The 72,089-nt window shown below is 42.5% G+C and overlaps 2 protein-coding genes across 5 annotated transcripts; both read right to left on the bottom strand.

Moving 5' to 3' along the window:
- Window positions 1-9,217: 9,217 nt before the first annotated feature.
- Tspyl2 (TSPY like 2) lies at window positions 9,218-15,663 on the bottom strand. Of its 2 annotated transcripts, XM_027950184.2 has the most exons (7): window positions 14,721-15,663; window positions 13,328-13,405; window positions 13,112-13,223; window positions 12,891-13,036; window positions 12,676-12,770; window positions 11,641-12,362; window positions 9,218-9,963 (listed from the first exon to the last, which is right to left on the bottom strand). In XM_027950184.2, exons 1-7 carry the CDS (start codon window positions 15,528-15,530, stop codon window positions 9,815-9,817), a joined length of 2,112 nt encoding a protein of 703 aa, XP_027805985.2. In that variant the 5' UTR covers window positions 15,531-15,663; the 3' UTR covers window positions 9,218-9,814. The 2 variants fall into 2 exon arrangements, with proteins under 2 accessions (XP_027805985.2, XP_027805984.2); XM_027950183.2 differs by having other exon boundaries at window positions 12,891-13,223.
- Window positions 15,664-18,026: 2,363 nt separating this feature from the next.
- On the bottom strand, window positions 18,027-51,771 carry Gpr173 (G protein-coupled receptor 173). Of its 3 annotated transcripts, none has more exons than XM_071606475.1 (2): window positions 51,738-51,771; window positions 18,027-23,837 (listed from the first exon to the last, which is right to left on the bottom strand). In XM_071606475.1, exon 2 carries the CDS (start codon window positions 20,742-20,744, stop codon window positions 19,623-19,625), a length of 1,122 nt encoding a protein of 373 aa, XP_071462576.1. In that variant the 5' UTR covers window positions 20,745-23,837; window positions 51,738-51,771; the 3' UTR covers window positions 18,027-19,622. The 3 variants fall into 3 exon arrangements, with proteins under 3 accessions (XP_071462576.1, XP_071462575.1, XP_027805966.1); XM_071606474.1 differs by lacking the exon at window positions 51,738-51,771 and adding an exon at window positions 38,123-38,432 and having other exon boundaries at window positions 18,027-24,085; XM_027950165.3 differs by lacking the exon at window positions 51,738-51,771 and adding an exon at window positions 38,123-38,432 and having other exon boundaries at window positions 18,027-20,841.
- Between the last annotated feature and the right edge of the window lie 20,318 nt (window positions 51,772-72,089).

Here is a 72,089-nt window from a genome sequence, read left to right as displayed (position 1 = left end):
AAGTACACTCTCTTATGTTTGCACAATGACAAAATTGCCTAACGACACACTTCTTGGAGAGTATCACCACTGTTAAGTGACACATGACTATTATCTAAGAAAATAAAGAATACTATGGAAAAAATAGAGTAGGGTTAGTGGTAGGAGGGAGCTGAAATTTTAGATCGGATGGTCAAGGTAAACCCTAACTGAGAAAGTGACAACTGAGTAGAGGCCTGTAAGAAGTAAGGGCATGAGCTTTGTGGATACTTGGGGTACATGGAAATGTGACTAGGTACATGGAAAGGCCTAGTACAAAATCCCAAAGGTAGAAACATACCTAATGTGTTCAATTATCTTCCTTTAAGGAGACCAGAATGAGTGAAACAGAGCAAGGAGTTGGGGGAGTGGTAGCAGATAAGGCCAGGGAGGTTAGGGGGAACTGATCAGGGATTTTAATATATATTAACATTTCCAGAAATTCAATGACTTTATAAATTGAGGGAAGATTGTTTTGTTTAGAAGTTTATAAAGAATTGTTCACCATTTAGGAAAACTGCACCCTCCTACCTGTGGTTTCACCAATCAATACACATGTAGCTGTCACATTTACAGGTGCAAGTATCATTATGTGCAAGACCATTTCATTATGTCTTCTAGTAGAGTCCTATCCTAGCCTGTATGTACTGAAATGCATATTGTTTCCTTTTCAACTATTCTTTCTTTATTTCTGCCTTATATTACAATTAGGACATTATATTGGTTGGGAGGGAATTATGTGTGCAGACAGATTCTACTTTGTATGCACTTCACTTAAGAATAGTGAAGGGGGCATTTCAAATATTTCAAATTATACATTTTAGAGTGTAGGTCCAATAGGTTTCAGAAAGACCAAGATATGGCAAGAAAATGAAGGGAGTATTCTAAAGCCAGGATGAGAATGGAGGAATGGATTGCTGATGACTGAAAGTGAGTTTCAGAAGGCTTGGTAGAAGGACTTCCCGATAAGGACAGAAAAGAGGTTGCTCAGGGATGCATGAAGATGTAACCAGGAAATCGATAGGCTTCTTGTGGTGACTAATGTTATGTAGGATGAAGGGGTTTTTTTTATGTGTGGAGGGGTACTGGGGTTTGAACCCAGGGGTACTTTACCACTGAGCTACATCCCCAGCCCTTTTTAATTATTATTTTTTATTCTGAGACAGGGTCTTGCTAAGTTGCTTAGAGCCTCCTTAAATTTCTGAGGCTGGCTTTGAACTTGTGATCCTTCTGCCCCAGCCTCCCAAGTCTCTGGGATTACAGGTGTGTGCCTGTAATCGTGATCTTTCTACCTGTTTAACAGAATAGGCCAGGAAACAAAGAGGGTTCTCTCCTTCACAGACCAGAGCATCTCAAGGCCAGGCTCCATTTTTTACCCTGCCCTCAGGCCAAGCACACTGCTATAAACAGGGCACTTCTAACCTCTTTGAGGCTGGGAAGAGACAGGCTGAAAAAGGAAAAATAACAGAAAGACAGAAGCATTCAGAAAAAAGATCCAATGGGCAAGGGTCAGAGACAGATAAGGAGAAAACAGAGACCAAGAGAGACAATATTCTTTTCAATTACTACAGTCATTATTTATTGAATTTTTTCTAGGGGCCTGGTGCTGGGCAAAGTGATGCACATGCATTACTATCTCAAATAGAGATTATTAGGGCCCCATTAGACAGATGATGAAACTGAGGCCCAGATAAGTAAAGTAGCCCAAGGTTTCAAAGCTAGTTTTAACTGACTGGGTCAGGATTCTGCCTCTTATATCTGGGCTGTCTAGTATGTCTCAGAGGGCGAGACAGACAGAAACAGTGGGGTGGGGGTAGACAGGGAGACAGAGAGGTACGCAGACGATCACGTGAGCGGCAGACCCACACAGAATCATTTCCCAAGGGACTGGGATCAGCGGAGGGTGGGCTCAGCGGTGGGCTCCGCAGGGTACTCACCTGGGCGCCGTCTGGGGATCTCAGGAGCACTCGCCCTCCCTCGGCTACCCGTAGGATCCTCCACTACCCGCTGACCTAGGGTTGAGAGGCCGCCCAGGTAAAAGCTCGCCCAGGCCCCACCCCTCACGCGCTCTGGGCGGGCCTCTTCTCCCCTCCACTTCCCCCACCACCCCCATCCTTATGGCTTCTCACCAGACACCTCTAGCCGTCGGCGCCGCTGCTGCCAGGCGCGAAGAGATGTCAGGGGCCCTCAGCACGATCTCGCAAATATACTGGACGCTTCCCTCCCGCCGGCTCCGGAGCTAGCGGGGTCACAGGCCTCCACCGCTACCGACGGCTCCTCGGCTCCCATTGGAAGAGTGCCTTCTGCCTTCCCTGGGATTGGCTGAAAATGGAAACACTTTATTTTTACCCCCCAGGCAGGGATCCAAGCCGAGGAAAACTCCGCCCCTTCGGGGGTCTTTGATTGGTTTACGAGCCTAACCCATCCGTTAAGAGGATTGGCCGGGAAGAGAGTGCTTGTCATTGCCCTTTGCCGTTCTATTCAGCAGGACTTAGTGGAGCCCGGGGGCAGACGGGGGTGTAGCTGCGAACACGCAGGCGCGAAGCCCCAAGCCGGGCTAGGCATGAGTCACCGCACTCTCGAACTCTCCAGTTAGTCACCTAGCCCTTGCATTGCTTTACCAAGCGACGCGACTTTAACCCCAGTTTCTCAAAGCTCCACACCTACGTGCAAGGATTTCTGAACCAGATGTCTCTCTAGGAGAGCAGAATTCCTACTTCCATTCATGGAGGTTGAAGTGGTTATGGGAATATGGACATCTCACACCGGTCCCTACAACTTCCAGAGATATTGGTCAAGTGACAACCTCGCTAGTAGCCTCAGTTTAACCATCTGTGAAATGGGAATATATTTACTTTTCCCCACAATGTTGTGATGATTAAATGAGAACACAAATTAATTGACTGTGGCATAAATAATTAAAGACTCTCCAAATTCTTGCCTTTCCCACGTTCAGGCAAAGAAGACTATGGTCCAGAGAGGCAAACCAATTGCCTTGAAGTCACACAACAATTACCCAGAATAAAACGCAGGCTTATATCTTCCAAAGGAAAGCTGTTTAAGAAGGAAGGAAAGACAGGAAAAAACCTTCTATTAATGTAGGTTTTTGAGTTTCACAGACCTCCGGGTGAGTCTGCGGATAGAGTTTGGAAAAGCCCATAAACTTAAATTTATTTTAAAATTAAATTAAATTAACTTGCAACAAATTTATGTCTTTATTCTTTCCCTAATAACTAAAATTTAGTGTTTTCTCAATTAAGAATATAACTAATGGGCTGGTGGTGTGCCTCAGTGGTAGAGCCCTTGCCTAGCATGTGCAAAGCCCAGCATCACAAAAAGGAAAAAATAAAAAGTAACTAACCATACTACTACTATTATTGGTGACTGTCCCCAATAGAAATCACAGAGATTTTTACATCACGTTATAGATGTTGTGGATCTCTTGAAATATATAATCTTATCACTGTTTTAAAATCATGATACTAGCCAAGCATGGTGGTGCACACCTGTAATCCCAGTAACTCAGGAGACTGAGGCAGGAGGATCACAAGTTTGAAGCTAGCCTCAATAACTTTAGCAAGGCCCTAAATAACTTAGTGATACCCTGTCTGAAAATAAAATATAAAAAGGGCTGGGGATGTGTCTCACTGGTTAAGCACCTCTAGGTTCAATCCCTGGTACTACAAAGTGAAAAAATAAAAATCACAGTACTTATTAGATCCTCCATAAGATCTTATGATTTAATGAATTAATGAGGAGCACATATATTACTCTAGCACATATTTGCTTTATATATGTGTATGCACACACACACACACACACACACATACCAGGGTACTCTACCACAGAGCTACATCCCCAACCCTTTTTATTTTTATTTTGAACAGGACCTCACTAAGTTGCTGAGGCTGGCTTTGAAGTTGCAATCCTCCAGCTTCAGCCTCCCAAGCTGCTGGAATTAAAGGCGTGTACCACCACAACTGGCTCTTTTTCCATATTTTGATAACTATATTTCAATATAATAGTTTTCCTTTGTAATTCTACATATTTTGTTTTAGGCACTAAAGAGGTATTTTTTTTTTCTGAGAAAAGATTGATGGGCTTAATTAGATCACCAAAGAGGTACAAAACATTGAACTTGAACCCAGACTCCAGAAAGACAAATATTTGGTCTCTCTTGTTCTCTTATTATATCCCTGTCACCCATTCTAGTATGGGGCACACAGTAGGTGTCAATGAGTACTTACTAAATGAATAACAGGATTCCTCCCTAATCGTCCTTCACACCCTTGCTTGAGGGAACCAGTTCTGGCCCTTTTGGTCACCTAAGAATAAGGGACATTTCTGAATCTACTTTTGTCCCTGCCAAAACTGATTCTCTTCACAGAAGTGAATAGCACTTTAAAGGTCTGGCCCTAGGAAACAGTGGGAACCTCATACTCAGGAACAGGGCCCTCTGCTTCAGAGGTAGATAATCTGTGAAGGATACTAGGACAAGTTCAGCATGGGATCAGGCCCTGGGGCACATTGGATGTGTGACTATTCATTGCCGCAGTCTGGCTGGGCACAATTCAGGAGCCACTTGTCAAAAGAAACAAACTTTATTTTTAGAACCACATACGCCAAACCACACAGCTCCTCAGGAAAAACCCTCAGAGCCCAACTGCCACCACTGGCTTCCCACAAGCCTCTCTCAACCTCCCCCACTCCTCCTGCTCTTGAGGCCGATTGGCTGGGTCGGGAGCCCGGAGCCAAAAAAGTCCCCCAATGAGCAGCTCAGTGGTCTGAAAGGGCGGGGAAACAGCCCAATGAGCATCACTGCAGAGGAGCCAATCAGTTGGCAGCTAGAAGTTTGCTGGGGCCGCTGTGAGCCAATCATTAGCTGGCAGCTGGAAGTTTGCTGGGGTCCCTTTGGCTGTGGCTCTCAACAATTCATCCTCCTGGCTTCTGTTTAAGGTCCCAGCTAATGGGACCTTAAAGAAGAAGACTACATTTTGGAGCTAGATGTGTCCCTAAAGACCTTTTTGAACAGTCTTCTTTTTTTTCCTTTGGAGGTCCAGTTTAAGGACTGAGGGCACAGGGAACAAGATGTCATTCTAAGCAAAAAAATGTCCTCTCCTCCTCTTAGGGCTTGGTGGTTTCTTCTGCCCTCCATCAGAAGAAGCAGATAAAGGCACAACTGCAATGGAAACAAGACTCCATTGGGAATTCTTGCTGGAGCAGAAAGGAGTCACATCACTGACCAAGAGAATGTCAAGCGCCTCTCAAAACAAAGAGAAAGAGCTTATTTTATTCATGTGAAAGGGTAGTAGGGGTGAACTAGAATTGAGGAATGTCAATTGGTTTTAGGTGTATTTTAAAAGCTGTTTTTCTTCTCCTGGGAAGCACTTTAACCATGAGGTAGGGGTAGTCAGCCCATCATCCTGGTGTCAAATGTTACATTTTTCATGTTGATGCCACATCCTGCATAAACCTCTTTGCCCTGTGATAGGATGAGTTGTTGCAGCTGTTAAGAGAGCACATGGGTGGAGAGTGGAAGAAAACATAAATCATGCAAGTAACAAGTTCAAGGGCCTAGGAATTTGTTGTTTCAGTGAGTCCTCAACAGCTTTATCTTTTATGTTGTTTGTCCTTAGAGAGTCATGAAGAGGGTGTTCTGGCTTTAATGATGCACCTGGTTTCTAAGGCCCACAAGACTATTTGAAAGTGACTGAAGTGAGGGAGTGGGGGAAAGCACAAATGCTTTTAATACCCCATGAGCCTTGAGTTAAGATGGGAGAGCAGGGAGAGAGCACATGCTATGCTTTTAATAGCTTATAAGCTAAGAGTTAAAGTCCCTGAAGTGCATTTGCCCTTTTCAGGGATGGGAGCTGTCTCATCTGCCCCTTCAGTTTTTACTTGCTTAATCTTAAGGGGTGCTGTTTTTCATGAGGGTCTCTTACTTCTTCATTCTTATGCCTTAGCCCTGGACATGAGCACCTTGGACAACTATACTAGAATCTCATTATTGGCTCCAAAGAGTGTCCCTGCAGACCAAAGGCCCTCTCTGACAGGGTGGATGAAGAGAAGCCTCATATATCAACTTGAGGGGCTGGGAATTTGATTGGGGTGCAGAGAGAAATCAGGGAAGAGCACGAAGAAGGCTAAACTTCAGAGACTGTCTTCAAAACTAGATTCTATCTTGGGAATTTAAGTTGTTTCTCCTGGACTGATGTCCCAGCATGATTTGCCTTAGATTATAAATGGGAAAACTGAGGCCCTCTAGAGAGGATGAGGGAGTCACATTGTGAGGTAGACCAGACTGAGGCAAGAATAATCAGGCTGGCTACCTCTCAGACTGGCTGGGATCCTCTTGCCGGGCTCACACCTTCCTGGCCCACTCCAGAGCCTTTGCCCTGCTGCCTCCCATTCTCTCTTGGCTCTTCACATGTGCTCAGGGGACTGGCTCCAGATAATGTAGGGAGATGTCTCTTTTGATTCTGCACAAGATGCCTTGATTCAAGGTTCTGCACTCTTTTCTTTGTTCTAGCCCTGAGGTACTACATTATCTTGGGCAAGTTGTTTCCCTTTCTTCTTTTAAAAGCAGTTTCTTTTTGTTTTGAAATGGAATCTTACTATGTTTCTCAGGCTGGTCTTAAACCCCTAGGCTGAAGCTATCCTCCTGTCTTAGCCTTGTGAGTAGCTGGGAATACAGGTGTGCACCACCATACCTGATTAAATGTTTCTCCCTTTCTAAGCCTCAGTCCTTTTTACCCAGCTCTGACAAAATGAGTCAAGATCAGAACCAGAGATATTAAAACCTCCATTCTCTTCCCAAAACATTTATCAGAAGCACTGAGAATTATGTTCATTATCTGGCATTCCAGCCATTTCAAGAGACATGCCCAGAGAGGGAAGGGGCCTTGCCAAATTTTCCACCACAACGTGACACTCAGCCTGACTCCTCTCAATCCTTCTCCTTCTATATCTAAAGCCTGGCAATTTCAGTAACTTAAAAGCTCTCGTGTAATAGACAGATTTCTCATACAGAAGAATTCTAATTACTTTAGATACTTTCCTCTTGAGGAAATGCAGCATAACTCCTCACTCCTTAAACATTAGCTGCATATAGTGGCTTCTTTCCAAAGATTACAGCAGCACAAAAAAGGACTAGCTTTAGAGTGAAGAAACCTACAGACACTACTTCAGCCATATGATCAAAGTTAACATCAACAGCAATAAATCATGTTGATAATACAAGCCCTTGATATGATATGATTAGAATAGCATTTTACTTCTGTGGTCTTCCTCCCATGTTGTGGTTTGAATCTAGAAATATCCCCCAAAGAGCTCATATGTTAGGCAATGTAGCAAGTTCAGAGATGAAAATATTGGATTATGAGAGCTATAACTTCATCAGTGGATTAATACATTTGATGGATTAATAAATTGGAATGGACTACTGGGTGGTAATGGTAGGCAAGTAGGGCATGGCTGGAGTAAGTAGGTCACTGGGGATGGGCCTTGGGACTCTTGTCCCTGCTCCTCCTTCCCCTCTGCTTCCTGGGTGCCATGAACTAACAGTTTTCTTCCATCATGCCCTTTCATCATGATGTTCTGCCTCATCTCAGGCCCAGAGCAATGGGAGTAGGCCAATCATGTACTTGGACCTCTGAAACTGTGAGCCCTAAATAAATTTTTCATCCCCTAGTTGTTCTTGTCAGGTACTTTTGGTCACAGAGACAAAAGGTAACTAACACTCTCTCTTGTTTAATCATGAGAAAAACATCAGACAAATTCCAGTGAAGGGATATTCTACAGAATACCTGACCAGTACTTCTTAAATATTGATGACTCCAGATTATCAAAAACAAGGAAATCCTGAGAAAGTGTCACAGTCAATAGGAACTTAAGGAAACATGACAACTAAATGTAGTATGGTACTCTGGATGAGATCCCGGAGGAGACAAAGGACAATGAGTTAAAACTAAGGAAACTTGAACAAAGAGTGGACTTCGGCTAATCATAATGTGCTGATACTGGTTCATTAACAGCAATAAATGCACCACAGTAAAGTAAGATGTTGATAATCAGGGAAACTGGCTGTGGGGTATACAGGATATTTCTGTATTGTCTTCGTAGTAATTCTTTAAATATAAAACTACTCTGAAATTAAAATAAATATATATATTTAAAACCCTACCATATCCATCCCCATGGTACCTTCTCATCTGAGGTATAGCTTCAACTTCCTCACAGCTTTTTCCTCCCTCCCATCCATTCTCCTGACAGCCAGCAGAGGGCTGTCTCTAAAACGCAAATCTGACCTTATCTGAATCCTTCCTGCAAAATAAAGGCGTTAGATGGAAAGTTCGGGAGATATATTGTAAAATACCGACCCGAATATTTGTCTAAAAGTTATTATAGTCCAGACGAATGTGGGAAATATTTCTGGTGTCCGTGGAAATAAAGTTACTAGGTCCAAAATTAAATACAGCTCAGTCTTTCCAAGGTTTTCCAGACAAAGCCTGCTTTTCAGATGCCCAACTCCCGACTCCTCACCCCATCGATTCCCCACCCCACCGCACAACTATAGAGTGAATTCCCTTTGTTCTGCCTTTATCTGTATAGAAACTCCTCAGCCTCAGCCCTCTTTATTCCTGACTTCTCCCTTAGGTCCAGCTACAGGGATTCTGCACCCCCACCCCCCAAAGACGAGAGCGCGCTCCTGTATGATTGTGTTGTGATATCCGGACCGATATCGTAGCTTTTATTTTTTTTTACTACGTAAGAACGAGAAAAAAAAATGGATTCTTCTGGCTTCCCCACGCCTAGCTAACACTAGGCCCCAAGAAAGACTTGACGCACTAGAAATGAACAGATGAATCACCGAATAAATTAAAGTTCAGGCTCAGAACATCTCTTTGCGCATGCGTCAAAGGAAAGGCGTGGGAAGCTCTTTGCTACCTGGCTGGGTCTAAAGCGACCGCCGCGACAGGGAGGGGCTTCCTCAACCTCACCCTGCGATTGGTCAGGATGGTCCGCAATGGTCTGACGCAACGCCTTTGCGGCCTGGAGGAGCTTGCCCCAGGTCTGCAGAACCCCCAGCAACTACCATCTTGGAGGCGATTGCGTAGGCTAGGAGGCTTCGTGCTGGCCTGTTGGAAGACTGGCCGCTAGAGACTGCACACTAGGGCGGACAAAAGACTCGAAGCGGCACTTTGAATTTGCTCAGTTTTATTAGGATCATCAGGGTTCACAGGGAAAAGAGGCGGGACTTCTGGGGGAGCGGGGACAGGAATACCGCAATGGCAAAGCGGCCTTGCATAGACACCTAGGCGGGCTAGCGGCACGGTGAGGGGGGAGGGAAGAAGAAAAGGATGGAAAGAGAGAGACTTGGTAGAACAGGGTGGCAACAGAGCCTTCAAGGCTACTGCACAGCTGCGATGAAGGCCACAAGGACCCTCTCCGCTTTGGGATCAGGGTGTCCACTCCACAGGAAGAGGGGCTGGGGCCAACACTAACAAGGAGAAGGGGGCTAGAGGGGCCCTGACCAAGGCATCACAATAAATACGTTTAGCAGCACACAGAAGCCTGCGGGAGGAGGAGGGCCAAAAAGGGGGAGAATCTCCCTTCCCCCCTCCCAAAATAAGAACTCTGCAATTACTAAACCATAAAAATAAACTTTAAACCCGTGTACGAAGTCGGTCACCCCCCAGAAGTGCAATGTGGAGCCGCGTGGCCCTAGCTGAGGGGGTGGGAAACGGGACAGGGGGAGGGGGATACAGAGAAGAGACCCCCCAAAAGGGTAAGATGTTTATCCGGTTTTCCCCCTCTTCCCCGGGTTGGCCCAAGCGTTTGGGACTTGAAGCACCTCCTCAATGTCAGAATCTTCTGAATCGATTTCACTTCCTTCCTCCACGTAGCTTCTTTCCTCCTCATAGCTGTCTTCGCTTTGCTCACTGCCTGCACAGGGGAGAGAGGCAAGGAAGGGGAAATCGAGGAGGGCAGTTAGATGTCACTCTGAAAAGGAACAGAAGACACAGCCAGGGCCTTTGAGGGGCCTGGAACCACTTTCCAAGCGCCTCTGCTTGGAAAAAGCAGCTCTGTTTGTGTCAGCACATGCCCACAGACTCAATCCCACAGGGTGGGGAGGGGGTAGGAAGGAGGCATGAAGGCAGGGTGGGCTCCCTGCCTCTGTCCTGTCAAAATTGATACATTTCTGAAAGTAGCTTTTTTTCTGTCCCCTCACCCCCCATTCCTCAATCTGGCTCTTCCTGAGTTCAGACCTCAGCTGAATAAACCTATTCATCCCCAGGCAGCTCCCTCACTTCTTTTCCCCAGTCTGGTGCAAACAGGCCCCAGTCTGTCTTTTTCAGCCCAATTCCCCACACCCACTACCACCCCAGGGTTGGGCAGACAGCTCTGCCTCCCATTCTTGGACTTGCCATCAGGTGGGAGAAGAGGACTGACAACTCCCTCAGTTCCCCTACCCTACCTGAAAAATAAATCTAAATTGAGGCCACTCACTCATCCAACGCCATTACCCTTGATGACCCACCCCTGTCTGAAATGATGTTTGTCAGGGAGCCCATGGCCAAAATCTGTAGGAGTGGTTGGTTTTCTCACCCAGTCTATCTCCCTCTCCACCAGGTGGGGGCGGGAATGACACTTCTCTTCTGTCTGCTTAGAATCAAACTCAAATACCTCCTTTACACAGGTTTAAAGTTTATTTTTATGGTCTTCTGGGTCAGAACCAAACTTAGGAGTTACCTCAAATACTTATCTCTCCCTTAAACCCCCTTGTGCAATCCTTCCTCATTTCCCAAAAATGTGTTCTTTGATAATTTCTGTGGTCAAGAAGTTTAAACATGTTGAGATCTGCAAAGTGAAATAGGTTTTTTTTCACAGTAGGTTTTCTTAGTCTTTAAGGTGCTAATATGTGTGATTCTATAAGAGGAAATTATTGTATGTAACATGTATGACCACTGAACCCTTCTGTGAGGACCAACTTTCAAAACTGATAAAACGGTTCTCAGGAGACAATTTTGGAACCCTTGCCCAACAAACCATGCATTTTCACTCTTCTAGGTCCTTGTTCACACTATCCATTCCATGAAAATGCTCCACAGTGCTCTTTATTGGGAATGCAGCTTCCAATTCAAGTATCACCTCCTTTTTCTAGCTCTCCCACCCTCTTCCCCACTCTTGAGTTAGAATTAGCTGCTCCATCCTCTAAGCTTACAAAGGAAACTGTCACTTCACCTTCAGCTGCCCAAACAAGCCTGGGAGTTCTCACAAGACCAGGGAGCTGGGTACAGAGTGCTGAACTGTAATGTATTTGCCACTTTTTTCCACGTATGTGTGTGTGTGTGTGTTTACTTTTAGTTTTCCACCACTATCCCCTATATTTTTGTCTACTTTTTTGTCTTTTGCTCTGTTACAACCTAGAACAGTTCTATCACCTAGAATTGAACTTATTTTTGTTTGGTTTTGTTACATTTATAAATTAAATGCTCTCTGACCTTCCTTTATTTAAAAAGCTGCATAGAAGGTTTTTTCTTTCCTTCAGAAGAAAAGACAGTGTTAGTAGCTGGATACCCTGGTTCCAGGTTTTCTCTGAGAGAAAAGAGTCTAGCTCACCTTCCTCACTGCCCTCCTCCTCTTCTTCTTCCACTGAGTCTTCAGAGATGATCTCTACCTCATCCTCGTAGTCATCCTGGTTGGAGCTGTTATCCTGATCCTTGTCAAAGATGTTAATATCATTCTTGTAGTAGTCAATGTCTCTGTCGTCATCATCACTTCCCTCATTGTCACCCTCGTTGCCATCATCATCACTACCCTCATTGTCACCTTCATTGCCATCATTGTCTTCATCATCACTGCCCTCATCTCCGTTGTCACTATCACTGCTGTCCTGGTTGTTGGCACTGATGGCAAAGTTGCCACTGATGCCTCGGTTGTCACTGTCCAGGTTCTTGTTGTCACTATCAACACTCTTGTTGGGATTCTCATTGTTTTCAGGATTCTCATTTTTGTCGTCAGTGCTCTCATTGTCATCAGTACTCTCGTTGTAAGTGGTCTCATCATCAGCACTCTCGCTACTGTCAGCGATCTCATTGTTGGGGTTCTCAATGTGGTTAGGGCTCTCACTGTCACACAGGCTCTCATTGATGTCAGTTATCTCATTGTCAGTGGTCTCGAAGTAGTCGGTGGTTTCCATGAAGTCAGAAATCTTGATGTCATGAATAGTGTCATTGTCAGTGGTCTCATCAATGTCTGAGATCTCGCTGAGAACGTCTCCCATGGCATAATAGTCATTAGCGTCTTCCATGATCACCATCTCAAATTCATCCTTGGCTTTACTGTGGGGAAGTTTCAGGCTAAGTATGGGGTTAGTGGGAGATAAACCCAGGGAAAACACTGAAAAATGGTAAGTAAATGGGAAGGCAGTAGGCTACAAGGGCTCCTAGGAATGATGTTAGGCTAGGAAGAGTCCCATTTCTGCCCTTGACTATATAACCCTCAGGCCATTTCTGGGAGTCATTCTTCACTTATAAAACATTGCACTAGATTATCCCAAAGGTCCCTTGCAGCTCCATAAATCTTGTATAACACTAACCTAGTCTTTGCTCCATGTCCAACAAACCATTTCTCAACCACCAATTCCCCCATCACCTTTCCTTCTCTTCTTGCTTCTTTCTGTTTGCCCTGTAGCCCCCTTCTCTCATGTAGTAGCGTAGAGGGTTAACCCACAGGTCATTCTTGATAATCTGTTGAAAGAGAAGGGGAATAGAGCCATGTGTATAAGTGCCAGACCTTACATCCAATTCCCCAGACACCCAGGGAAAGTCTAGCAAAGCCTTCTCTGCAAATGCCAAGAGGGTCCTCACCTCAGCAATTCTGTCAGCTTCTGGGAGGCTGTGGTTTGAGAACCAGCTGAAGAAGCTGTGGCTGGTGTCCTGGTTCCTGCGATTGTGGGCCTGGGGTTCCTGGCCCCGGTGCCAGCGAATAGGGGTGGAGTGAGACACCAGCCGGCCTATGGGAAGAGGAGGCCATAGAAACAGGACTGGATAAGGACAGACAGGGGATTTACCTTGGGACCACGACTTACCCGAGCGGTTGCGCTGGAACTCCTTGACGATCACCATGTTTGTAAAGTAAGGGTTTGTCTGGAAGTATAGCTTCATTTTGTAGCCCATGGAGATATGTCTGAGATCCTGTACCTGCTCAGGGTGGTGGCAATGGTGGAATCTTTTCCCCCAACGGTACCTCCCACCCCCCCTCACCTTTAAGGACCAGATTCCTTGGTGTTCCTCTTTGGCCTGACCTGAAGATTGGTCAAGTAGCGGAAAATGTCTTCATCTCGTTGGTTGATCAAGATTGAAATTCTGGGGTGGTTGAGGAACTGATGAGTGGAGCAGTTTAGGTCAAGGATTAACTGTTCAATGTGAGGGAGGGAGGGAAGGCCAGGCAGGGCAGAGCAAAAGAGAGGCTGGAGCAGGAGGATTTCTTCTATATTGATGTGATATGTGTAGAGCAAGCATACTTTATAAAAGCATACTTTTATTCCCATGATACAATTTATGTGATAAGACCCTGTGTTTATGTAATGTTAAATCTGTGTTAGGTAGCCTTGCCATGGTTCATATTTGCTGTGTGTCTGGGTGCTGAGGATCTATGTCCATGTGATATCTCTGGATGCTGAGGGTATGTGTACACAAAATACTATGTATCTGGGGGCTGAAGGCCCCAAGTGATGATGTATCCGGTTACTGAGGGCCTCTAAGTGGGCGTCAAGGGTCTGCATCCACATGATGTTGTGTGAATGGCTCTTAGAGTCTGTGTTCAAGTGATGCTATATGTCTGTGTGCTGAGAAGCTATGGCTACATAACACTGTCTGGGTGCTGAAATCTTGTGACTACATGATACTGTATGCCAGTGTGCTGAGGGCCTGTGATCACATGATATTTATATCAGGATGCCAGGGGTCTGTCTCCATGTAATTCTGTTAAGATGTTAAACCTACATGTTCCTAACATGTTACATGTATATGTGTTCCCCAGGGATGAGCTTAACAATCAGGAACAGTGAATGGGATTCTTCCTATTCTCCCTTTTCCTTCAGTTAACCCCTTGATCTCCATACCCAGGTAATTCTCTCCTGGCCTTTCAGAGGCTCCAGCCCCTCCCAAATGCCCTCTCCTCCATCCCCTCCCAACTCTAGCTAGGATTGAGGTCTCCTAGTGTCTAAGTAGACAACTAGGCTTGCAGAGCCCTCTGTGCCTTAAACATCCTCTCTGGGCAGTTTCTCTGCCTTTCTCCTCCCTCTTCACTGTCTGAGTCAGTTCATCTTCTGTATGCCCCTCCCCTTCTCCTTTCACCATCTCTGGTCCAATTTTTCTGCTGTGCTCCCCTGTTACCCTCCCCCTTTCACTGTTTGTGATCCATTTTTTTTAATGTTATGCTTCTCCTCTTCCCCCACTCTTCCCATATGTGGTCCAGTTTTTATTGTGTGCTCCCCCCAACATCTCCAGTCCAGCTTCTCTGCTGTTTTGCCCTCCTCCTTCCATCCCTCTTCTACCCAATCTAGTCAGTCTTCCGATAGGGGGCTCACCCCCATCTCTGGCCCTTCCCGACATCCCTTCACCCTTTCTGTCCCTCCCCCATGTCTCCTTTTCTGTCATGGGTTTCTGGCCCATGAGTATCGATGAGAAGGATACTGCTTTGACCCAGAAGCCTGGGATGTGCTGAATGATCAGGTCTCTGCGCTCCAGGAAGGGTCTTCGCATCTGGATGAACTTGCGCTTGAGACGCAGGAAGGCCTTGCCTGCCTTGATGTTCACTGCCTCCAGGTCCATTTGAATGCTCTCCAGTGCCTGCAGGATGCTTTCCATCCTCTCAGCATTTCTCTCTTTGCTTTCCTTCACCTTCCTCTGCTTCCTCCGCCGCCGCCGCCGCCTCCTCCTCCTCCTCACACTTTCCTTTTCATCCTCATCCTCATCTTCCACTATGATGACAGCCTCCTCCTTCCTCTTTGGACCGACTAACATCTGGGGCCCCCACCCCCCTGAGCTACAGGTTTCTAGGGCCTTCTCTCCTGCAAGGCTGCTGGGCTCTGCAACCTGAAAGTCAATTTCCAGGCTCCCCCCAGAGGCTTCGGAAGGGGGGAGTGTTTCCAGGCTCCCTGTGGGAGGGGGCAACTCCCCATACCCTGACTCGATCGCAGGATCCCAGCCGGGACCACCAGCACCCAGGGTGAAGTACGCGCGGATCCCCCCCTCCTCAAGAATGACATAGGGTGGCGGTGGGGGCAGCGCGGGGCCCAGTCCCACCCTCCTCATATCAGCCAGCACCTGTGCCGCCTCGGTTTCCTCGCGGAGCCTCGGGCGCTGCTGGGGTGGAGGGAGAGGCAGTCGCAGGAGCGGCGGTGGCGGCGGCGGGGGAGGCGGCGGCGGCGGATCGCGCTGAGGGGGCTCCGAGCCGCTGAGGCGGCGGGTCTTGGCCGGAGGCCCCTCATCCGGGCGGTCCATGGTGACCGCGCTCACAAGCTCAGGAGATAGCACTAGCTCCTTTGCTCTTGGCCGGCCGCCGCTACCAGTTACACCTCAAGTGTAGCCGCTGCGCCTCACGCGACCAGCTCCGCTCACCGCCTCGCTCTGGCGTTCCCTCCCACAGCGATTGCCCTACTCCCTCCGCGCCAATCGCGAGGCCCCGCCCACTGCCTGACGCAAGGAGCCTGCCTGCCTCATCATTGGCTACCGGCCGCCGCGGCGGCGCTCGCGTTCCTGCGACCCCTGCCCGCTCTCACGCAATCTGCTTGCCAACACTACACATCATCACTTTGCGATTGGCTCTCCTCAAACCCGCGAATCAGCGGGCTAGCTACCCCGGCGAAGAGAGGAAAACTGCCAAACGATTGGTTGCGAGGAAAGCTAGGGGAAGAAGCCCCTCTCCCTCACTCTTAAAACGTTTATCCAATGGGAAGAGTACCAGTGGTTCTGAAGACCAAAAAACAAGACGAAAAACAAACGCAGTGAGCAGGATGTGCTCAAATAAAATCGAAGAGCCTCGCTATCGTTCCCCCGCCCCCCTCTCCTCAGCAACTACGCACTTCTTAAATCTGCCCCTTCCCCCATCTCCTGCTTCTGCCCCCGTGGTCAACTCTAATGTATCCACTTAGGGTGCCGGCTGCCCTAGCGCTCCTGCAGTTTAGGCACTCAAGGTCTTTGATTTGGGGTCTAAGTTTTGACGTGGCATTTTCCATCTCTGCAAAATGGTTCTAGAAACAATACTTACACAAAAAAAGTAACTGCCTCTGCGTCATAAAAAATGATAGCGATTCAGCTCATCTGCTAGATTTTTCTAGGACTTTCTATCTCTTAATCTGTTGAACAGTTCTCTTCCCTTCCATCCTTTCCTCCGTGTATACTGCTTTTAATTATATCTTAAGATTTTGTTTTTGACCAGAGATGGATGGTCTTTGGCGAGGCATGGTGGTTAGTGGAATTCTGGCTTTGGGTCTGGAATGAGTGTGACCCTCACATTGTAACCCTAATCAAATCACTGCACCTCTCTGAGCTTCTTCTCTAAATTAGGCATCCCTAGTTCCTAAAGAGATGTAGGTAGCTTCCCATTGCAGCCTTGTTGTGGTAGCAAAGAATGGAAGTGAACCTAGGGATCCATCACCAGGGCAATGGATTGGAAAAATGTGATATATGTTTAAGATGGACCACTAAAATGAATTAGATCTATATATAGCAATATGGCTGGATCTCAAAAACATAATGTTGAGTGAAAAAAGAAACAGAACAAGATTTATAGTACAATACTGTTTATGTAAATTAAAACACACAACAATACCATATATTTTACACAATACACATATGTAAAGAAACACATGATCGGTGGATTGGAAGGACAACGTTAAATACACGAGTGGGTGCCTATGTGGAGTGGGGGAGGATGGGATCAGGGATGGGTGATGAAGGGGACAAAACAAAACAAAAAATAAAAGGGCCTTGCATGGACCAACGATGATATATTGTGCCAAGAACTGAGGAGTATTGTCCACTCAGTTCTGTGCACCTGAGAGAATAAATAAATAAATAAATAAATAGTAAATCAAGTGTGCAGGGAGTAGGACAGCTGGGTAGACCCCAGACCTGCTGCACCTGCCTCTGAATTTAATCAAAGTTGACCAAAGTCCCAGCTGTATATAGTGGATATTTGGGAAAGGCTCCTAGCCCAGACTGAGCAATTTCTCCAGTGCCTTTACTTTGGGGGGGCATTTCCTAACCCCATCAGTTTCCCCAATATTTTATCCCCAATTCCCTTTCCCCATTCTCCATGGTCATCCAATTTCAAGAACATCTTGTTTGAGTTTGAGGAAGGGGACTGAGACTCCAGGCTTTGGGAGGAGAGGGGTTCTCAAGTACCCTGCCTTTTTCACCTGGTGCTCAGAGCTTGGGCCAAGAGAGGATGATCTTATACGATGGGAGTCAGCCCTCTTTCTAAATACATACACATAATTTCCAGGTTCTATCTCCTGAACACACTACTTCCTGCTGCAGGCACATACTCTAGTTTGTCTCCTCTCAACTAGATGGATGTGTGTGTGTGTGTGTGCACGCGCACGCACATGCAATGTACACATCTCTGCATACAGGCATTACTCATATGTGTGCACCAGGCAAGTTCTCCTCAGGGGTGTCTCCTCACACAAAGTCACACAGACACATCCTGTCTTACTCAGTCATACTTCCCCACGTATGGTCACACAGACAGGACACACACACACACACACAGTCAGAAAGAGAAAACATCCAATATAGCATTGTTCATTTCGTTTTTCCATTTACAAAATCCAATGGTGAATCCAGGCAGTTAGAAAAAAGAAATGGAGGAAAACCCTCCTGAATGTACCCTATCTACCCCCCACCCCCTTGGTCTTCCCACCCCACCCCTCGGAAAGGCACCCCCATCACTATCACTGAGAGAACAGGTACCCCCCCCCCACTCCCAGCCTCTCAGCCACTCTGGCCTGCCTTTCCAGGGTCACTCCACAGCTAGGCTCATTAATGTCTCTCCTGCCTAGAGTGCCCTCCTCATTTCTTTTGGGTCAAGGCTTCCCCAGTTCAGGGGCTGTCTTGGGGTAGGGAGGGATCTTAGGACAGGGGCTTCTGTAAGAAAGGTAAAGGGGGGTGGATAAATACAGATAGATCCCTGCCCCTGAAGGAAATTATAGGGGGACAGAAAGCCTGGGCAAGGCCAGGTAAAGGAGTGCCAACTTGGCTTACCAATTCATAGAACTAGCCTTGAAGTAAGCCCAGAGTAGATTCTGTCCCTGGAGGGAGGCTTGGAAACTCCCACCTAAGTAATCTGGTTGCAGTCTGCTCCACTTTGGGTGTAGGTAAGGGTGGAAAGGAGGAAGGGATTGAAGGATTGTTGTGAGGAAGGACATTTGGGGCTGACCCAGAAGGCCAAGGGCTACCAAGGAGGGGCTTGTGGCCCAAGGCTTTAGGGGGACAAAAAGAGGTCAGATAGGAATGGACTCAAGTCCATAGTGCCTTGGGGTTTATACCACTATCAGTTACCAAGGCCCAAAAAGAATTCTCATCTTCGGAAGAGTAACGTGAACCTGGGAGAAATTCTGGGTTTGAATTCAGCTCTGACCTCAGGCTCTGGGGTCCAAGGTACTCTGGGGAGTTCAGCTTCTTCCCTACACATCTGAGGGGCTGCTCCTGCCTGCATGACACCTACAGCCCTAGTGGGGCTGGAGTGGGTTTCCATCCTCAGGAAGAAGAGTTATTGGGCTAGGGATCCAGGAGATGGTGTGAGAGAATGTGGCTACGCTCGATCTCTTCAGCTCAAGGAATTCACTCACATCCTACTCTTTACCTAGTTTTTTGGGCCCATCATGGGGGCCCTTTTCTCTACCCTCTTGGCTTCTCAAATAGATCCTCAAGAAGCACTAGAGAGGTCTGGACATGGTGGGGAGGGAGAGAAGACTGGGTTGGGACCAGCATTAGCCAAAAACGACATTGCACACAACATAGCAATAAACATCCTTGCTCCCTGGGGACCTAGCACCCCTTTTGGTCCCTCTTGTTGGCAGCCTTGGATAAGTTTCTCCCTAAACATCCAGGCCTTGCTAAAGGACTTGGAAGGGGAGGGTGCCTGGGAGCAGAAGGGGCAATAAGAGCTCTGGAATTCTATTTTACAGGACATATTTCCCCCTTCTGGACAATGTCAGAAGGAGAGACATTAAAGCAAGAAAGCCTGCCTCCTTATCTGTTAGTAGAAAAACCTGCATTTTCAGTTTTGTTTTCTTTTTCTGAATTGTGAGAGAGAGAGAGAGAGAGAGAGAGAGAGAGAGAGAGAGAGAGACTGTAGAAGTAGAGAAGGAGGCTGCAGACACAGGCCCCACAAAACTAGGATGCCTCTTTCCCAGTCCCCCACCCTAGGGTGGTATTGGCAAAGGTGCCTGGATTATGGGTGGTTCGAGGGGCTGGGGCTGGAGCTCAGAAAAGAAGGCTCCTGTATGGGGCCCCACCCCTCCCTTGCTGTTGGCCTCACCATGGTGGCCATGACCCTTTCCCTGCCTGTCTGCCAACCCGCCTGCTTCACATGACACAGTAGGGTTCTCTGGGAGCCGGGGCACCTCCTGTGCCCCAGCAGGGGGCATGAGTCCTCAGGCACTTCTTGAGGTCCTTGTTGAGCAGGAAGCAGACGATTGGGTTGACAGCAGCCTGGGCGAAGCTCATCCAAACAGCGGTGGCCAGGTAGCGGTGGGGCACAGCACAGGCTTTCACAAACACTCGCCAGTAGCAGGCCACGATGTAGGGTGACCAGAGGAGCAGGAAGAGCAGTGTGATCGCGTAGAACATGCGACCCAGCTGCTTTTCACCCTTGACCTCGTCCATGCCCAGCAGCCGCCGGCTGGCCGCATGCCCATTCTGCCGGATACCCAGCAGAGTTGGTGGCATGGGCCCACGGCCAAAGCCAGCGATCCAGTTGGCAGCAGCCTGGCCTGTGGCCCCAGGGCCATGGAATGTCCAGTTCTGGCTAATGGCTGGCACCATCTGCACTGGCTTCATCTTGCGGTGACGGTACTCGAAGAGGAGCAGCTTGCCATAGACAGCATGTGTGGCTGCCATGAGCACGGCCAACATAAGCATGAAGCCCAGCGTGTCATTGGCCTTGAAGTAGCGATGCTCAAAGATGCATTGGTCCTCCTCCCGGATAAACTTGTAGGTGCCCACATCGAAGACAGGTGGGAAGGCCATGGCCACAGACAGGGTCCAGGCCATGCAGATGACAGCTGCGCATGTCCAGAGTGTCATGCGCTTGGCGTAGAAGCGGTGGTGGGCAATGGCCATGTAGCGGGTAACGCTGATGCAGAACAGCATGAAGGCCGCATGGAAGCAAAAGAGCACGGCCATAAAGGCCACAATCTTACAGCTCAGTGCACTGAAGGTCCATGAGGAGCCGTGGCGCACAGAAGCCAGCACAAAAGGGAAGCAGACGGCAGAGCGTATGCCATCAGCTAGGCACAGGTCCAGCAGAAAGTAGTAAGGAGCCTTGTGCAGGGCACGCTCCTTGAGCACCAGCAGGGACAAGATGGCGTTGCCCGCCAGGCTCACGCACATGATCAGTCCCAGCAGCACCAGCTTCACATAAGCCGATGCTGACGGCGGGGACAGTGCGCCGCTCACCTCCTCAGGCTCTCCGGTGGTGTTGGCCATACTGAGGGGCAAGGGCTACTCCCAACCCTAGGGGGTCAGCCAGTCCGGTACTTGATGGGCCCTGGGGGACTCCATCAGTTGTCCTGCTGGGCTGCACCTGTAAGTGGGGACAGTGAGGGAGACACAGACACAGAGAGACAGAGAAGTGAGGAAAGGAGAGAAACAGAAAAATGCACACAAATATGCAGAGACAGTAGGAAAGAATGAGAGAGAGAGAAATGGTGACGAAGTTATAAATGGATATAAAACAACACAGATGTGGAAAGGATAAGAGGATAAAAAAGAGTGATTGAAACAGAGATAAATGAGAGACAGTGAGAAATGGGTGGAAAGGAAAGGTGAGGAAGAAACATAGAGGCCAGGGTTAGTGTGTCTGTGAACCCTTCCCACTGACTCCCTAGTTAGGGTCAGGTCCTGAGTCTGGCCCACTCCTGCTCCTACCCCTTCCTTGCTGGGTGCAGATGCTTCATCTCTTTGGATGTCCTCAGTTACCCATTTCCTCCACTTGTGCGTCTGTGGGGACAGGAATGTTGTTGGGGCTCCTTTCCCCCTTTTTAAAGCCTCAAAGTTGTGTTAAAACTTTTTTGACCACCACCCACAGTAAAAAGGATATTTTACACCACAACCCAGTACACATATGTGCATGAACACACACAACTCACCAAGTTTCAAAAAACAGAACTGATCCCATGTGTAGTGTACTCCATTCTATTTTATTACTTTTTTCTTTCTCCCCCCCCCTGCAAATCACTTCCTTCCTTCCTTTCTTCCTTCCTTTTGTACTGGGGATTGAACCCAGGGGCCTTTTACCATTGAGCTACATCTCCAGGCCTTTTAATTTTTTACTTTGAGACAGGGTCTTACTTAGGTGCTTAGAGCCTTGCTAAGTTGCTGAAGTTGTCCTCAAACTTTTGATCCTTCTGCCTCAGCCTCCCTGGTTGATGGGATCATAGGTGTGTGCCACCATGCATGGCTTCTATTTCATCTTTTTTTTTAAAAAAATGCTGGCAGTCATTCATCAAATAGATTTCTGTTTAAATTTTTTTCTTAGGATAACAAGGCTTCTTTTAAAAATTTTGTTGTTGTTGTATATGGACACAATACCTTTATTTTATTTATTTATTTATTTTTATGTGGTGCTGAGGATTGAACCCAATGCCTCACATGTACTAGGCAAGTGCTCTACCACTGAGCTACAACTCTGGCCCCTAGATTTCTTTATTCAAGATCAGATATGCATTCAGCATGTTCCAGGAACAATGGAAAGATTAGTGTCACAAAAGTAGCATAGGTGAGGGAGACAGTGGTAGGAGGTAAGGTCATACACATGTCCAGGGTCAAGTAGTATAGACTGTGGGCCATGAAGAGGACTTTGGTTTTTACTTTGGGTGAGATGAGGAATATGCATGAATACACAGATGAAAGCATGCTTGTATGTGTTCATTCATTCATTGAAAAAATATTTATTTATTGAGTATCTACTGTATGCCAGGCACTATTCTAAGTACTGAGGACAAGACAGATGAACAAGACAGATGAAGATCCCTGCCCTTGTGGAGATGACACTGAAACACAGGCGAAGTTGGTATATCAGATGATGACAAATTCCTATGAATAAACATAAAGGAGGGAAGAAGAATAGGAAGTACTAGGGCTGGGGAAGGTGTTGCAGTCTTTGATGAGGCAGACAGAGAAATTTTCACTGAGAAAATGTTATTTGAGCAAAGACCTGAAGGAAGTGAGGAAGAGAGTCACATGGCTATTTGAGGGAAGAGAAATCCAGGCAATAGGAACAACCTGAACAAAGGCCCTGGGGTGGGGCAATGTATGGAACATTTGAGAAAAAGCAAGGAAGGAGTTGGTAGAACAGAATGAGCAAAGGGCAAGTGCTTCCAGGTGAGGTCAGAAAGGTGGCAAGGAGAGACCACAGAGGCCATGGTAAGGACTTTGACTTTGACTCAGAATGAGATGGGTTTTGAGCAGAGGTGAGGTGTGATATGATTTAGGACTGAACAGGATCCCACTTGCTGCTGAGAACAGATCATATGGTGCAATGGTGGAAGTGGGGAGACTAATCAGGAGGATCCTGAAGTAATACAGGTGAGAGGAGAGGTCACAACACTCCCATTCCTGGTTCTCTCCTTTATTTTTTCTTTCTAGAATTTCTCTTGCTAACACACGATATAATTTATTTTTAAAATATTTTTTAGCTGTAGTCGAACACATAATCTTTATTTATTTATTTTATGTGGTGCTGAGGATTGACCCCAGCACCCCACACATGCTAGGCGAGCACCCTACCGCTGAGCCACAACCTCAGCCCTATATAGGAGTAGTACAGAGCACACAGTAGGTTCTCAGAAAAGATGTCAAATAAATTGACTGAGGGACTAAATGGGCTGGTGAGTAGAGAGGACTCCCTGGGGGCATCCATGTAGGATTTGCTGAAAGAATGGTCTGGGGATTGTGTCTGGTAGTGAGAGTGGCACAGCTGAGCTTGGGGAAATCAGGAGAGGATCTGGTGTGTGCAGGTAGAGAATTTTGGGATTTGATAAGGCAACTGGGCAAGGCCCAGAGGGAAGGTAGCTGAGCTACTTGAACAGAAACTGGAGAAACTCACAATTGCTATTGGGGCTGGGGCTGGGCTGGAGGAGGTGGAGCTTGAATGGATATTTTCCTACCACCTCCTTCCTAAAGTTTTCTCTCTATACTATTTCCTGACCCAGTCCTACCTAGTCTGCCACAGCCTCCTAGAACCAGTTTGTGGGTTTTTTTTTTTTTTGTCTTTTGTTTTTTTGTTTGGTTTTGTTTTTTATGGTTCTGTGAAGTCTCAGAGTCATTGGCTTACTGGCATAGGAGGGGTCTAGGACAGGTGTTAGGAGAAGGAGGGGTGGGCTCTCTTTCAGTCCCTCAAGGTCTGGTGGCCCCCTCTCAGAACTGGAGGGCAGCCTTCATCTGGGTGTGTGTACATGTGCATACACCCACGCCTGTGCACAAGTATGTGCACATACACACACACTCCTTAGCCTTTAGGGGAGGCAAGAGGAAAGGGACAGAAATAGAGACTGAATGTAAGAGAAATTTAGAGAGACACTTTCTTTAGTGAAAGAAAAGAGAGGTGTGTGTGTGAGAGACAGATGGAGACACAGGAGGGGGAAAGAGATAAACAGAGAAAGAAGAGAAAGGAAGAGATTGAAATAGAGACAGAAAGGGGAAGAAGAGTGAGAAAAAAGATACAGACAGGCACATAGAGAAACATCACAACAGAAAATGAAAAGGAATAGAGTCAGAGATAGAAAAGGAGAGGGGGGAAGAAGAGGGATGACAACAGAAAGAAAGATCTAGAAGATTAGAGAGAGATGGTAAATGAAAGATAGAGAGACAAAAATAAAGATGGGGGGAAACACAGAGAGACACGCTAAGACTGAGAAGGTGAATAATGAGTAACCTTGAGTCTCAGTAGAAACAAAAGCTAAAACAGAAAAAACCCAAACAAATAATAATAATAATAATAATAATAATAATAAAAACCTCACAAAACAATGGCAGCAAACAAAGCCCTGGTGTTTCTGGGAAAACTGGGGAGATTGTTGTAAGTGATGATGGGGTGCTCCTGAGCACAGACTAGCAGCCACAACTGGGTCCCAGCTAAGGCTAAGTATGTGTGTGCACCCACAGATCACACCTGTGCTGGTGCCTGGGCACTCTCACATGCAAACATACACACTCACAGATTTCCACAAACACAACCTGTGGCTATGGAGCCTTTTGGACAGCAACCAACTCATACATGAATAACAAACACATTCTCTCTCTTTCTCTCCTGGGCACGCATGCACACACAAGCGCGCACGCACGCGTGCACACCACACACACACACACACACACACACACACACACACGAGATGGAAGTCGATCTTATACTCTGCCTCTTCACACAGGGACACAGTGTACAATGCCTAAGAACCAGTGCCTTTCTCAACAAAGCCATTACTGCCCCCTAGGGGACATTTTGGAAATTTGTAGGAGCATTTTTGGTTGCCACAATAATGGAGTGTAAGGTGTCCTATTTAGGGGTCCAGGGCAAGGATGCTGGCCAGCCAGTGATCTGCATGGCAATACCACACCACCACCATATGTCCTGCATCCCCTAGGACTTTGAACTTATAATTAACAGAAGCTAGACTGTAACCTACTTCAGTCAAATGCCATTTATTTTTTCTGGTTCTAATATACCCTGAATTATCCAGGAATGTGTCTGTCTTTGTAAGTTGAGATGAGACTGTACTTTGGTTTGTGGTGCACTTCCCTTGGCACGATTTACTATTTTGTAAACTCTCATCCAAATGATTTTGCCTATCATTTTCCTGAACTTTCCCCCATCTCCTAAATCCATATTTATTTATTATAGGGTCTTATGAGCCACTAATTTCTTTCTTGAATATCCTAAAGAGTGACACACCTAAGCATTTACATATTGAAATATACATTATTTTCTTATAAATCATTTCCCTTTTATTTCACATTAGTATTATAGTTAATAAAATATGCATATTGTATAAAATACTATATGAGCCCAGTGTGGTGGTGCACTTAAAATTCTAGTGACTTGGAGCCAGGGTTGTGGCTCAGTGGTAGAATGCTTGCCTAGCATGCATGAGGAACTGGGTTCTATCCCCGGCACCACACAAAAATGAAAACAAATAAAATAAAGGTATTGTGTCCATTTATAACTTAAAAAAATTCTAGTGACTTGGGAGGCTAAGGCAGCAGGAACACAAGCTTGAGGCAAATCTGGGCAATTTCACAAGATCTCATCTCAAAATAAAAAAAAATAAAAAGGATTGGGGATGTAGCTCAGTGGTAGAGCACCTGTGGGTTCAATCCTTAATAACACACACACACACACACACACACACACACACACAAACAAAAAAAACTGTATGGATTTTCTTTTTGAAATTGCATGTGTAGAGTGCTTATATTATTTAAGAATTCTGTCTCCAGATAGTAAAAGGATATTACAAATAGGTTACATTAAAAAGTGCATTGGGGCACCACCCACTACTGTAATCCCAGCAATTTGGGATTACAATTTGGGAGGCTGAGGCAGGAGGATTGCAAGTTTGAGATCAGCATCAGCAACTTTGAGAGACCCTGTCTTGAATAATTAAATTAAATTAAAAGGGCTGGGGAGTAGCTTAGTGGTAAAGCGCCCTGGGTTTGATTCCTAGTACAAAAAAAAAAAAAAAAGCCAAATTGGATTCTTGGTGGTATTTCATCATTAATTTATTTTTAAAAATATTTTTATGTGGTGCTGAGGAGTGAAACTAGTGCCTCACAAATACTAAGTAGGCAAGCACTCTACCACTGAGCCACAATGCCAGTCCTCATCATTAATTTCTACCTTTCGTTTTTAGGTAAAAATATTCATCAGTAAATGAATGAAATGTGACTTAACTGAGTTGATTCAGTAAAGGTAAATCTAGGCCTTCATGGCAGGGAAATTGTCCCACACTATATTTGAGACCAATGAGGTTAAGGGAATAGGAAAGGGGACACTTTCAACTATTGCTATTAGGAAGTACTGGGGTGTAGCTTAATGGTAGAGTATGCATGGGGCCCTGGGTTCAATTCCCAGTGCCTATCCCCCCCATACATACACACACAAAAAACCCTGTAGTTCTCAATTATTGCTATTAGGGACATACTAATGAAAGGTCAAAGGACGTTGAGATGACACTAACCTAGAAGACTGTTGAATCAAAAGAGTTTTCATCTTAATAGTGATGCATCTGTGGGTGTCATCTAACTGTGCTTAGTTTATAACAGTCAGAAACCCTGAAGAGAAATGAAAGAAGTACCAAAATGAACTAAGGTTGAAATATGCAAATTGGTACATGAATATTTTGAGATACTGTGGAAACTCTGCATAAGTCTATCAATGCTGCTGTTTGCTGGCAGAAAGTTTGTTCTGATAATACTGAGTTTCATTCACCTGTAAAAGTTGGCCTGTAAACCAGCATCACTTCCACAGTAAATGATGCTGTGTGAATTTAACTACATCCAAGACACTCCTCACCTATCTTTCAGCTTTCTCTGAAGAACTGGGATCGGTACAACCTTCTCTGGTGTTTTAAACCTACTTGTGTAGGGATTTTGTAAAAAAAAAAAAAAATATATATATATATATATATATATATATATATATATATATATATATATATAAAAAGGAAACGTTTAAGCATTTCTTTGTAATGATTCTTACTTTACAGATTTGATGCTTACTGGCCTCAACAAATGGCTTTTTGAGCACATGAATAAAAATACATTCAAAAATTTAAAAACACTCAAATATATTGTATAACAGAGTATGCAGTGCTGACAAGGTTTACAGATTCAAAGCAAAATTTCAACTTGAGAGAAGTGAGGTCAAGTATGATTCCCTGGGTGATGTTTACTTGGTGTTACAATTTGAATATGAAATAAGACTTATTAGGATGTGTAGAGAAACATTAATTTCTATTCTGGGGAAAAGCTCCATCATTATTTTGAGATACTGAAAATTAAAATTTTTGTTGGATTCAAAATTCATGAATATTGATTTCAAGAAATCTCAACATCACATTTGATTGAAAGAAGAGAAAGAGGTGGTAGATTTAAGAAAGATCCTTTCTCTTTTTTAAAATTTTATTTGTTTATTTTGTACGTGGTGCCAGGGAACGAGCCCAGTGCCTCACACATGCTAGGCAGGAGCTCTACCACTAAGCCACAACCCGGCCCAGATTCAAGGACTGTATTATCCAAATTCTGATTATTGGTGAGAAATAAATTGTTTTGCGTATCTATTTGTTTTTGTAATGCGAGGAATTGAACCCAGGGCCTCCTGTGTACTAGGCTACATCCCCACCTTAAGAATTTTTTTTTAAATTTTAAGATGTTGATGGATCTTTATTTTATTCATTTATTTATATGAGATGCTGAGAATTGAACCCAGTGCCTCACACATGCTAGGCAAACACTCTACCACTGAGGCACAACCCCAGCCCCCTCAAGGAGTTTTAATCAGTAATATGTATATTCTTTGACCATTTGTTGCCACCTACTTTTGCAAGCAGTTTCCTATTGATGGTGACGACCAAGAGACAGAAAAGATCATGTAGCTACTTTGAGCCTAAAGCCTGGGTCTCTGACCATGGCAAGAGCAAGTGAGTTATAAAGGGGAGATGGAAAAGGGAGGCATGAACGAGTAGTTGTTCCATTTCTTAAGATTAAGTGGTGTGGTATGGAAGCACCAGCTATATTGAACAGTGGAAACTGCATTTGATGCTTCAGAGAAACCACAATGGTATCCAATGACCTCAAGGCTCATGTTTTTGAGGTGAGCTTTGCTGACCCGCAGAATCATGCATTTATGTTTCACACATTCAAGCTAATTATGAAAGACTTAGGGCAAAATGTGCCTGAACACTATTCATGGAATGGGCCTTACCTTCAATAACATGGCTTCCAGGATCAAGAAATGGCAAACCATGATGGATATTTTATCCATGCCCAAACTACCAGTTGTTATTTGCTTCACTTGTTTATTTTTATTTTTTTTTTTACAAAGAAGCAAAATAACTTGATGTAGAAGATTTAAGCTCAACACCAACAGATTTACCAAACCAAGGTTTAAAATGACAGAAATTAATCAAATGACCATAAAATAAACCCAGGCAGTTACAACTAAAGGCTCAGAAGAAGTGTGTACAGATATTGACCACTATAAATTTACATTAGTGAGTTAAAAAGTTATATTCTAGAAGCGAGCTCAAGTGTGTCATGAAAAAATTCTGAAAATATTTCATATGAAAGTTGTATCAAATTCAGTACTTAATAAGTCCCCCAAACTTTGCATTTTTGTTTTTTCCTCATATGAGACAATGCAAAGAATTTCTTTTCACCAAGTCTCAGAACCCCAAATCCTTTTCAGTTTATCACACTGTGCCATACAAAGATTTCACTTTCTCTGGGTGCTGGATTGTGAGTGCCCTAACACATACATTTAGTCACATCACATGAAAACATTACCACACATAGATATGTCCACAGGGGCACATAGGTACATGAAGATTCAAATTTTCACTTACAGACAGACATACCAGCTGATAAGCACAACTAGGTGCTCCTATATGCACATGCGAGTGCACGTGCATGCACACACACACACAATCCTCATCTACATAGAAACGGGTAGATATGTATCTAGGTACCCACTCACATATACCACTGAATCACTCAAGGGTATGCAACACACACACACACACACACACACACAGATATAGAAATATAGGACCAGGCAAAGACATTCATCATTCAAAGGTCACTTTCCAGTACACACACATATAAACCAAATTGCATGGACCTGCACTTCCTGCTTGTGTAGACATAAGAATTCACATTCAGACAAGTCAAGTCCTGCTCATATCCCAAGATCCAGGCCCTCACCTGCCATACACTGACTCTCACACTAAGAGATTAAAGCTCACTATTTATACAAAGCTACTCAAATCTGCCATGGCACACAGACATATACACACAGTATAGACATGCTCATGAATACAGGCAAATTACTCAGGTTCACTGCTACATACAGAGGCAAGCAGGCATGTAGAGCAATGTAGAGTGATGCATATATACCACATAGCTACTGAGGCTTATAAATACCTAAAGACAGGCTGGGGTTGTGGCTCAGTTATACAGCACTTGCCAAGCATGCATGAGGCACCAGGTTTGATCCCAGCACCACATAAAAATTAACAAATAAAATAAAAGTATTGTGTCCATCCAAAAAAATTAAAAATAAATAAATAAATACCTAAAGACACAAGACTTCAGATGCACGCACCCATTCACACCTACACATGCACTCACACAACCCAGATTCATGCATCCTAATACACAGCCATAGAAACACAAACTCTTTACACACACACACATCCACCTGCATCAAGACATATAAAACTGGATATTAACCAATGACATTTATGGATTCTCACAATAGAGATTCACATGCATGCATTTCAATGCTGATAGCTGCAAACCTGGTTCCATGGTCAGAAAAAAACACACTGGCATGCACATATGCACTTACACATAGACAGAAGCATGGTCATATATACAGAAATTCTAGCAATGCAGAGAACACCTGCACACACGCAGATGCTACCACAGATATGGGTATGTGTATTCATATGCCCAGAAGAGTGTGTACCCACAAATATACACACAGGGCCCAACCCACTCCATCCATATCTAGACACATACTTCCCTTCTCATGCACCTGCACCTGTAATTAATATGCACACTGGGGCACATATATGTATAAACCCATTTTCATATGTGAACAGTCTTATTTTCTCACACATACACATGAACACAGATAATGGGGCAAATATGCACATGGAAACCCCCTTTGCACTTGCAGATGGACACATACTGTTATACAAGGAGGTAGATAATAATTGCATTAATAGGTAACACCTCATGAGAGGGCTTATTATGTGCAAGGCACTGTTCTAAGTGCTTTTCATATATTAACTCACCTAATCCTCACCCTATGAGATAGGTAGTATTATTACCCACTCCCTATAGATAATATACTGGAGGTTTATTGAGGTTGGGTGACTTTCCCAAAGCTACACTGCTAATAAATGACAGAACTAGGGTTCACACCCAAAGGCTGTCTCCAGAGATCCTGAAGATCCAATTTACATGTAGAAACACACTCACCTCATATATAAACACACACCATTCTAGCACAAACATGCACACACACAAGTCAGCTCCCATTTACTGACACTCTCAATACAGGTAAAAATGACCACACTCACCTAGTCATATACATGGATGGAGAAAATGGACATGGTGATGTTATAGACATTCCAACAGAGATGTATATGCCCAAGGAAATATACATACATTCATATATATGCCCATAATCACAAATCCTACCCACCCACACTACTAAACACACGAAACATCCAGATACACCACCTCCATGGCATATAGATAAATCCACTCACACACACATACTCACATTTTCATGTACATTCCCCACATAAATACACTTGAACATGCACACTACCCAGATATACCCACATGCACACCTACCCAGATTCACTCACATTCCACACAGACTTACCTATATACTTTCATGTACACATACCACTTGAGTACTCTCTCTCTCTCTCTCTCACACACACACACCATCCAGAAAGAACTGCACCATTCTACTTAGATATACCCACACTGCCACATGCCCCAACCCAGATACACACCCATTCTTCTTCTCATACACGACTCAGATATGCCCACTTTCACACATATACCCAACACCAATATATCCACACTCTCACACACATATTATCTAAATACACCTACCCTCATATATACATACCTCAAATACACTTACACTCACCAGCATTCTATCCAGATATAGCTGCACTTAAACAAATCCCAACTTGGTACACCCACAATCTCACATTCAATTCTCAGATACACTCGAACTTTTGCCCCCAAGCTCAGAGACCTCATCTCTATCCCAGATGCATCTACAATCTTTCACATGCAAGGTATCAAGACACGCCTACAACCACATACACACTTTCCACCCAACCCAGATACTCAGACCACAAATTCTCAATCTAAATATGTGTACACACACAGACACACAATCACTTGGATATTTACTTACACATTATTCAGAGAACCCACACTCACACGCAAATCTTGTCCAGATGCACACTTATACTTTCTCAAGTTCTCTTTCTTTCTCTCAAACACAATCACATTCAAACACACACATCCCAAATATAGCCTCACTCTGATACATTTACCCTCTTATACATACATCACTATCCAGAGTCATCCCAACAGAAATGTACGTGCCTGAGGAAATACACATTCATACACATGCCCCCAATCCCAAACCTTATCCAGACACACCCACACTACCGAACACACAAAACATCCAGATACACTACCTATATGACATCCAGATAAATCCAAATTCACGGACAGACACACTCGTATTTTCAGACACATTTCCCATCCAAATACATTCAAACCATTAAGACCATTCAAATCCACAAACACCATCTAGATAAATCTACATTCAAACATACATCCTACCCAGAATATATCCAACCCTCACACATCACCACACACATCTTACTCACCAGATATACCCATGCTCTCATACCCTCCACACCACCTGGATGCACCCACACCCTATAAACACACTCCCATCCAGATATGCCCCAAACTCTCTCTTTTATGTTTTTATTAGTGCATTATAATTATACATAATATTAGGGTTCATTGTGACATCTTCATATGTGCATATAACATACTTTGCTCCATTTCATTCCCCAGTACTTTCCCTTTCCCTCCTCCCTCCCCAATATCATTCCTCTAGTTTAGTGTTTTCCCTTTAATTTATTTTTTAATCAGTGCATTATAATTTTACATAAAGGTGAGGTTCACTGTGATGTTCTCTTTCACATGTTCTCTATTCAGTTACACACACACACACACACACAAGTACATACACACTCACACTCCACCCAGATATACAACCAAAGCTCTTAAAACACATTATTCACCTTAGTGCACATTATATACCTTAGTGCACACTCTGCCACCCAAATATACTCATGCTCTCACCTGCCCACCATCCTAACACATCCACATTTGTACCCATTCCACCCCATATATTCTCACACACTGTGTCATGTCACACAAAGCCCAAATGTACCTACACACTTTCTCTCCCATGCAATCCGAAACTTACACATGTATCATCCCAATATACACTCACACCCCTACTACATGCACACTCATTCCAACCCAGTTAAATCCAAACTCTTGTATCCCACCCAGATAGATACATATTTATATTCTTCTTATCAATAACATACATGTTTTCATATCTGTACTACTCTCAGAAATATCTGCACAATTACACACATCCATGTGTGGGTGTATACACACATAATCCAGACCCCTCTCTGAATCACCACTATCCAAATCTGTCCACATCCACACTCTACACACAAAATGCAGGTATACTCTCACATACACCATACACATCCTCACCTAGATGTGCCCCAAATCTCTCTTCTACACACACCATCAGAATCATCCCACCATTCACCTCCATTGCCTAGATAACTGTGTTCTCACGCACCTACACACCATCCAGATATTCCCACACTTGAATAACCCCACTGGTACCCATACTTTCTCATATACATATTCTACCCAGAAACACTCAGTTTTTCTTATATACAACAGATACAACTATGCTATCAAATATACACACTATCCAGATAACCCCTTATTCTCTCCTGCACCATCCAGATACACCCATACTCATATGCCCCTCAAATATACACATCCTCACACATATTCCACCCAGCCAAACCCAAACTCTCATTCACCATCCTCCACTCAAACAGGCCAATTTACATACACCCACACCCACCCCTTCCCTCCAAAATACACCTAAATATCTCACATGTACACCTTACTCACAAACAGCAACACTCTCCCTTACATACACACAACCCACACTATACACACACACACACACACACACACACGTACTCTACTGATATATCTTCACTTAAATATATACATTCACATTTAGATTTCTGCCAGGATGGTGTAATTTGGGTGCTATGAAAACTATTTACCAACCCAAGACACTATGCCATTCTGCCATGAGCCTTTGATGGAGCAGGGATGGGAAGAGAGATCTTTGTGTTTCAAGGAATCCTTTTTTAAAGAGTTCATAGGCCTCCTTCTCCCAGTAGGATATCAGTCATGATTGGTTCCTACTTTTGGGGTGTGAATAATAAGAGGACTTGTCCTGAGACCCCCACAAAACCTAGTATATGGTCAAGGCAAGAAAAGCCTCAGACCCAGAAATGGGGGTCATGGATGGCTTAAGTGTCATAGCTTGCCAATTCACAATTATAAACAAATCTGGTCTATTGGGGCACCACTGATCTCAGACTTGCATATAAGCATAAGCTAAGGTGCACATGGAGTCCCATAAATTCATAAGAACCTTCTTTATCACCCTCTCAGTGATAAGTCCTATCTACATAGGACCAAGCCAAATTTCCTTCATATGCACCATCAGATGGGCACATGCACAAATAACTTCACTCTTCCATACACATACTCACACGTCAAAGCATACTCATACTGTACTAGCTCACACATTTATTCTTTTTTTTAAATTTAGTTGTAAATGGACACCTTTATTTTATTTATTTTTATGTGGTGCTCAGGATTGAACCCAGTGCCTCACATGTGCTAGACAAGCGCTCTACCACTGAGCTACAACTCCAGCCCACACACATTTACTCTTAAACACAGGCATATATGTGACATACATTCATGCAACATGATGTACATGAATGATATATATTCATCCAAAAATACAGGTATACATGCAGGTATACTTTCACATGCCCATGGACAAGCTAACTCTGTATCACACCTAAGGAAATGACAAAGAAACATCAGATACACATTGTCAGATGACCACATAATTGTATTTATGCACACACACACACACACACACACACACACCTGTGTGGGTGTGCTCACAACATAAATATCCAGATATGTGCATGATTATCAATGAGATGATGATACATATATAGCCATTCTAACACATAGACTTGTATGCAAGTCTATGTGTGAGCATATATACTTATGAGCATATTCATATGCACATAAACTTGTACACTAATTCATTCCCATATGCAAACAGATATTGAAACAAAAAATATACTTACACTATCATAGCCAGATATGCACACCATGTAAATTCACACACCCATAATAAGACCATACAAATGAGAGCAGAATCATTTGTATCTACATTCCCACAGACAGACTTAGATACAAAGGTATGTTTACACACATGCACACATGGAAGTATATTTACATATTTTTGCACACACAACTATTCATCTACACAAGAAGAATTTATCCACACCTATAGAAACACACCTGCAAAGACATCCTCATATATACATACACACTCAAACACTCTTATAGTGGTGTACATACATTAACTTACATTGTTCTGCAGTATATGCTCCAGAACAAAGATATATAAACACACGAATACAAATAATTAGAACTGTACAAACTGGTACACTCACACACATGTACATTCAGACAGGCACACACACAGGCATATTCACATACACAACTAGATGTGCATGAACATACAGGCATATATATATATATATATATATATATATATATATAGATAGATAGATATGTTCACTCAAATGCATGCAGTCATGTGTTCATACATATTAGCATATACACCCACATATACATGCACAACCATTCACAAGCATATTCAAACATATACTCACATAACACTCATACTCAGAAATTCAAACAAAACACATGAGACACGAATGCCCAAGTATTATGAAATGTAGTTACTCATGCATATCACAATTATATATGTACTCATACATGGTGTATACACAAACACAATTAGGCATATATACAAATGCATCCACTTATCTACACACACAGCCTTGTGTGTTTGCATATGTATAATATGTACTGGTATATACCCCCCACAGCCATACTCATATACATAGTCCACTGTGCATATACAGGCATACCCACAAAGTATATTTTTATTCATATAATATCCCATACTCACAAAATCAGTTCTCTTTATACTAGTGTGCCCATCTATGCTTACATTTCCTAATTATATATGAAATCATAGGTTTGTCTATAGATAGTGTGCACTCAAACATGTACACAAAGATATACACAAAATTAAAAATGCTAGAGAATCCACATAGACATTCACACATAGACATACTCACACAAATACATTACAGACACACCCACATGACACACAAGTATGTTCACACATATACACACCCTCTCCTACATGCATGGCCAGACACATATATTTCTTTACACTCACAAACACACCATTTTGATGTACTCACACTCAAAGGGACTTGTGGGCAGAGATGAATGTACATACAACTAAGAATCCACCTAACTGGACATGCATACTTAAGCATTCTGAAATCCACATACTCATAGACATATAACCAGACATGTACACACTCATACACATATAACCAAACATACAATCAGACATTCAACAGGCCTATAGGCTCAGAGAAACACACCCACACTCAGGTCAGAATCAAACATGCCCATTCCCTCACCCAGACAGACATGCAAAGTCATACCCAGCCCCCTGTACAAACACAAGCCTGACCCAGACACCCACACACTCCCACATGCTGTCACATGGCCTGCTCACACACAGAGACTCATATACACCCACAGTCCCCACGAACTGACATGCACATACACACACACAGACTACATACATAGCCACATGTTTTCAGTTGCACATATACACCCACACTCAGGTCAGATGCCTCCAGACACAGGCTGGGTTCTCTCCTTTCCACACCAAATGCTTTTTTAGAAAAGTCTACCCTATGCTTCAAAACCCCAGATCTCCCTGCTCCCACAGAGGAGATCTTCTGGGCCTCAGTCTTTCTCCTCCTCTTGCTCCTTCCCTGGCCCCCGACCTCTTGCTCAGTGTTCTCACACCCAGAAACCAACCAGCAGACCACACTTCCCCCCCCACCCCAGGCTCTAGGTGAGCAACTCCCTGGGATCCGTTCCCAATGGGTCTGGTTGCTGCATGGGCCACACCCCAGCTCTACCAGAAGCCCTGCGATCTCAAAAAAGCTTCAGCCTCATCTCCAGGCCCTGCCAAACATTGACCACAGGCCAAACTCTTGCCAAGTCTCCCCTCAACAGGGAGACGCATACATCACTAGGGCCAGGGATGCTGCAGGCTGCAAGCCAGGCCTTTGCTGGATCATGGGGGCTCAAGACTGTGTGTGTATTTGTGCACACAAACAGGGGAAAGTGCAGGAAAGGGTGGGGATGGAAGGCTCTGCCTACAACTATCACTTACCATTCCCTACAAATGATAAGTAACAACATAGGTAGCTCCTGCCTCCTCCCACTTCCCATCCTTCCATTTGCCCACCTGCTGCCTTCCCAAGATCTCTATTGGGACCCTGGACAAGTATTAGCTCTTCCCCCAAATAATCAATAGCAATATTAATCATGAACAATCAGCAATGATATTGACCATGAGCTTGGTTGACATTGCTTCAGTGCCACCTCTATGCATATCCTTTATTTATATGCACCAACACATTTAATCCCTTCACACACCATGAAGGAAGGGTTACCAGTATCTTTGACAGATGGGAAAACTGAGGTTCAGTAAGTGGCATGCTTCTACTAAAGTTGCAGAGCTAGCAGTTGAGGGATGTGTCCCTGGTAGAATCCATGTTCTCCATATACCAGTTTTCCTGCCCTCAATATATAGGGACTGCTGGCCACCATGCAGAAGGCCATAAGATCTGGAGGTCCCAAACACAACATGGGTATCTGAAACAGAGACAGAGCCATATGATGGAGGCTGAGGCCCACTATGTGGGAATGACCATGTTGTGCCTGGTCACTGCAGGTCATCATGTGGATTGCTCCTTGCCCCCTGAGAGCCTTCAGGCAGTCTAGGGCCTGGAAGTACTCCCTACCCCCACCTCACCTTCCTTTATCCCTACAGCATCTTCCTCCCCCTATATAGGAATCACATATTTTCCATAGTGAATGAGCAAAAGTCTGTGCTACCTGTGGGGAAATACGGGAAGGAAAGAAGGAAAGGCAAAAAAGGAGCAGGGGGTGGTCTGGGCTAGGTGCAGCTTCCCTGTCATTTGTACCCACCTGCTTGCTACACAGGTGCTCTCTCTCTCTCTCTCATACACACAAACACACTCACACGGACATGAACACACATACACATCCTGCAAACAGGCCAAGGAACCTGGAGGAGGGTGAAGGAGGAGGGAGAGGGAGAGGAAGCAGCTGCAGGCATTGTGAGGGGAACACAGCCGGGCTCCCAGGCATCCCTTCTATAGCTAGTACACAAGGAATTAACACAGCCTCATGCCTAAACACCACCATAATGATAAAAACAGACCCTATGTGGGGAAACAGGTGGTGGTTCCCTTTCTCATGGGACATTTGGGACTGGGAAAGATGGAGAAAGATGAGGAGACTCCAAGCTTGGGTGCTCGAGTAGTCCCTGTGATGGAGCAGAAAGAGAGAGACTAAAGAGTCAGAGAGAGAGAGACAAGGAGCATGGCAGTGATGGAGATTCTGAAATGTGTGGGGAGACAGAAAAGAAGTCCCAGCCCCCAATCCTTGATAAAGAGATGCCGACTGCTTACCTGGACTCTCTCAGCAGCTCTGTCTTGGCATCCAGGAAGGGGGCTCAAGCTGTCTTGCCCAGGATAAATCACAGCCCAGGCCACATTGTGGGACCCTCAGTGATCTGGCGGCCAGTGACACTTCTGCTTCTGTTGCCGTGGATACAGCTGGGCTGGTCTAAATCGCAGGCATTAGGGGAAGCAGGCACCGGAGGGGTGCACTGGGCAGGGCTGGGGGTGTTGGGGAACACCAGGTGGGCAGCATACAGCCATGGGGTGCCCAACAAGCTGGCAGGTGGGGGTCCCAGCAGGTGCTTCCCCCACTACACACTCCCACCCCCATCTTCATGCCACAGCCAGGCTGGGAGGGGGGGCCAGCGCTGGCCCCTGCTACCCGCCTACTTGCCTGGCTGCCTGTACCCCCCCCCCCCCGCCCGTCTGCCTGCTGGCCGCCGCCTTTTGTCCTCAGAAGACTCGGTCCCCGCGGGGCCTCTGCCAAGCCTCTAGCAGATGCTCAGGGTCTTGGGCTCCTCCCCGGGAGCACAGGGGCCATGGCCTGAGAGAGCCCCAGGTTGGGGGGCTCTCATCCAGGCTCACCCCTCTCCCCGGGCCTGGCGGGGATGGGGAAGAGGTGCAGGTCCACAACCAGAGGCAGCAGCAGAGGTGGTGTTGGGGAGGGGATGGACGCCAGAAAGAGGGGGTGGGGTGGAGAGAGAGAGGCTGGCCTGATAGCTGTGTCCCAGGTTTTAGATCCGGGTTGAGAAGGGTGGCTCAGAGTATCCGAGGGGGGTCCTAATGTAAAAAGAGGGCACTACAGGCCTGCCGGAAGGAACTTCCTGGCTTGGGAGTCACCCCAGCTAACACAAATCTAGTTCCTAAAATGCTGGGGATACCCAGCCTAGATAGGGTAACAGTGGGGAGTCCAAAGCCCTAAGCTAGACCCCATCAGGCTTGTCTGTCCCCCCTCTCCTCGATTTGTACGGTCCCTGCCTCAGGGGCGGGTGGAGGAGGGAGGGAGAGAGAGGGAAGGAGGGAGGCTGAGCAGGCAGGGAGACTCCCAACCACCAGCCTGGTCCTCCCTAGGGCGGGGCGGGGAGGGGGGGCTGGTGAGGCCGGGGAACAGCAGGCTGGCTGGCTGGCTGGCTGGCTGGGTGGGGATGCTGGCGTGGCGGTTGTGCTGCCAGGACAATAGCTGGCTGAGGAAGTCAGGCTCAGGCCTTTCTGAGATGCATGCATGGAGGCAGGTAGAGGTGGCGAAGGAGCTGCTGAGAGAGCCACTCACATGGGTTACAGGTGCAAAGGAGGCAGGGAATAGGAGCGTCTGGGGTCTGGACAAAGGTCCGGTGGAAGTTTTTCAAAATCTGGGTTGGGAGGTATGCTTAGGTCTCTTGAGAGGTAGGATAAATAATTTATTTAGAGTGGGGTTCTATGGGCAGGTCCAGGAGATGGGTGGTGGGGGAGGGGGAGTTCGGGGAGAAGCACGTGTGCCCAGCTCTGATTAATCCCTGATACCTCTTGTGCTACCCCTGTTTTCCTTAGGCAAGTAGACAGGCATGAACCCATACTAAGGCCATGTTCTGGGAAGGCATAATGGGACAGGTGAAGAGAAAGCCTGGTGGGCAGACCAGAAAAGGAAGGGAAGACAAGGAAAAACTATTTCTGATCCAAATGGGATTAAACTGGGACCAAATGATGCTGCTTGAATTTAGCATTCCAGAATTCTAATTATCTTTGTATAAAAAATTTATTTCCTTTCTTCCTTCATATATTGGCTCATTCGGTTCTTAAACACAGTTTTACATGGGTGCAGTGCTGGGCCCTGATGATACGGGTGAAATGAACTTGCTCCCTGCCCTTAGAAAACCCAGTCTCTGCCACCAAACTGTGTGCCAGGAAGGCAAACACCTGCATCTCAATCTGCTAGAGGATTTATGAAATGTGAATCCTCAGGCCCTCTTTATAGAAATACTAATCTGGTAGGTTTGAAATGGGACTTGAAATCTTATATTTTGACAAGCCATTCAGATGGTTAATTTTTTATGCCCACTGAAGTTTGGCACCATGATTTGGAGAGGGAGAAAACCCCTGGATAAAAGAAAACTCCCTAATGGAAATTAGAAAATATTTTGGATTAACCAATAATGAAAATAATATATTTGAAGGCTTCTCACTCTCAAGATAGCCCATTTTTTTCCCCTGAATGTGTCTCTGCTTTCTTAAATAAACACTTGTCTGTCTCTGAAAAAAAATATCTGAAATTCTGAGGGATGCTACTAGGTCTGTGTTTTGGGAGAAACTTATAGCTTTAAATTTATATATTATTTTAAAAGAATGGTTGGAAATACATCTCAAGAAATTAGAAAAATTAGCAAATTTTATTTGGAGGGCGATAATAGAGATAAGACAGAGGTCAATGAATACAAACTAGAACAATAACAGAAAGGATCAATAAAACTAAAAGTTGGTTCTAAAAATCTAGAAAATGATAAATCCTGAGACTTATTTAGAAAAGAAATACAGAAGGCACATTAAAAAAAGTATCAGGAACAAATGGGGGCACTACAGTACAGGTCACAGAGACATTACAATTTAATAAGATGGTATTAGAAAGAACTTTATACTGGCAAATTTGAAAATTTCAATACAATTTTAAAATTCCTGGAAAAATGCAGTTCACTATAACTCACAAAAAAATAGACTCTGAGCAATCCAATAATTATTAAATAAGTTGAATTTATAATTAAAAAGCTTTCTACAAAAAATCCTCCAGGCCCAAATACCATAAATAGTAAATTCTACAAAGCATTTAAAGAAAAAAAAAGACCACTAATTTTCTAATTTTACACAAATCTCTCCAGGGATTGGAGAAAAATTATGTGATTGTTTGAACAGATGCAAAAAAAAAAAAAAAAAAGCAAAGAAACCCATCATGACAAAAAAAAAAATAACAAACATAAGTTTGCTAAGAACATAAGGGAAATTACTTTTAAAGCTGTAGTAAATATCATACCTAACAGGAAAATGTTGAATGTTTTCTAAGTTGGGAATAAAACAAGGATGCCCACTATAGTCTTTTCGTTCAAATTGTGCTGGAGGTCCTGCTCAGTGCATTAAAGCAAGACAAATAAAAAGATACAGGATTAGAAAGGAAAGATAAATATACAAATACTTATAGATGATGTGATTTTTGTGTATAGAAAATACAAAAAGTTACATAAAAATTTACTTATAATAAGTAAATTTGTCAGAGTTGTGAGACATGGATCAATATAAAAAGTTAGTTCTTTAGGACTGGGAGTATAGGTCTGTGGTAGAGTACTTGTCTAGCATGCACAGGGCCCTGGGTTTGATCCCCAGCACCACAAAGAAAAGAAACCAGTATTTTCTGTATACCAGTAATAAAGAGAAAAATTGAGAAAAGAAGACATCATTTATATCAGCATCAAAAACTACCAAATATCTAGTAATAAAACTAATGAAAAATGTGCAAGACCTATATACAGCAAATTATAAAACATCATTGAAAAATTAAAGACAACTTAAATAAATGGAGCAATATGCTATGTTCAAGAATTGTAATGATATACAAGCTTCCAAAAGTAATAGAGTTGTTGAAATTCTAATGAAAATCCCAACATATTTGTGTGTATGTGCATGTGTAATTTGATAAGCCAATTGTAATTTTTCTTTAGTATTGCAAAAGGCAAAGAATATGAAAACAAGAGAAGGTTTCCTCTACCAGCTACTAAGACTTATGAAGCTACCAATAGGGCAGTTTTGCTGCAAGGATAAATAAATAGACCAATGGAAGACAATAGAGTTCAGTAAGTGAACTAAGCATATATATAGTCACTTGATTTATGATGAAGTTGGCTCTTTAGAATCGGCAAGGTCAGTCTTCTCAATAAGTGTTTTCAGATTAGTTGGATAGTCACATAAAATGTATCTTTTTAAAAATATTTATTTTTAGTTGTAGTTGGACATAGTACCTTTATTTATTTATTTTTATGTGGTGCTGAGGATTGAACCCAGGGCTGCACACATGCTAGGCGAACACTCTACCGCTGAGCCACAATCCCAGCCCATAAAATGTATCTTGATCCCTGCCTCACACAAACATCCCCAAATCAATTTGCTAAATATTGAGAAAAATATAAAAGGCAAGACAATAAAGCTTTTAAGAATAATGACATAGGATAATATCTATATAAAATGGGGTGAGAAAAGACTCAAGACAGGAAGGAGTTACCTACCATAAAAGAAAGGATCAACACATTAAATTACATTAAAATTTAAGACTTTTGTCCCTCAAAATGTAGCATTAAGAGAATAAAAAGGTAAGTTACAGAAGGGGAGAAAATATTTGCACATATATCCAATAAAAGATGCGTATCTGGAATAACTGAAGAACTCTTACCAATCAATAAGAAAAGACTGATAACCCAATAGAATAACAGTCAAAACACTTGAACAGAGACCTTACAAAATAGAATATACAACTTAAGAAAATGTGCTCAACCTCACTGGTAGTCTAAAATTGGAGTTGGTGGTATAGTTCAGTGGTAGAGCACTTGCTTGACACGTGTGAAGCCCTGGTTTCATCCCTAGCACTACACAAAACAAAATGAACAAATCCTCCCCACACCCACTAGAATTGCCATAAATAAAAAGACAATATAAAATATTGGTGAGAATATAGAATGAATAAAATTCTCACACAGTGCTGATGAAAATATAAATTGATATCACCACTTTCAAAACTGCTTACCAGTATTTACTAAAGGGGACCATATGCACAGTTCATAACCTAACAATTCTACTTTTAGCTATGGGCCTGTCAGAAATGCTTGTACAGTCATGTGCTGTCAACAACTGACTACATATACAATTGCCCAGTGACATCATAGCCATCTTGGTTTATCCAATGACAGAATTGCCTAATGCATCTCTTAGAACTTTATAAAACATTTTCTTATGTTTTCTTTTTTTGTTTTGTTTTGTTTTTGTGTTTTTGGTTTTGGTACTGGGGATTGAACCTAGGGGTATATAATCACTGAGCTACATCCCCAGCCCTTTTTATTTTTTATTTTGAGACAGGGTCTCACTAAGTTGCTTAGGGCCTTGCTAAGTTGCTGAGGCTGGCCTTGAACTTGTGGTCCTCCTGCCTTAGACTCCTGAGTGTCTGGGATTACAGGAATGCACCATTGCACCAGGCTTCTCTTAGAATTTAATCCTGTCATAAGTCACACAGGACTGGATATGCTAACTAAAAAAATACAATAATATTCATAAAGCCACCATTTGTAACAGCACAAATTGGAAACAACCCAAATGCTATCAACAGGAGAATGATAAATTGTGGTATATTCACATAATGGAATACTACACATCAACTAGAAGAAATGACCCATTGTACTGCATATAATAATATGGATGAATCCCTCAAACATTATGTGGAGCAGAATAAACCAGACTCAAAAAAAATACATGCTATACGATTCCATGTATAAAGTTCTAAAACAGACAAAGCTAATCTATGGTGAAATAAATCAGAATATTGATTACTGTTGAGGGACTGAGTAGGAGGCCCCAAAAGACTTTCTGGCATGCTGGAAATGTTCTGATTTTTTATTTCAGTACTGATTACATGAGTGGTTACTTAGGAATGATTAGTTGAGAACTCTGCATTTATGTCTTGAGTATTTTTCTTTATGTGTGTTATACTTCAATTTTAAAAAGTTTTGGGGCTGGGAGTGTGGCTTGGTGGTGGAGCACTTGCCTAGCATGCATGAAGCCCTCTTTTCCATTGTCAGCACCACACACACAAACGTTTTTAAAAATGAAAAAAATCAAAGAGGCAATTAGATTGTTTCATCATAACATGAGGCAAAGGTGGGAACCAGGACGTATGGAAGCGCAAAATCAGGGGAAGAGTGGGGTGAGGTATTAATATCCAAGATAAGTGTGTAGAAGAAGTGGAAGTGAGTTGGAAGAAGCTTAAGAGGCAGTATAGTGTAAGTGGCTAAGTACACTGACTCTGGTCTCAGACTGCTTGGGTTTTAAATCATGCCTCTTACCTTCATTGTGTCTCAAGTTCCTTGTCTGTTAAATGGGAGTAATAATAGTTCTTACTATGGAAGATTGTGAAAATAAAGGAGATAATATCTGCAAAGTATTCGGAAGAGGGTCAAGACATAATCAGTATCATGTAACTCTTAATTAAATAAGAAACAAAAGGTACTTGAGGGAGTGAAATAGCCTGCACAAAGACTTGGAGATCCCAGAAAGCAGGATGTGTTTGGAGCACAGTGGAAGCAATTAGATGTGGCCTGATGAGAGAGGATCAAACTCTGATTGCCAGTCTAAGGATCTTAGACTTCATTACTAAGACAGAGATCTTGACCTGGACTCCTGATATCTCAGTTTGGCCTCATCCTCCACCCATGACATTCCAAGGCCCTCAAGAGAAAGGAGTGTTCTGGTGAGGTGATGGGCAATGTTGAGTAAGAGAGATGAGGAAGGAATGGCCTGCACAGGAGATAGGAGAAGCCAGATGGGCCCAAGACCCCACCCTTCTAGAGAGGAGGGGATCAGCTTTCCCCCATTGGCAGTGGAAAGAAAGGATTCTCCAAAATGGCCTGTCTCTATGCGATGAGCACAAATAAGTCAACAGGCAAGCAGGAGGGGGAGAAGACAGAGGGAACTTAGTCATATGCTTACAGACACAGGCCCCTGTTTTGAATTCAGTCCAACATTCTAGGAATGAAAAAAGCATGGATTCCCTTCTGTCTGTGTCCCTCTGTTTACCATTCTGAAGAGGCAGAAAGATAAACATGTTTTAGACAATTTAAGAAGTTTATTATTTTCTCCTGTTCCTTTCTCTGACATGATGGTACTCTGCTATCCAGTGGGCAAAGGACCTTTGTGGGGCTGCTGTGGATTCCTTAGCCAGTCCAGGCTGCACTCAGTTGAAAGAATATCATGTTTTATTATCCAATTCTACTTTTTTAAAAATTTGACTTTTTAAATTGTGAAATGTAAGGTATAGATGGAAATGTGCTTAAGGCTTATGGATACATATTAACAAATAATTAAAAATCAAACACCCATGCTCAGCTCAAGAAATAGAATATGAAACGTACCCAGAGGCCCTAGCATTAAGGAAATCTTTTGTGAAAGAAGCAAAATGTAATTAGACCATATTGATATTTACAATTCAAAATTAATATTCCAAAGTGTTTAGGTAATTTAAAAATTTTATCCTTCATTTTCTCTGAAAATCGTGGTTCCTAACATCTATTTAATGCTTTCTTTGCATTAAACTAATAAAATCAGTATTTCTACTAACAATTAGACCCTTCAAAGAAGTCTAAGATTTCTAAGTATTTCTATTTGTTTTTGAAATATATTCCACTATGGGTATGGTATGCATGGGTCTTGAGACCCATTCTAAAGTTGCTGGAAATAGTACATTTATCATCTCTGGAAGTTATGTTACCAATGTAACAACTTCTTTTTTTTTAATTTTTAGGGGTTGGTTTTTAAAAATTGAATTGAAATTGAAATATGTAAAACATTTTTACATTTCCCAGGTCTCAGCTATATAATTATACAAGATTTATCCAGAGCAATGTCACTTTTATCCTGTCCCTATTCCCTGTTAAGCCCCCTCCCTCAGAGGCTAATATTTTAATTCATTTTTGGCTTATTCTTCAGTGTTTATCTATCTCTATACAGATACTATACACTTTATAGATACATAAGATAATAACTTATATTCTGCATTTCTTCCTTTCTTATGCAAAGCTATCTGACTGTATATGTCGCTTTACCCTTTCCTCAAGCAGCTATTGAGTTCATATTCCCAGCACTGTGCTGAGGTAGTCAGGCAAGATTTTACTTATCACCATGTTCTAGTGTATTTTTCCGTGTAACAGTTAATTAGGGCTGCTGCTCTTATCTCTGACTCTCAGCAGACAGCGCTCCTTGGGTAGCGCCTTAGTGCAACTTATTTATCTCTAGTATCTTGCAGTGAGCACTGACAGTGACAAACATTTGTCCCTCTGCATGACAGAAATTATACATATTTTAATTACACAAGCAATGCATGTCAACATGCACACTGTGAGACGCTTGAATAACTCAGAAGTGTATGGAATAAAAAGCCATAGGTTCCCCTTGCTCTCTCACAATCCCTTTGCACTTGCCTGAAACAATGACTACTTTAATAGGTGCCAAATGGTGCTTTTCTAATTCCATTATTCCTTATACATTTATCAGTTCACATTCTACAATAAAAAAGGTTTTCTCCCCCATTTATTTATTCATTAATTTAGTCAATTTTATCACATGTATTTGTGGATTCTTATTTTATTCAATGGGCTATAAACCACTAAATTCAATATTTATTCTAGAATTATTGGGTTTTTTTTTCTGGTGCTACTAAGTATCAAGCACAGAGCTTCATGCATACTAGGCAAGCATTTGACCGCTGAGGTAAAACTTCAGCCCTGGGGAGTCCCCTTGAACTTTCCTTTGTGTTCTTTTATTACACTCCATTATTCTTTGAACATTTATTCTTTTTCCTTCTTTCTTTCTTTTTTTTTTATAACAGCAAGATGTTCCAGGCTTACTTTGTAATTTAGTCTTAATTCTTTTGGGTAAAGGTACCAAGATATGGGCACTAGGTGTGCTCTTGTTGCTCTTATTTCTAGGCCATTTCAGTGGAGCTAAGATATTCCTACACGTATCACCTTTCTATCTGTCAGTTGGTCTGTCTATCCATGCAACCATCCACCCTTCCATATACCCTTCTATTCATCTATCATCTGTCGATCTAATCTCTGTATCTCCTTGAAGACCATGAGCTCATACTGATATTTTAATTCCAATTCTAAATTACAAGGTTCATTCTAGCTCTGATAGAAACTGAGTTCCCATTATCCACAGTGAATTTATATATTTGTTCAAGTCTAGTTATGTAGGATAGAAAGGAGACAAAAGGAAGGACAAGATGATTATAACTTAAATCTGAAAGTCTGTACTAAAGTTCTTCATACCTTCACTCCCAAAGCCAGTATTCTTCCCAGGCTGGTCACTCACTAAGATAGCTTTTGTCCCAGACCTGCCAATCTAAAATTTCTGGGAAATCTAAGAATCTTCACTCATAATCTTAACGTTACTGGAAATTCCACCTATTTATAAAAATTGCCCTGTGCAGCCGGGCATGGTGGCACACATCTGTAATCCCAGCAGCTTGGGAGACTGAGGCAGGAGGATAGTGAGTTCAAAGCTGGCCTCAGCAACTTGTGAGGTCCTAAGTAACTTAGTAAGGCCCTGTCTCTAAATAAAATACAAAAAAAGGCTAGGGATGTGGCTCCGTGGTTAAGTGCCTGGATTTATCCCCAGTACAAAAAAAAATGCCCTGTGCAGTGTTAATTACCCCACAGATAAATGTAATTTTTAATAGACTGAACAAAGGGAGATTTTAAAATACTTATAATGTAGGACACTTTCCCAGAATCATCTATTGAAAACTGCCAGACCACCACAAACCACCTGTGATCATGAGACTGATGTCATTTTCACATACCTTTCCATGCCCACCCCTCACAAAGTTTCCTTTAAAAAGAAGAGTCTGAGACCCCAAAAGTCTGCTTCTTATTCTCAAGATGGCCTGCATTCTCCCTTGAATTTGTACTCCTTGCTTTCCTGAATAAATCTCTGTGCCTTTATCTGACATATCTTGAAATTCCTTTCTGCCACATTTGTCAAGAAGGACTGTCATCCTGAGTTGAAGTCTCCTTCTCAGACCCTCTTCAGTAACACGAGAATATATACTCAGCAGTTTCAGAATTGGCAAACCACACCACTACTAAAAAATAAAGCTACTAACTAGGACTAAATATCTATTTACAGTTCTTTTGGGTTTTCCCCTTTCAGTATAGTCCCATTATTCACTTGAAATAAGCTCCTTTGTTTCTGCTTGCTTTCTATTTTCTTTTTACCTATTTTTGTTGATTGATTATATGATACATCAACATGATTTAAAGTTAAAATTATACAAAAATTATACTCAGAGAGAAATGTCACTTCCTCACCTGCTGTACTCCCATCCTCTCATCTTTTTCACCCCATTGCATACCTTCACTAGTTTCTGATTTACCCTTGCTGTGTTTCTGTCTGCACAATGAACAATATATGTATTTCTCATTTTTACTTTTCTTCCACACAAAGTAGTATACTATGGATCCTCTGTTACACTTTGCTTTTGTTTTTGAAGTATTTTCTTTACAACTATATCCTGGAAGTTATATACTTTAAAAAACATTTTAATGGTAAATATATATACCTACAGAAAAGTATAAAATCTTATATCTATTAATTAAGAAATTAATTAATAAATTAAACACCTATATAACAACCACACATTTTAGGAAACTAGAAGTATTCTGGGTGACTTACCAATTGTATCTCCTTCTCTTTACTCTAAAGGTAATTATCACCTGAATGTTATAGTTTACTTCCTTGCTTTTTTCTTTTTTTTAATATTTATTTTTTAGTTATCGGCGGACACAACATCTTTGTTTGTATGTGGTGCTGAGGATCGAACCCGGGCCGCACGCATGCCAGGCGAGCGTGCTACCGCTTGAGCCACATCCCCAGCCCCCCTTGCTTTTTTCTTACCATCTGGTTTGCCTTTATTCTAGTATCTCTCTCTCTCTCTCTCTCTCTCTCTCTCTCACACACACACACACACACACACACACACGCAAGATTCCACAAAACTTATGGACAATTTGATGAGTTTTCACAAATGGAACATTACTCAAGTAAAGAAACAGATTCTGATCAGCATTCTAGAAGGTCCAACTGTGTCTTCTCCCAGCCACTTTCCACCTCAGGGTATCCACTATTTTGACTTCTAAAGGCCTTGCATGTGAGACAGATAGATGTGGCAGAAAGTTGCATAAATTCTACATGACAGTTATACAAGTGGAGTTATGGGTAGCCAAACCTAGGGATGTTTGAGCTAAATTTTGACAGATGGCAAGACAGAATATTCCTAGGAAGAAAAGGGGGGGTGGTATTGAGATTTATTGATTAAAGGCAGAGTGGGAGCATGAGGAACTGCTAGCATTTGGGAATGCTGGGTCATAGGGAGATTTTTTTTTGTATTTTTTTATTGGTTGTTCAAAACATTACAAAGTTCTTGACATCTCATATTTCATAAATTAGATTCAAGTGGGTTATGAACTCCCATTTTTACCCCAAATACAGATTGCAGAGTCACATCGGTTACACATCCACTTTTTAACATAATGCCACATTAGTAACTGTTGTATTCTGCTACCTTTCCTACCCTCTACTATCCCCCCTCCCCTCCCCTCCCATCTTCTCTCTCTACCCCATCTGCTGTAATTTAATTCTCTCCCTTGTTTTTTTCTTTTTTTCCCTTTCCCCTCACAACCTCTTATATGTAATTTTGTATAACAATGAGGGTCTCCTTCCATTTCCATGCAATTACCCTTTTCTCTCCCTTTCCCTCCCACCTCATGTCTCTGTTTAATGTTAACCTTTTCCTCCTGCTCTTCCTCCCTGCTCTGTTCTTAGTTGCTCTCATTATATCAAAGAAGACATTTGGCATTTGTTTTTTAGGGATTGGCTAGCTTCACTTAGCATAATCTGTTCTAATGCCATCCATTTCCCTGCAAATTCCATGATTTTGTCATTTTTTTAGTGCTGCGTAATACTCCATTGTGTATAAATGCCACGTTTTTTTTAATCCATCAATCTATTGAAGGGCATCTGGGTTGGTTCCACAGTCTATCTATTGTGAATTGTGCTGCTATGAACATCGATGTGGCAGTATCCCATAGGGAGATTTTTTAATTGTTTACAGGTAGAGGAGAGAATTAAGGTGGCAGGGTCAGCTGGTGAGGCAAGTAACATGCCACAAAAGCTCCAGGGTGCTGAGTTAGGACGATGGGACTTTATCCCTAAGGGATTGGGTCAGTACTGAAAAATTTCTTTCTCTTCTCTTTCTCCTTTGTTCTTAATCATGGACGTTGTATGGTCTTTTTTGCAGTTGAGAAGGACCTCTCTAGCAGGGAAGGCAGGGAAGCTGGATGGAAATGGGTAAAAGCAGGAGGCAGGGTGGCCAGTTAGGGAAGCCATATCAATATTCATGTACTGATATATATTAGTGGTTAAGAGTGAAAGTCCTGGAATTAGGCTCCCAAATTTATGTCTCCAGGCTAGTTCTCTCTCCTAATCTCCAGAATCTCACATCAAACTTTGTACTTGACATCCTCTCTTAAATGTCTAATAATCATTCTCAAACTCAACACATCTATAACTCAGTTTCTGACATTGTCCCTAAAACTATAGCACCTCCCACAGTCTTTGCTTTATCATGTTGGTAACTATCTATCTGGTTGCTTAGGTCAAATGTATGTAGATGGACACAATGCCTTTTCTTGGGGTAGGGGTAATGGAGATTGAACTCAGGGGGCACTCAACCACTGAGCCACAACCCTAGCCCAGCCCTATTTCCTTCCTTCCTTCCTTCCTTCCTTCCTTCCTTCCTTCCTTCCTTCCTTCCTTCCTTCCTTCCTTCCCTCCCTCCCTCCCTCCCTCCCTCCCTCCTTCCTTCCTTCCTTCCTTGTAGTTGTAGATGGACAGCATACCTTTATTTTATTTGTTCACTTATTTTTTATATGGTGCTAAGGATCGAACCTAGTGCCTCATACATGCTAGGCAAACGCTCTGCCACTGAACTACAGCCCCAGCCCCCCAGCCCTATTTTCTATTTTATTAGAGACAGAGTCTCACTGAATTGCTTAGCGCCTTGCTGTTGCTGAGGCTGGCTTTGAACTCGTGATCCTCCTGCCTCAGCCTCCCAAGCCACTGGGATTATAGGTGTGTGCCACTGCATCCGGCTGCCTTTATTTTATTTATTTATTTTTATGTGGTGCTGAGGATTGAACCTAGTGCTTCACATGTGCTAGGCAAGCACTCTGCCACTGAGCCACAACCCCAGCCCCTCAGGTCACATTCTCTAAGTTATTTTTGACCTCTCCCCCCTCCCCACCACACACACCATATTTGAACCATCCTCCAATCTATTAATCCATTCAATTGCATTTCTTGGATTCTATATCAATATTATAGGGTATTGATTTAACATTCGAGCAGCCATCTTAAATGTTAATCACCATCTCATGAGATAAGTTTCATTTTCCTGTGTTTCCTCTTACCCAGACTCCCCCCACCCCATCCCCATGGTCTACCCCACAAAAGCTGAACATGTGAACATCTTGGGGCCTCTCTCCGTCTATGGAGAGATGGCCTTTATTTGTGAGCTCTGACAAATAAACTCTCGTGTGTATCTCTGCCTGGTCTCCGTCTTTCATTTCTTGCTTGTCCATCTCCCAGTTCTTCACTTTCCTTTCAAGTATGTTCTCTTTTTGGTCTGGTTCTTTCACTCAGTATAATTAGTTTGAGACTGAGCCTTGGAGTCAATAGTTCATTCCTTCTTAGTGCTAAACAAAATTCCCCTGTATTTATGTACAACAATTTGCATTTCCCTAATGATTAATGATGTTGACCATTTTTCATGTACTTAAACTCTCACCTGTATATTTTCTTTAGTGCAGTATCTTGTCAGATATTTTGCACATTTGAAAAATTTGATTGCTTGTTTTCTTAGTTCTTCTTTTTGAGAGAGAGAGAGAGAGAGAGAGAGAATTTTTAATATTTATTTTTTAGTTTTCGGCGGACACAACATCTTTGTTTCTATGTGGTGCTGAGGATCGAACCTGGGCCGCACGCATGCCAGGCGAGCGCGCTACCGCTTGAGCCACATACCCAGCCCCTCAGAGTTCTTAACATATGCTTTATACAAGTTCTTTATTAAATATATGCTTCATAAAACTTTTTTTCCCCCAGTCTGTGGCCTGTTTTTTTTTTCTTTTCATAATAGTTTCTTTTTGAAGAATAAATTTCTACTTTTGATTTAAGTCCAAGTTGTTGTTGCTTTTTTTCATGCTTTTTGTGACCTCTTTAGGAAATCTGTCCCAAACCAAATGTGATTAAGATCCCCTCCTATGTTTTCCTTGATTTTAAAAATAATTTTATTGTGGGTCTCTGATCTATCTTGCATTATTTTTTTATATGTTGTGAGGTAACTGCCAGGATCCAAATTTCTTACATATGGCTATTCGATTGTTCAAGCACCATTTAATGAAAACATATTCTTTCCTCATTGAATTACATTTATACCTTTGTTGAAAATCAATTGACCATAAATGTGTGGGCCTATTTCTTGACTCTCTTATTTTTCACACATCTTTTACATCAATAGCATATCATCTTGGTGACTATAGTTGGAAATCATTTAAAAAATTGTGTCGGTTATTCTAGGTCATTTGCATTTCTTTATGAATTATAGAATCAACTTCTCAGTCTGTGAACCTTGGTAATATGAGTCTTCCAATCTGTGAACACAGGATATCTTCCTTAATGCTCTCAGAAAGGTTCTATGATTTTTCAGTGTACAAGTCCTGCACATTTTTTGTCAAATTTATCTTTCAGTGTTTTGTATATTGTAATGCTACTGTTAATGATCTTTTTAGTCTCAAATTCTGATTGCGACTGGGATTACAGGCATGTGCCACTGTGCCCGGTCCCTTTTATTTTACTCTGAGATAGGGTCTCACTAAGTTTCCCAGACTGGTCTTGAACTTGCAATCTTCCTGCCTCAGCATCCCCAGTAGCTGGTTTTACAGGCATGAATCATCACACCCTGCTAGCTGCTGGCTTTTTATACATGCTCTTTATCTGACTGAGGAAATGTTTTTTTTATCCCTAGTTTGGTAAGACTTTTTTTAGCATGGATGGGAGTTTGATTTTTTTGAGTGCTTTTCTGCCTCTATTGACATGGTCATATAGATTTTCTTTTTTATTCTGTGAGCATGATTAATTACATTGATTGATTTTGGAATACTAAACCAATCTTACACTATAGGATAAAATATCTTTTGTTTATTAGGATCTATTTATAAGTTTTTGGATTTTTGAAGTCTTTGTTAACATTTTTCATATATATATATATATATATATATATATATTCACAAGGGATGCTAGTCTGTAGTTTTATTTGTAAATTCTTTTTTCTGATTTTGGTATCAGTTTAATTCTGGTCTCAGACTAGATTGTATCATGTTCTTTCCTCTTCAACTTTCTCGAATATATTTGTATATTTCTACACAAATATATTGTGTAGAAGTTGTGTTATTTTTTCTAAAAGTTTGGTAGACAGCCAGGCATGATGATGTATACCTGTAATCCTGGTTACTTGGGAAACTGAGGCAGGAAGATTTCTTGAGATCATAGTTCAAGACCAGCCTGGGAAATACAGAGAGACTTTCTCAAAACAAATGAAGCTGGGACTGGTGGTGCATTCCTGTATTCTCATCAACTCAGGAGGAGTGGCAGGAGGATTGCAAGTTCAAAGCCAGCCTCAACAACTTGGCAAGACCCTAAGCAACTTAGTGAGACCATGTCTTAAAATGAAAAATAAAGAAGGGTTGGGGGAATGTGGCTAAGTGGTTAAGTTCTCCTGGGTTCAATCTCTGGTATCCACCGCCCCCCCCCAAAAAAAATGAAAAATGTTTGGTAGGTAGCATTCTTTAGTGAAGTCATCTGGGCTTGGGGTTTTCACTAAGGGAAGATTTTAACTACAAATTCAATTTATCATATATATATATATACACACACATATATGTATATATATACACATATATGTGTGTGTATATATATACACACATATATTGTATATATATATATATACACACACATATATGTATATATATACACATATATGTGTGTATATATATACACACACATATATATACACACAACTATATACACACATACACATATACATTATTTCTTTTTAATTGAGCTTTTGTAGTTCATACATTTCAAGGAATGAATGTATGTATTCAAGGAATGTATGTACAATAGATTCTATTGCTATCTTTTTAAAATCTGTAGCAGCCAGGTGCAGTGGTGCATGACTGTTATCCCTGTGGCTTGAGAGGCTGAAGCAGGAGACTCTCATCAAAAGCGAGGCCCTAAGCAACTCAGTGAGATCCTGTCCCTAAATAAAATACAAAATAGGCCTGGGGATGTGGCTCAGTGGTCCAGTACCCCTGAGTTCAATCCCCAGTACCAAAAAAGAAAAATCAAATATGTAGCATCTGTAGTCTTTCTTGATGTAGATAATTCGTGTCTTCTTCATTTCCTAATCATTCTACCTAGGAATTGATCTTCTAAAGGAATGAACTTTTAATTCCATTTATCTTTCTCTTTTATTATTTTTCCATTTAATTCTGATCTTATTTCTATAATTTCTTTCTTCTGTTTACCTTGGCTTTTGTTTTCCTTCTTCTTCTAGTTTATTATGTCAGAATCTGAGATCATTGGTTTGGGAGATTTCTTTTATGAATGACTTCTTTCACTTCGGATTATGTTTTTAGGTTCATCCATGCTGTAGCACATAGCACTTCATTCCTTTTTATTGGCAGATAAAATTCCATTAAAGAATATATTACGGGCTGGGGATGTGGCTCAAGCGGTAGTGCGCTTGCCTGGCATGCACGGGGCTCTGGGTTCGATCCTCAGCACCACATAAAAATAAAAAATAAAGATATTGTGTCCACCTAAAACTAAAAACTAATTATTAAAAAAGATCTTAATTGTTTAAAAAAGAATATATTACATATTATTTGTTTAATCATCAGTTAGTAGACATTAAGTTTGTTTCCACTTTGTCTATTGAAATAATGCTGCTATAAACATTTGTATGGACCTATGTTTTTAATTCTCTTGGGGAATATACATAGGAGCAGAATTGCTGAATCCCACAGTGACTTTATTCTTAATAGTTTAGAAGTTGACAGACTGTTTTCAAAAGAGATTGTCTTGTTTAGACTTATATAACAAAATACCATAAACTAAGTAGCTTATAAACAACAGAAACTATAAACAGCAGAAATTTCTCAAAGTTCTGGGAAGTTCAAGATAATGGCACCAGCAGATTTAGTGTCTGGCAAGAGTCCACTTTCTGGTTTATAAATGGGGTCTTCTAGTTGTTTCCTCACATGGTAGAAAGGGCAAGGCATGTTAAATTTATTCCTAAATTTTACTTTTTCAATGGTATTGCAAGTTGAATTGTTTCTTTTATTTCATTTTAGGGATATTCATAACTAGTGTATAGAAATAGGATTTATTTGTTATATTGATCATTTAACCTGCAAATTTTCTGAAGTCATTTCTAAGCTTTAATAATTTTTAGTAAATTCCTCCGGGTTCTTTATATACCAGAGCATGCCACCTGCAAATACAGAAAGTTTGCTACTTCTTGTCCAATCTGAATGACTTTTATTTCTTTTTCTTGCTTAATTGTTCTGACAAGAACCTTCAGTCAGTTTTGTTTATTGTTCTCATAGACCTATTAGCCTCTTCTTAATTGCTTACCATCAAAATCTCCATTGTTTTTAGGAGTGCCCTTAAGTTTGAACTTCCCCATGCTCTGTTTTAAATAAAGTTTTTTTCCTTTGGGGATAATTAGAGCTTTCTTTTCTTTTTCTTTTTTTGTAATGTTTATTTTTTGGGTGTAGATGGACACAACACAATGCCTTTATTTTTATGTGGTGCTGAGGCTCGAACCCGGGTCCACGCCCATGCTAGGGGGCGCTCTACCGCTGAGCCACAATCCCAGCCCAGCATTCTTTTCTTATGAACTACCTCTGTCCCTGGGCGAAATCTCTGAGCCACTGCTCCAGGTGTTAGATGGGGTTGGTAGCCTATGCTTTTCTCAACTAGAACCACATCTTAAGAGTAAGATGAGGTGAAGGTTGTTGATGTTCTACTATATCAGCCTGTTGTGGTTGGGAGCCCCTGAACTCTCATACACACTCCACTATGAATTTAGCCTTTGCAACTTGAATTTGGAGGCAATGAGAAATACTGGCATTCTGCCTCTTCCAGTGAGATATGTATCCTTTGATTAAGAGCTGAAGGGAGAAGGAGCCTCATCTTTTTGGTCACATCCTCCCAGAAGTGAGCTTGGGGTATAGGAGATACAATGGTCATGGCTCAACTACCAGACTCTCACTGTTCTTACCAAAAGTTAGTAGATATTCTTTTTTTTTTTTAAAGACAGAGGGAGAGAGAGAGAGAGAGAGAGAGTGAGAGAGAGAATTTTAATATTTATTTTTTAGTTTTCCGCGGACACAACATCTTTGTTTGTATGTGGTGCTGGGGATCGAACCCGGGCCCCACGCATGCCAGGAGAGCGCGCTACTGCTTGAGCCACATCTCCAGCCCTGTAGATATTCTTAAATAAATGTTTCCTTGTCATATGCCTTTAGTACATGTAATGGAGACTTTGCTTTGTTCTTCAAAAATATTTATAAGAGTAAGAATTCTTTTTCATTGGATCTTTTTAGTTATACATAACATTAGGATTCATTTTGACATAATTATAAAAGCATGGAATATGATTTGATCTAATTCAGTACCTAGTATTTCCCCTTTCCTCACCTCCTCTCTCTCCCTGTTCTTTTTTCTTCTACTCTACTGATCTTTCTGCTATTTACTTTTAGGTTTTTTTTTTTTTTTTTTTTTAAATCTTTTAAAAACATTATTTAAATCCTTGCATTGTCATTCTGGAAGAGGAATCCCCTGAGTGGCCTCTTTAACCTATTTGTGTCTTTACATTCAAATTGGCTTTCTTCTAGGCAGCATGTAGCTGAGACTTGTTTTTTAAATCAATTGGACAAACTTTGTCCTTTAATGGGAATATTTAGGCAAATTATATTTAATGTGATTATTGATGTGTTTGGGTTTACATATTCCACCTTGTTTTTTATTTGTCCCATCTGTTCTTTGCTTCCTTTATCCTCTTTTTCTGCTTTGTTTTGTATTACTGTAGTATTTTTATGAGTTCATTTAATCTCCTTTGTTGATTTGCTGGCATATTTGCTGTTCTTTGATTTTTTTAAATAGTTGATTCAGGGACTATAGTATACATCTGCAATTTATCACAATCTACTCTTAAGTAATATTATACCACTTTGGAGAGAGTATAAGAATTTTATAATTATATAATTCCAAAGGCTTTTGCCTTTGTTGGAGTATATTTTACTTTTATATATGTTTTAACCCTCATTATATATTATTATTATTTGCCTTAAACTGTCAATTAAATTTTAAGGTTATTATAAAAATAATAAAATGAATGTTTCATATTTACACATGTATTTATCATTTAACTCTAGCTGATGGACTTTTTAAACCTTTTTTGTTGTTGTTTTTTAGTATCAAGGATTGAACCCAGGGATGCTTAACCACTGAGCCATGTCCCCACCCCTTTTTATATTTTATTTAGAGACAGGGTCTTGCTGAATTGCTTAGGTCCTCACTAAGTTGCTGAGACTGGCTTTGAACTCACTATCCTCTGGCTTAGTCTCCCAAGCCACTGGAATCACAGGTGTGCACCACTGCACCTGGCTAAACCTTTTTGTACTGTAAATGTGCTAAAGAATATGTTCAGCTTTATATCTATAAAATCACTATTTTGTCTTCATTGTTGCAAATTATTTTATCTTGGTTTCAATTCGATTTGACAATTCCTTTCTTTGACTTACATTAATGATGATGTTTCGCTGCTTTCTGATTTCTGATGAGACATGTGCTATCATTTTTATCTTTGTTCTACTTCACATAATGAATCACCCCCCACTGCTTTTGAGATTTTCTCTTTTCTGCTGCTTTTAAACATTTTGATTATAATACACCTTGGTGTATTTTTCCTTATGTTTCTTGTACCTAACATTCTTTAAGCTTCTTGGATTTGTGAGTTTATGGTTTGAATCAAATTTTGAAAAAGTCAGTTATCATTTCCTTAACTATTTTTTTGTGCCTACTTCTCTTCCCAACTCCAATAATATGTGTGCTGGGCTGTGTGAAGTTGTCCTACAGCTCACTGTTGCTCCATTCAGTTTCTTCCAAGCTTTCTTCCCCCTTCATGTGCTTTATTTTGTGTTTTTAAAAATTTTATTATATCTTCAAATTCATTAAGCTCTTCTGCAATATCTAACCTACTATTAATTTCACCCAGCATAATTTTCATCTGAGATCACATTTTCCATCTCTGGAAGTTCAATTTAGGCCTTTCAAAAAATAATAATAACTTCACGTCTCCTCTTAGCATACTCATTCTTTTCTCTATCATCTTCAACACACAGAATACACTTCCAGTAGTGGTTTAGTGTATTTGTCCATTAACTTTATCATCTGTGTTATTTCTGGGTCTGTTTCTGTTTGAATTTTCTCCTTATTATTGGTTGTTCTTTTTCTGATTTGTGCCTAATAATTTTCTAAATTTTTTATTAGTTGCTCAAAACATTACAATGCCTAATAATTTTTATTGGATGCCAATTTTACCTTGTTGGGTTCTGGAATTGATAATAATAATTTCTTTAAATAATTTTGAACTTTGTTTCAGGATGCGGTTAAGTTACTTGGAAGCAATTTAATCCTTTTGAAGTGTGTTTTCAAGCATTATTAGATTGAACCAGAGCCTTATTTAGGCAAATTTATCCCACTATTGACATAGTATCCTGCTGAATACTGAAAAGTCTGTATATTATGAGGTTTTTTCCCTCTCTCTGTCAGGTGCAAAGATAAACTATTTCTGTCTCTTTGTGACTTCTGGGGTTGTTCCATCCACTCCTGTTTCCTGACTCTTTTGCTGGACTTTGGTAGTTTCCTTACACTCTTATGCTGTTCAGAATTCGGCTGGGGACTGAAGTGGACTTACTGCAGATCTCCAGGGCTCTCACTGTCTCTGAAGTTCTTTCCTCTCCATGTAGCTTTTTGCCCTCTGGACCTCTGCTCTATGAATTCTAGCTGTCTTGGCCTCCCTGAATTCTGAACTCTGTTTCCACAACTTGGAGACTGCTGGCTTTTATTTAGTTCCATTTCCCTGCACTGATGTCTGGAAATTCTCTCCAGGTTGCAAGTTAGGGGTAGTTGTGGTGCTCACATCATTTTCCTTCCTCTTAGTTATCAGTGCCTACACTGCCTGTTTACCATGTCCTAAAACTGTTTCTCCCAATTTTCTAGTTCTTCAAAGTGGGAGAATACCTCCAAATCCATCAGAGCCAAAAGCAATTCTTAGGTCCATCTTGAATTAGTTCTGGGATGCTATAAGATGATTGGCTATTTTCTCATATTATATTTGTATGCATGTACTGCAATGAAGAGGTCAAGAGAAACTCCCCATTTCAATCAGTGTGAAGATTATTAATTTTTTTTGTTTGCAGTGCTGGAGATGAAACCCTATGCATGCTAAGCAAGTGCTGTACCACTAAGCTACACCTCCAGCTCTAGTGTAAAGATTTAATAGCTATTGCTATTGTTACCAAACCCAAGTTCACTTACTCACTGCTCAAACAGCCCCTCTTGTGTTTCACTTCCTAGAAGTGTGTCTGGGATGAGGTGTGAAGGATGGAACTGTCCCCCACCCAGAACATACCATAGAAGGTGCCAGGAATGAACACACACCACTACTTGAGGTATCAAAAGGGAGGGAAGGTTCTATTTCATAATACAAATACTATGTGTAGAGGGTCACTAAGCCCATACCCATCCTATGTGATTAGCCCTACCCTTTGACAGAAGAAAGGTTGACACTAAGTTGACTGCCCCTGCCAGCAATTGGTCCTCTAGATTTCCTCCCAACCTCAAGCACACACCAATTCTTGGTTTTCTGGGTAGACCACTATATTCCCATTTTGGGCCACGCCCATCTCGGTTCCTTAGATTTGAATAAACCGGGAACCTTCACAGGACAGGTTGATTGGTTGTGGGATGAGAAAGACAAGGAAATAAGGACTGCTCTGGGAGGCTCACTCTGAGGCTTCCAAAGCCAGCTCTGACTCACTCTTACAGGATACAGAAGGATGGACCCTGAGCTTGCATATAGTCAGGTGCAGTGGTTGATGGGCAGGAGCTCCTAATTTAGAGCTCGAGCACGGGAGTACCAGCCAGGCACAGTGGCACACATCTGTAATCCCAGCGATTTGGGAGAGGAAGGCAGGAGAATTGCAAGCTGGAAGCCAGATTGGGCAACTTAGTGGAGACACTGTCTCATTTAAAAAAGGGTCATGGGGGGCTGGGAATGTAGCTCTGTGGTAGAGCCCCACCCCCTGGGTTCAATATCCAGTATGGGGGAAAAAACTTGTAGCATCAATCAAATCTAATCTCCAAGATTTGATTAGCTGTCTAGTAACAGAGCTGAGGATTCCTCCCCAGTCAGAGGCAATGTTTAGTGTAACCATTCACTAAAATTAGGGGCACTTGGTGCATGGGGCTCTATGGTTAGGATTTTTTTTTTTAACTGAGAATTGAATCCAGGGGCACTTTACCACTGAGATACATCCCCAGATCCTCAGTTCTTTTTATTTTTAATTTTAGACAGGGTCTTACTAAATTGCTGAGTGGCTCACTAAATTGCTGAGGCTGGCCTCAAATTTGTGATCTTCCTGCCTCAGCCTCCTGAGTTGCTGGGATTACAGGCGTGCACCACTGGGCTGCCAGGGCTGTATATTTTAAGTAATTCTACATTTGATCTTCAGTGTCCTAAACATGTCTTATGTGGTATCCCATTTAATTCTCACTAGGACCCTTGGGGAAAAAACCTCCCTCACTCCTGTCACTAATTAGAACACTGAGGCATGAGAAGACAGGTACTGGCTCAGTTCTCCAGTTGGGTGGGGCCAGATGCCAAAGCCCACGAGGAGGACAGTCAAGGCATTCCCCAAGCCTATGCTTCCCCAGTTCCCTCCTAGCGTTCCTTCCCTGTTCCCACAGATCCAGCTCTGCAGTGTCACCCCATCTTGTAAGGCGACACTCAAGGTAGCTCCTTCCTCAACCCCAACCACAGGGGACTTGTTCTGGACTCCCAATCTGAGTCTGGAGTTTCATCTGGTTGTAACAGAGCCCTGTGTGGAGGGCAGAAAAGAGATCTGTCCTGTACAGTGTTCTTCATTTTCATGGAGAAAAGGGGGTGTTGTGGGGGGTCCTCTGAGGGTACAAATGGGGGTGAAAGGATGTAACTAAAGCCCAGTAATGAGGGCTGAGGGAGGTGGGTAAAGGGGTCCCTGGGGTGGATGGGAGAACTGGTGGCCCTTAGTGCTGATGATTCTGAGAGAGAGGAGAGGTGTGATAGCTGCCACTAGGAGAGGGAATTTGGAGAAAGGACTGGAATGGTAAGAGGAGATTTAATGGGAGTTATTATAAGCAGTGTGAGGAGAAGACCTCTCTCTTCTCTAGGATCTAGTACTCTGCAGTGGATACTGAGAGATGGCAGAGATGTCTGGGTCCATGGGTCTTCTCCTGCACTCAGATTCACTCTGAATACCCTACAGGGTAGGATACTAAAGTCATCATGATCAGAGGTGACCAGGATTGGTCAGATTATGGCCATGCCCAGGAGCCACATATGAGAGGTCACCCTCAGAACCAAAAGTCGTATAGAGTCCTTCCCATCCGTGGTGAGAACCTGCCTTCCTTATGACATAATGATGACTGTGGATAGCAGAGAACTGTGAGAACAGAACCCTCTCCCCAACAGGGTTGGATGGTATACAGACTCAGTGTCACTGCCCTCATGGTATCCTAGAGCTAAATATTTGTGGGTCTGTGTCTCAGGGTGCAGCCTTTGGTGTCTGAGCAGTATCTGAGCAGTTGGGAAGCTGTTACCTAGAGGTAAGAATTCTCTGAGTTGGTTGGGGGATCCTGTGTGCTCAGGTGTGGCATCTTTGAGCTGTGTGGTGGTTGGCATCTAGGGTGAGAAGTCTCCAAACTGTTGGGGAGTATCTTTTAAAAAATGTTTTTATTAGTGCATTATAGTTAAACACAATAGTGGGGTTCATTTTGATGTTATTCACAACTGCATGTAACATAGTTTGCTCCATTTCAGTTCCTAGTGCTGTTGGGGAAGATCTTTATCCAGAAAATTAGGACTCTGAGCTGTTCATGTATCTGCATCCCAGGATGTTTCTTTTTCTATTTATTTATTTAGTGGGACTAGGGGTTAAACCCAGGGTCTTGCACCCAGGATGTTTACTTAAGGAAGACAAAATGGACCTTTCTCTCATAGGGCTTAGAACAAGGCCTGTGATTTCACATTTGACGTGATTTTATTTCATCCCTGCCCTGGTACTGTGGAGATGAAACATATGTTCTCATCCTCAGGGAGAACAATTCCTCAGTCATATGCAGCATGTGGGGACCTCTGGCAATAATACTACTAATAACAATATCTGCTAAAATCAGCACTATCTTTGCTCAGAACCAAGCCTGTGAAAAACCCATGTACATGTATTAACTCAGTTTATCTGCCAAACATAGTATAAGGCGGGGGGTGGTGGTGGTGTCACTATTTGCAGATTAAGAGGCTGAAGCCAAGTGAGGATGGGTGACATGCTTCAATCCTAGGTTCACAAGGCAGGGAGGGACTGGATATAAACTTGGACTCACTGGATGTTTACGCACAGCTGAGGTCAGGGGAGAAATGACAATGAAAGGGGACAGGGAAAGGTTTTCCCAGGGCCCCAAGGACTCTTATTTGACTCATTGTCAGGATGTCTGTTTCTCTGTCTCTCACACATACCCTGCTTGGTACCTGATATGCAGGTTGCAATTCTCATAGTACCTGTGGAGGTAGTAGGGTAAGGTAGAGATAGAGTGTTTACACAGGTGGGGAAAGATCCATCAAGATCTAATTTTTTTAGATATTGATGGATCTTTATTTTATTCATTTATTTATGTGGGATGCTGAGAATCGAACCCAGTGCCTTGCACATGCTAGGCAAGTGCTCTACCACTGAGCCACAACCCCAGCCCCCAGATTCATCAATTTTCACAAGGCCCCAGAGCAAATGTAGAGATTCCTGCCTTCTCTTCCAATTTTAAAGAATTTTTTTGGCACCAAGAGTCATTAGAAGGTCAAAGCTTGAGGGGGTGTGGGTGACCCTATGTACAACACGGATCTTCCCTTAACTGGAACATGTTCTTGTCCTTATGGGTAAAGGGACCTGATATGTGTCAAGGTAGTGGGGAAGTTCTTTCCTCATGACTGAGGCCCAAGCCAATTTCAGTCCCTAGAAACAGTTGCTGGGGAAGTGCTTTCTTTCCCTTGTAGAGATAGGCTTAGCCTCCTGTAGTATGAATGGGAGTGGTCAGAACTCTGGGTGCTAATTCAGTGGAGACAATAGCTGCTAGAAATAGTCTCTCTGTCCTTGTCTATCTCATGCTCTCTTTTTCTTTGTCTTCTTTGTGTTACTTTGTCTCTCTAACACATAGGATGGCTGTGGCCTCATACATTCCATGAGGGCCCTTGCTCAGTCTTTTCTGAGAGTATCATCCTTTCACAGCCATTTTCAGGGGGATCAGTTGTGGAGGATCACCCTGAGTTTATTGTCCAGGGAAGGCATATTCATTTGCGGAGGGGCTGGGGAAGGTGTCCTTTCTTGGGGAAAACCAGAACCTCCTCCCTATGCATTGGTTAACCTGGGCCTCTGGCTGCTGAAAGAGATATAGGGGCCTCTCTGCTAAAAACAAAAACAAAACAACAAAAAACACATTTATGGCTCACTCAGGGTAAGTCAAGGTTTTCAGCATGGCTTAGAAGCCGTACTCATGATCTGGCTCTCTCTAACCTCATCTCCTGCCTCTCTCTCCCTTGAACATATGCTGTCAGCCACACTGACCTCCTCACTGTTCCTCACACATGCTAGTGGAGTTCCATCTTAGCACTTTTGCATTGGCTTTTATCTTTTATCTTTCCTTCCAGATATTCATTTCCCATAGGTTTCTGCTCCAGTATCCCATTCTCTGAAAGATCTTCTTCGGCCAGTCTTTCTAGAAATGCTCCTCCCATCTCTATTTCATTACATTGACTTAATTTTCAGTAGAGCAATTACCACCAAGTGGAAAAGAACCTGCTTACATTTTGGGGCTGTATGATCCCATGAGTGCAGGGTTTTTGGGGGTCTCTTTCCACGTGGCTGTATTCCTATAGCCCATAATGGTGTACAGCACATCATTTGAACAGAATGAATGAATGAGTGAATAAACAAATGCAAAGTTATGGTGATAGACGTAACTAGACAAAGTGAAGATTTTGCCAAGGAACATCATCAGGTGTAATAGGATGATGACAGGATTTATTTGACCTGTTTACTATCTCTGGGGACCCAGGGAGATGGTCTTTTCCTGAAGGGAATTTGAAGGCCCTCCTGTCCCTCTCACCCATTAAAGTGGCCCACACCAGACCTTCTGACCCACTAAGAGCTCCATCTCTCCAGCCCCTTGGGGGCTGTGGCTGGGTTCTCAAGCAGTTAACTCCCTGCCCCAGTCACCATAAGACCTCTTTTTGCATTGCCTAGGTAGGCACAAATGAGCACAATGTGCAGCAAATAGTAAACATTTGAAAACTCTCCGTATTATCACGGTGGATACTGCAAGGAGGTAAATACCAGCTTACGAAGACTTTTTCCATGTTCAAGACTGCAGCGAACACGCAGTGAGGATTTTCGTCTTGACTTTGCCCTCTTTGGGAACTGGTCTTTAATGGTTCATGGACATTTACATCGACCAGCTATTCCAGGTTTGCACCACCAAGGGGCGCGCGGGATGTTTCAGTTCTGTACTGGTTCATACCACTGAGGGGAGCAGAGGTAGGACAGTCAACTCTGGAAGGTACCACCGAGGAAGGGGCGTCCACTTGGGAATAATCCCTCGTGTGTGTGTGTGTGTGTGTGTGTGTGTGTGTGTAAAGAGAGAGCGAGAGAGCACACTGAGGATCTCCTCAAACTCATGTGGGCATCAACCACAGTTCTCAACAGAGGTTACTGGCCCCTTTCGGTCTGTCCCTACTCTGTTCTGGCCCACTGGAGCCCGCAGCATTTTCACCTCCCTAACTTCACCCCTTCACTTCAACTTAGTCAAACCCAGCTGGGAACAGCAAAGTAGCACACAATTGGCTTTGGGATGTGGAAGGTGGTGGGGTCAAGGGTTGTCCTGGGAGGTGATTGGTCACCGCTAGAGCGCCTGAGCAAGCATTTCCGGGGTACAGAATGGCTCCGGAAGGACTTCCAGCCCCTCCCTCCTTTTTTGCGTACTTTGTTCCCATTGGCCATCTTTTGGGGGCAGGCAAGATATTGCGGAGCCAGAGTTCAGGCAGCCGGTTGAGGTGTGTGTGTTGCTTTTTCAGTCTGTAGAATTCCTTGAACTACTTACCAACTGCCCCAGCGGGGCTGAAGATGCTATCCCGGCAAGGTTCGCCCTAATCACTTGCTTGTAACCAGTCTGGCGCTGGAATCATGGCGTGATGGGTGCTTTCTTCACGTGAGCTCTTTCAATCACGTTTATCCATAACTCTGTCACAAACATGGTTTGGAGCTTTTAGCACCGCATTATCATTCTTACTGAGCATTCAATTAATGTACAGGGAGAGGTCTCTGAGCTTGTTGTTTCTGCCAGTAATAAAGCATGTAAGGTAGTTTGGGAATGCGTATTGCTAGGTTTGACATCTCAGATGCTGTTTGGGAATATTCTGAGTCGTTAGGGGGATTGTGTCTTAGTGGGATATTTTATGTGAATGGATTTTTGTATGTCTATATATCTAGATGTGCATTCCCTGAGCTTTTTGGGCATTTATGTCCCTGAATATGTGTCCTTTATGTGGGCGTCTGCATCTGAGCTATGTGTGATTCTGGGTCCCAAATTGTGTTTCTGAGATGCTGAGGGCACTTTATCTTAAGGGGTAAAGTGGCTGAACTGGTTGGGGATCTTTGTCCATGGACTTTACTTTAAGGTTATGTGACGTTTCTGAGCCATTTGTACTTATGCATTTCTGTTTTAGGGGTCTTTTATTAGGTTGGGAAGTGTCTGAGTGGCATGGGAGATCTAAGACATGTATCCCAACAGTTTTGTTTCCCAGGGTTGAGAACTTTGTTCTGGTGTGTTTGGGAGGTTAGGGGGCATCTTTGTTATAGTGTGATTGGTCTGTGTTCTGTTTGGGGCCTTTTTGTCTCAAGTTGTGAGTTCTCTCTGCAGGGATTTTTGTAGTATGTCTTAGATTGTGAGTTCATTGGGTTGCTTTTGGTAGCTTTGGGTATCTGTGTCTCAGGATTAAAATCTCTTCATTTTTTGGTTGTAAGATCTCTATCCCAGAACTATGGGTTTTGGAGCCTGGAAGACATGACTTTAAGGCCTGGAACTCCCAAGTCCTGATTGTAAGATGTTGGGCAAGTCATTTGCTTCCTCATGTCTCATTATGTATGTATCATAATCAGTAAAATGGGACCAGTTCTTCCTCATCTTGAAGAGGAATGGTACATATCAGCAAGGTGTGTAATAGTATCCTCCTTCAGCTATCCTTCAACAATGTTCTGAGAGCCCATTTGGTGCCTGAGTACTGTCTAGGTTCTGGGTATATGAGAATAAAACTGACAACATCCCTGATTTTGTAGAGTTGGTCAGTAAATATATAGCACATCGCAGGGTAGCAAGTGCTAGATAAAAAGTTAAGGCGGGTTGGATGCCGTGGTGCATGCCTCTAATCCTAGCAACTCAGAAGGCTGAGGCAGAATGATCACAAGTTCAAAGCCAGCCTTGGCAACTTAGTGAGATCCTGCCTCAAAATAAAAATAAAGAAGGGTCTGGGGGTGTAGGTTAGTGGCAGAGCACCCCTGTCTACAATTTCCAGTGCCACACCCAAAAAAAGTTTAAGGTGGTATCAGGAGAAAGGGTAAGTGGGCAGGATGTTTATTATTTAGGGTGTACAAGGAAGGTCTCTCTGAGAAGGTAGGGGAGGAAGGGAGGAAGCAGGCCATCTGATTATGTTCAGAAGAGCATTTCAGGCAGAAGGAACAGCATATCTAACAGACCTGAAGAAGGAAGCTTTTTGGTGGGTTCTTGGATATCAAGGAGTCCTATGATACTGGCAAAGCCTCATCCCAGGTTTTGACATGTAGTACTCAGTGAAGGCGTCTGGTGTCCTTTTCTTTATTTCTCCCACAACCTGTGTGTTATTCCTCATGCTGCAGATGAAGAACCTGAGGCTCAAAGTGCCCTGAGCCTGGTCTCTTGTTCACACCTGGAATTCCTACAGGTGGGGAGGGTGGCCTTCTATTGCACCAGGAGACAAGAAGACTCAGAGCTAGAGGTAGTATGCCACAAACAATAAATGTCAGCCAATGTGTCAGTATTATTATTATATGGTGACCATGACAACGTGTCTTTTTTCCTTTTTATTGATGCATTATAATTATACATATCAGTGGGATTTGTTGTTTATATTTGTACAACACATAATATAACAGTATAATTTGGTTGGTTTTATTCCTTAGTACGTCCCCTCTCTTTCTCTTCCTCCCTCCCCCTCCTTCCCTTGTACTCTGTAGGTCTTCCTTCTATTTTCATGATACCCCCCCTTTTTTTCTCTCTAGCTTCCACATATGAGGGAAAATGTATGACCTTTGACTTTCTGAGTTTGTCTTATTTCACTTAGAGTGACACTCTCCAGTTCCATCCATTTACCAGTAAATGATGTAAATACATTCTTCTTTATGACTGAATAAAACTCCAGGGTGTATGTATATCACATTTTCTTCCCATCAAAAATATTTCTACTTTTTTTTTGGGGGGGGGTTCCTGGGGATTAAACCCAAAGGTGCTTTACCACTGAGCTACATTACTAGTCCTTCTCATTTTTTAATTTGAGTCAAGGTCTCACTGAATTGCTGAGGCTGGCCTTGAACTTGTGATCCTCCTGCTTCAGCCTCCTGAGTCGCTGGGATTATAGGCATGTGCCACCACACGTGGCTACGTTTCTGTTTTTGATGGAGGGCAGGATTCCAGGAATGAGAAAGGAACTAAGATTTGGGAGAGAAGCAAAAAGGGGGAGATGAGGAACAGTGAGGAAAAATACACTGGCTTTATAAGATTGCCTAGATTTGGCCAATTTACCTTAATAAATCAATTCTTTTAAAATATGCCCTTTCTCTACCCTTTCTTTCCCTTCCCCTCCATTTTGCACCTGAGCTGAATTGTCCTAAGGCCATTCTCTGAGGCAGAGCAAGCAAATGTACATGTGTAGGGGCATCCCAACTTGGGAAGTTAGAGCCCAGGCATAGTGAGGAGGGCATGATAGTGAGGACGGCAGACAACCTGGAGTGGGTGCCAGAGATTAAGGCTGTAAGGAGGATGTCCAGGAGATTAGGTGGGGGAAAGGATGACTGGCTAAGGGATGCAAGTGTAAGTGAGGTGTGGAGGTCAATGGGTTGAGAAGAGTTCAGCACAGCAGCTGAGAAAGGCCTCTGTGTGGGAGAGGAATGGCTTATATGCATTGGATTTCATCAATGAGGTAAGTGTATTAAAGATAACAGGATCTAGGTCTTTCACTTTTTCCAAAGGGAGTTACAAATATGGAAAGCAAGAAAACTAGAACAAACTCTGAGATGATGTACTGGAGGTCTGCATATGAACTCATGGTTTTCAATATATATGCCTGTATGTGTGGATAGATTGATAGATTTGGATGTGCATATGTACATGTATGTCATGCATGCATATATTCCAAAATTCCTGGCACAAGCAATACCCCAATTTTTTTAAGCACACTTAGCCCCCAGATTTTAGTTTCTAAGTGCCATTCTCCACTGAGAGGAGCCAAGGCTCCTTGGAGAGCTGGGAAAGGTAAAGGATAAGATGAACCTGACTTCAGTTGTGATGCCACTAATAAGAGAGTGTTCAAGGGCTGGAGTTGTAGCTCAGTGGTAGAGCACTTGCCTTGCATGTGTGAGGCACTGGGTTCAATCCTCAGCACTACATAAAAAATAAGTAAATAAAATAAAGATATTGTGTCCATCTACAACTAAAAATATATTTTTAAAAAAGAATATTCAAGGAATGATGGGGGCTAAGACAGGGAAACTGCTTGAAAGGACTCCTAATGACCAAACTGGGGACAATTTTGGCATCAAAATAAATAATGATAGTAATAGATTGTATCCCACTGAATAAAATAGGAAACACTGAGTCCATACAAATACAAATAAATAAACAAATGAATTGCAAGTTTGATTCAAAATGGAATATTTGAATAATTTCAAAGGATTTTGTTATAAAATTTGAGTTAATCATAAATGGGAAAAGTGTAACTCTTCAAGAAGTGATGAAAGTAATCATCAGAAATAGAACAAATTGAAATCATGTGCCACATGATAGAAAACAATGAGAAGAAAAAGCAAATATGTGAAATTCCTGCCAAATATACATAACCTGAATTTAATAGAGGAAACAGGACAAACCCACATGAGGAGCATTGTACAAAATAACTGGCCTATAGTTTCCCAAAGCATCAAAGCCTGGAGAGATGGTGGAACTATTCCAGATTGAAGGACACTAATGAGAATAGGATAACTAAATGCAATGTGATTATGAACTGGATTCTAGTACTATATATAAACTGCATTCTTGGAAAAACTGGCACTTTTTAAAATATTTTTTTAGCTGTTGATAGGCCTTTATTTTGTTTATTTATATGCGGTGCTGACAATCAAACCCAGTGCCCCACACATGCCAGGCAAGTGCGCTACTGCTGAGCCACAGCCACAGTCCCCAGAACTGGCACATTTTAATGGGTCTGTGTAAGTTAGCTCTCTATTACTGTAACTAAATACCTAAAATAATAAGAAAGAAGTAAAGTTATTTTGGCTCACAGTTTTGGAGGTTTCATCTCATTGTTTTTAGGTCTGTGGCAAGGCAGTATATCATAGCAGGAGTACACGGCTTAGAAAAACTGCTTACTCTATGGCCAGGATGTGATCAAGAAAGGAAGGGCACATCCCCAATGGCTAGAAGACCTCTCAGTAGGCCTCACCTATTTCACCACCTCTCAATAGCTCCAAGCTGGGGTCAAAGCTTTTAATACATGAACCCTTTGATGACATCTAGATCCAAATCAGAAGGATCTGAGGATCAGATGGCAGTACTGTATCAATGCTGACTTCCTGGTTTTGATGGTAGGATTGTGGTTATTTAGGCGAATGTCCTTGACTGTAGGAATTACTGTCATATCATGTCCTCATGTTCCTGCCATTGGCTTAAGGGAGAGGAAAATATTTTTGCAACTTTTTTGTAAATATTTCAGAATAAAAAATTATGGAAAAATGAAGCATTGAATGATGTCTTATATGCTTTACAGCTGAATTTCTTTTAAAAAGGTGATAACTCAGGCTGAGTGTGTTGGCATGTGCTTATAATCCCAGTGACTTAAGAGGCTGAGGCAAGAGGATCACATGTTTGAGGCAAGCCTCAGTAATTTAGTAAGGCCTTAAGCAACTTAGTGAGACCCTCACTCAAAAATAAAAAAATGAAAAGGACTGAGGATATAGCTCAGTGGTAAAGTGCTCCTGAGTTCAATCCCCAGTACCAAAGGAAAAAAAAAAGAGTTAACTCCATAAAAATTTATTATTTGAACTATCACTGGAATGGATTTTATAACAGTAAAATTTAAAAAAATATCTTCCTTTTCCTTACCATTCCCTCCCTGGGTTTTAGGGGTTTTTGTTTTACAATTCCGGGGATTGAACCCAGGGTCTGATGCATGCTAGAGAAGTACTCCACAATCAAGCCACATACCTCCCACCCCTTAGCACTCTCAGCCTAGGTGTACACTTGGGCATTTTTGTTTTATTTTGTGGTGCTGGAGATGGAACCAAGAGCTTTGCATGCTAGGCAAGCCTCCACCCCTGAGCTATACCCTAGCCTAAGGTGTATCAACCTGGTCTACTATTCTCAGCTGAAAGAAGATAAGCTCCTATCTGGCTCCCTGCCCTGTGTTCCCCACAAGTAATAGCATTTCCTTTGCTCTGTGCTAGACATTTGGATTCCTTGAAATACTTGCATTCTTTCTCACTTTGCACATGATATCTTAAGTAATGGTATCACTGAGCACCATTTAATCATCTGGGAGTCTGTGGGATGAAGTGGAGAAGGAAAATATGGTTTGGAGACAGGCCAACCTTGTCTCAACTGTCGACTCTGACTTTTTCCAACTGTGTGACTTGGGGAGTCACTTGTCTTTGCTGAGCCTCTGATCCTCATTCATAAGTGGGGTCTGATCCCCATCAGGCTGGGTAATTATGGGGTTTGGGTAGGATATATGTAAAAATCCCTCATTTTTGATTACATTTAATTGATTACGCTTAATTGATCTGGTAGTTGATACAGCTTAGCAGGGCAGGCAAGAGCAGGGGCTAGAGTGACAAAATCTAAGACTGAAATGTCCCCATGTCAAGCAGTGGGCAAGTTACTTAGACTCTCTGTGCTTCCCTTAGATCATCTGTTGTCAGGGTAGTAACTTTCCCTCCTCACAGGGTGATGTGAGGATGAAATGAGATGACTTGTCAGTTACTGATAGCAGCATCTGGCACATGCCTGTGGTTGTCACCCCTTGGCAGTGTGGATAGTTATAACAGTGGATGATGTGCAGGGTAGGAGCTTCCCCATGCTCCAAGTGCCTTCCTGGCCTGCACCCTCATGAGGCACTGGGTCCTTCATACCCTCACCAGAGGACCTGAAACTTCTTCAGTCTCCTCTGTCACTGAACTTGGTAATGAGACAGGGCCCATTACCTGAGCTATACCTGAGGATAGCTCAGTGGTAAAGTGCTCCTGAGTTCAATCCCCAGTACCAAAAAAAAAAAGAGTTAACTCCATAAAAATTTATTATTTGAACTATCACTGGAATGGATTTCAAAACAGTAAAATTTTAAAAATATGTTAACATTGCCTCCTGGGTTTTAGGGGTTTTTGTTTGCTTGTGTCAGTATCTCAGT

Source organism: Marmota flaviventris, chromosome X (assembly GCF_047511675.1).
Source record: "Marmota flaviventris isolate mMarFla1 chromosome X, mMarFla1.hap1, whole genome shotgun sequence".
NCBI classification, from domain to species: domain Eukaryota; kingdom Metazoa; phylum Chordata; class Mammalia; order Rodentia; family Sciuridae; genus Marmota; species Marmota flaviventris.
The sequence above is the reverse complement of the archived record's forward strand: the minus strand, read 5'-3'. Positions and strand labels throughout refer to the sequence as shown.

Excerpts from the sequence above, each read along its gene's own strand:
- Gpr173 (XM_071606475.1), bottom strand. The coding sequence starts at position 20,744 with ATGGCCAACACCACCGGAGAGCCTGAGGAGGTGAGCGGCGCACTGTCC.
- Tspyl2 (XM_027950183.2), bottom strand. The coding sequence starts at position 15,530 with ATGGACCGCCCGGATGAGGGGCCTCCGGCCAAGACCCGCCGCCTCAGC. Across the intron at positions 13,224-13,327 it reads GCTACTTGACCAATCTTCAG|GTACAGGATCTCAGACATAT; the intron begins GTCAGGCCAAAG and ends CACCCTGAGCAG. Across the intron at positions 12,771-12,890 it reads AAGCTGACAGAATTGCTGAG|ATTATCAAGAATGACCTGTG; the intron begins GTGAGGACCCTC and ends CTCTTTCAACAG.